This window comes from Malus domestica, chromosome 03 (assembly GCF_042453785.1).
Source record: "Malus domestica chromosome 03, GDT2T_hap1".
NCBI classification, from domain to species: Eukaryota; Viridiplantae; Streptophyta; class Magnoliopsida; order Rosales; family Rosaceae; genus Malus; species Malus domestica.
The window spans coordinates 14,249,648-14,321,736 of record NC_091663.1 but is presented as its reverse complement, the minus strand read 5'-3'; the positions used below and the strand labels follow the sequence as shown (position 1 = coordinate 14,321,736).

Below are 72,089 nucleotides of genomic sequence, written 5' to 3'. Positions count from 1 at the left end.
TGGCTGGAGAAAGGACAGGGAGAAAGCATGATATGAGATACTCTTGCTCTCAACCCTTATGATATGAAATACTTGTGCTCTGGATGGGTTGTTTGCAGGGGTATCCCAGGGGATGAAAAATACAGAGTGACTCGAGAGGGTTTGTTGGAAAGCCATTTCAGAGAGGATGAAGGGTTAAGTGAGGCTGAAAGTTGGGTGAGACTGCTTCACTTTGAAGTTCAACATTTATAGAATTTTCTTAATGGCTGGGAAGGCATTGTTCCATTACTCGTGTCGGCAAGCCTGGGATAATTTAACAGTATTTTCCACGTGCATTCCGCTTCTCCAAAAAAATTTCAACAGATTGCGCGTGATTTACGCAACGCAGATGTGCAAATTGACAGATGCTGACACGTCTCGATAAAGCAGAGGTCTCTTTAATATCCGGAATTTACGCTTCGAGTTCTGAGCTTCGTTGAGGGCAGAGATTGCATGTGACAAGTGCTGACGAGGCTGAGAGAGACAGATGGTTGGAATCGGTGCTTCGACAGACTGCCCGTGATTTTCGCAAAACTGAGTTGCGTGTGATAGGTGCTGACGAGGCTGAGACAGTTGACACTCTTCGGTATCTGGAATTGGTGGTTTGTGAGCAAGCCCAACTTTTGAGAAAGCTGGCGCCTCTTCGATCTCCGAATGGCTTCTTCGATTTCTGAGCTCACCTCTTCGATCTCTGAAATCCCATCGCGTGCTGATTTTTATAGAGGTATGTAGGACGTTCAAAGCACTCTTGAATTTCTGCCTGTAAAAACTCCCGTTTTGCACTTCTACGATCTTGACTTGTCCGATCTCCTCTTTCTTTAACACCTCTGAAAAATGTCTGGCCCTTCTGACCGTCGTTTTGACTTGAACCTTAGTGAAGGAGCAGCTCCTCCTTCTCCAGACAACATATGGCGCCCGTCCCTCATATCCCCTACTGGTCCTCTTACCGTTGGGGATTCGGTGATGAAAAATGACATGACCGCTGCGGTGGTGGCCCGGAACCTTGTCACCCCCAGAGATAACAGACTGCTCGCTAGACGGTCTGATGAATTGGCGGTTAAGGAGTCTCTGGCTCTTAGCGTGCAGTGTGCGGGTTCTGTGTCCAACATGGCCCAACGCCTATTTGCTCGAACCTGTCACGTTGAATCGTTGGTGGCTGAAATACAGAGTCTCAAAAAGGAGATTAGAGGACTTAAGCATGAAAATAAACAATTGCATAAGCTTGCACACAGTTATGCCACAAACATGAAGAGGAAAATTGACCAGCTGCAGGAAACTGATGGTCAAGTTTTACTTGATCACCGGAGGTTTGTGGGTTTGTTCCAACCGCATCTGCCTTCGTCTTCTGGGGCGGCACCGCGTAGTGAAGCTCCAACTGATCAACCTCCGATACCTCCTCCTTCCGTGGCCCCACCGACTACTGAGACTCCGCCGACTACTGCAACTCTGCCGACTACTGCGACCCCGCCGACTACTGCGACCTCTCCCAAGCAGCCTTTGTGAAGGCTCCCCCTTGTATTATGCTATGTTTTGTTTATTTCCCAGTTTGCTGTTCATTTCCACGAAGTTTAATGTTAAAATCCTTTGCATATTTGTTAATGTTTCAAAATAGAAAATCACAACCAAAAATAATTAAACAAGTAATAAAATTGATAATCAAGCAGAATAAATGGGTTGCCTCCCTTAAAGCGCTTGCTTTAACGTCTTCCAGCCGGACGATGAACACAATTATTCCCCACTGGAGCCCACGGCATGGAATTGATCCTTGAATGGACGATGATACTTGACATGATCCGGCAATGGTTTAAATTCTAGTGTAGGTGCCTGAATCATCAAAATCAACAAGTTAGTATATACTAAAATCGAAGTTGGAGAAGATGGCTTACTTGCTTGTTCCAACACAAACTCAATTACGAACACCACATCTTTGAAGGTTGCAGGGATATGGGACTTGGCTAGATTTGGTGTTTTGAGAGTTATGACTTGTCCCGTGTCATAAAATCCAACTTCTTTGGGAATTTTCGTCTCAAGTGTATCTTCTTTGATGAATTCTAGACATTCCCCATCCGCTTCTTGCTCTTGATTCTTTGGAAAGGTTTCGAAGATGCCTTTCTCACCTTCTTCTTCCTTGGATTGCATGATCCTACAAGGAATAAGGACATTTGGTGAAACGGGGTCAAGACAAATTGAATTTAGGCTTACCTTGGTTGTAGTGGACGGCATAGATGGCATATGGGGCTGCAGCAAGGGTGGTTCTTCCATTGCCGTGGTCTTGTTACTCTCCTCCTCTTCGAGCAGCAGCTGTTCATCCATGTTTTGGCTTGGTTTGGATGTCTTCGGTTCACCTCCAACCTCCATAGCACTTCCCAAAGTGATAGCATCATGGATTTCAAAATCTTCCTTCAAATTTTCAACAGTTGAGTTGGAGAATTCACTTTGCTCTTGAATTTGTGCTGTGAACTCCATAATTTGCCCAAATTGCTTTTCCAATTCGCCCGTCTTCTTGGCTTGATTTTGTATCTCTTTGTTTTGATTTTCTACTTTCTGGTTCAAAGAGGTGAGTAACTTATTAAACATATCATCATCCAAAGACGTACCTGAATTGAATTGGGCAGATTGTTGTGGTGACTGTGACGGTTGATATGGCCAGTGATAGAACTCCTCCGATGGTGGCAGATATTCTTCTTGTTGTGAGCCCTGCACCCTAGAGTTTAATTCATTAAGAATTTGATTGTAATCTATTGACGAGTCTGAGTTTGATTGGGCATATTGTATATGAGGTTGTGGTGGCTGCATAGGTCCTGAATAGAACTCCTCATATGGCTGCCAATATCCTTCACGTTGAACTTGTTGAGCTTCCCACCACATAGAGTTTGAATGATCACTCCAATCTCTTTGTGGGCATTGATTGGCTTGATATCCTTGCCTATAAGACGCACCAAATGTAGGGACACTTTGCATTGTGGTCCTTTCGGCATACTGTGACAATTGAGAAGTAAGATTTGCCAATTGAGTTTGAATGCTAGCAAAATCCATGTCTTACTTCTCTAGTACCTAAAATCAAGGAAAGAAAACTAAATCAAATATCAAAAGTAAAACAAAAGACATGAAAAAGAAACAACGGGCGATTAGCAAAGTTGCTAATCCCCGGCAACGGCGCCAAAATTTGATGTGAAAAATAAGTTAACACACAAAATTAAACCCTCTTTTTATCAAATGTAGTAAAGTATGTAAGTAGGGATCGTTCTAGGCCGGGGATTAGGAGGGATTGCTAAACACTTGAAAACTGACTTAAAAACATAAAAACAAAATTTAAAACACTAAACTAGACTCAAAGAATGCAAAACTATACTTTAAAACACTAAAACAAACCAAAAGACTCAAAACAGCACCTAGCACTCAAAACTGCCATAAAAACACAATCTGGGCAGTTTTGAACACTAAGGAAGAAATTGAACGAAAATATGTTATAACTTGACTCAATACACTTAGAAACACAAACTAAATTGATTTCTAACTAAAATGACACTTGAAACTACAGGGGGAATTGGTTTTGACGAATTTAAAATAAAATAAGAACTTTGTAAAACAAAACAGGTTTTAAAACGACTTTGGTTTAAAACTTATGGATGGAAGGCTAGTTAGGAGGTTCTTCTCCACACATGACACACTTGCAAACAAAATGATTTTCAGTTGTTCTTTCAATAAATTATGAAACTCAACACCCCAAGTTAATTAGATACGCTTAAATTAACCTTCAAGTTCTCCTTAAGTTAATGAATTGGATGGAAAAGCGCATACAACAATTCAAAGCATTCCTCAAAGGTTCCTTACGTGATGAGCACAATAAAGATACAATCAGAATCATGAAGCACAATGAGAACTATAAGTGTTGACGAGGCATTCGTTACTATGATGAGCATGAAACTAGTGCCAAGAATTCATTCAACGCGATCGTTTTCAAGCGACCTTCACTACTTGTGATTATAAGATTGTAACTATTAGGTGAAACTCCCTCATAATCTAGCATCATATTCATGCATGAAAACTAAGCGTGCACTCTCAATCAACATACACAAATAAGTTATCAATCAAGTAGATGAACGAATTGAATCCGCAACTTATGAAATAACAACTGAATGTAATCAAATCATATTGCAAGCATGTACATGGTTTCGAATCACCCCCCAACTAAGGGGGTTTAGTTCCTCATTCTTGCAATACAAAGATACATAAAATTAGACATTAAAATCAATGGAAAGAAAACACCTAAAATGCTCCAACTTGGAAAGCAAGTGCATCAATGGATCTCCCTTCCTCCTTGTTGCGGCATGAAGCTTGTGGACATATTTTTGGGTGGATTTATGGTGTAGAATGGATGGGGAATGATATGGAGGGGTTTAGGGTGAGTGTGGAAGAGTGTTTGATGGTTGGAAGGTGGTGGAGAACTAGGCAAAGAGGGTGGAAGAAGGTGGAGTGGCTGTTATGTTTTCTAGGCACTAGAATGGTGTTTTTTGGGTGTTTTGCTTCCTAGGGTGTGTATGGACGAATTTCTGTTATAAAATGATGAATATAGGGGATTGTTCTTTTTCCAAGGGGTGTAAACATGTATTTATAGGCCCCAAAAACCTTAGAAAATTAGGTTAGGTTAAGGATGAAATGCATGGCAATTTGTGTGTGTGGTGTGCAATGGTCCAAGGGTGAAAATGAAGTGATGATGCAAAGTGTGAAGGGTAAAATGGAGTGGTCTTGTAGCTAGGGGGCATGAATGATTGTGTACATTGCATAGAGATGGAAAGGGAGGTGAAAATGTGTCAATAAATGGGTCAAAGGTGCAGCAACATGTGGTACACAAGGCATGGGATTCCAAATGTGAATGATGGAGCATCAATTGGTGCATGTAATGGATGTAAATGTTGTCTAAAATCTAATGAGTGAAGGGAACAAGAGGTATCAAGCAATTGAGTGTAATAATTAAATGAATTGAAGCATGAAATTAGAAATTATGTAGGGGACAAGAGTGATCAAGCATGGCATGGAATCCAAAGGGAATTCTATGTGGTTTGCATGGCAAGGAATGCAAGTTGGGGTGACAGATTTTTGGGCTGTTTTCTTCATCTTTTGGACCATAATTCTTCATATTCTTGGCCTCTTTAGTTCTCAAATTCGTCCATCCACTTGGCCCATGCATTTGCTATCCATTCCAAGCCCGAAACATGCTCCAAAGGCCTCCAAAATGCATCTTCTTGCATACTTTGTACTTAGAGTCTGAAAACACACGAAAATGACTTTAAACATTAAAATAACTAAGGAAACACGACATAAATGCACAAGAACAAGCCAACTAAGTCGCATAAATATGCTCCTATCACACTCACCCTTGTTTGTCGCCCTTCCAAGTTTTAGTGCCAAGCTTTCATGTTGACGAGGATTCTTGGCAAATCTTGGTATTGGAGATTACCTTCAATGGTATAATTCTCATCCTACTTTACTGTACTTTACTTATGCTCTGACATCATGTGTGAAATGGGTTCATTTCCGCTCATAAGCGCACTTTTATATTTAGGCACTTTTAGGTTTAAATTTATTCACATTTTTCACATCACTACACTTATGGCTTCGCCACCCTCGTGGTGTCGGTCATCATAGCTCGATTCGGAGTCCAGATGGACATTCCAGGTAGGGGTGTGTCAGTTTGGTATCAGAGCATAAGTTTGGGCAATATTGCGTTATCACACACGTGATGTAAGCATTCTTGGTTCTTGAGCCTAATTTTCGAATCTTGTCACCTCGTCGAGTACGAAAAATGTGTTAACTTTTTCTAAGTTTTGAGTTACTTAGACGACTTATCGACGTTCTAGAATAACATTTTGGCAACCGCCTCTAGATTTAAAACAAAGAACCTCGCTGCCAAGAAAAATCCAGATTTGTTATGAGTTGAAGGCCTCAAAGCAGGGCTAATATAACGACAGTTGTGCACCACCGGAGAATTTTGCATCAATTCCACTACTATTATCTCGTCATCTTTACCAACCCTTTCGAGGTAGGAAACCGAGAATAGTTTTGATTCCTTGGTAGTATCCGTTAGCATACCATTTATCAGAATTCCTACAAAGTTTACTTTCGTCAAGATTCCAGAAATGTCTTAAGCAACAACCTAGTGCTAAAGTGGTACCACTCGATAGAATAACATATGGGGATAATCACTTTTGGTCCCTGATAACACTAATCTTTTCAAAAGCACTGGTGATCATTCCAGATCTTCAGGTGGAAGATCGATTTCTGTTTAAGTCCATTCTAAAGTAGGATATTAATAAATTCTTTTTTCCAGCCTTAGGATATTCCAACCAACACTAGTTCCCAGAATTCCTTTCGATATTGTACTCGTCATTTTGATGAGTTTAGGCTTGTGAGTATGAGTCGTTATACCTTCGGGTAGCAAAAATCCCAAAAGCAATAATCAATTTCTCTTAGAATCAACGAAACCACCTCACAGGACCAGTTCCTTACCAATCATTCGAAAACCATCTACCCTAGAGGGCTATAACCTGTAATTAGCCTACAGTGGCGCTACTAATTGACGATATTGTCCAATATCCAGGAACTATTAACCAGTATTCAGACGGTATGATTTCTGATACCGGACACATGTACTAGTATCTCGGAGTGATACCTTTATGCCATAACGTAGGTTCACAATTCTAGGGTAGCGAACAATATCAAAATATCTTAAATGTGTTAATTAGTAGCACGACTGATAGACTGATTAACAGTGACTATTTGAGCTGAAGAAATTAAAATTGTGGAATCCTAAGGGCAAGCCTTGTAGGAGGATAGTAAACTCGTAGTTGTTTTAACCACATTACCCATTTAGGTAACCCGAACATTCTTGACTAGTCATCCCTGAGGTCACTCTCACAAACAAACATTAGAATTAGAGCAAGTTAATTCCCGCTTTAAGAGCGAATTGAGTATCGAGAAAGCTGTGAAGACCTATTAGTACGTGTCATAGAGAATGTAAGTAGAATGGTACGTTTCGAGGACATATACCTTTGGCGTCATTTCTCAAAATTTTACATAGGACATCACCAAATGGTGAAGTGAACATCACCATTGATCCACTTTCTCGTACTACGCCAATTTTTCTTGCGCCTTCTCTACAACTCCTACATCATTGAGAGAGCCTAGTTACAAAAACTTAAGGATTAGGAAACTACAACTTTCTCACCCACCATAGCAACAAGAACAAATTTTCTAAACACCGACAATCAACTTTATACCAAATTCCTTAAATATTACCTTGTTTAGATTGATACTTTTCTTGGGAGACGTGATCTCAGCAAGCGACATTCTTGTCAATTTCCAAAAAGAGTGTAAATGTAGAAATTTTCATATTCCACAAATTGTTGTGAAATATACGATATCCTTGGCCTTGTTGATTTTATCGGCAGTTTGTTAGAGACTTTTCAGTGGTTGTGTTTTTCCTTTCATGTTGGCCGAGGAAAATCAATTTAGCTAAGATGTGGAATACAATTAAAGTTATGACAATTGAGGTGCCGTCTATTTCCTAACCTTGTTCGTACACTTTTCGATAACATCGATAATTTCGAAATCCACAATGACGTTTTCTCTGGACATTTTGGCTACGTAGATGCGGCATGACGTCCAACGGTTGGAACCGTACGAAATGAACCACATTACTTATGACCTAGAGTCAATAATTATCATCTTTACTTGAAAACTGGGTGACAGTTCTTTGTGGAGAAACGTGTCCAAAATCTTTACTAACCTCAACCTCTCTAATACATCTTCATTTGGAAGGAACTAAATTTCTGACAGAGACGGTGGAAAAACCAAATCAATGCCTACAATTGCATATCGTGTATCATCCCGGTTGTGCAAACGTAGTTACTATTTACCACGGCAACCGATATATAACTTGAACACTTTCAGCCTATTCTATCCCATTTTAGTTGGAATTCACGAGCATTGATATGACATTATTTACAAATCATCAAGAAATCTTTCTAGTGGTTATAATCACTTTTTGTATCCAAATGGATGGGGAAATATCATCATAAACTCCATGTACGAGGTATCTTGTACATGTGAAGATTATGATAACGTCTCGGTGATTATTGACCGACTTACAAGTAAACTCACTTTCCGTTGGTCCAAGGAGACTACATTTAGATCACTTAGTAAAATTTCCCATTCTTGAATTGTTTATTTATTTATTTTGTAGTGTTTCAATCAACATCTACTCTGATTGTGATACTATATTCATCTTTTTGTGCTGAAAAAATTTTCAGACAACTGTGGGTACGTGTCTACCCTATTGGACTTTGTATTGTTTCTGAAGCAGACAGATCGTCTAGGAGAATCGCTCGGACCTTAAAATTTTAGTTGTGACGATTAATTCCTCAATCACCTAACAAATACTTTGTTAAATGAATCTTTATCTTTGGTGATTGAATATTTCGAAAGCTACCATTGTAGTGAGAAGTAATACGTTTAATCTAATTACCTTGTGTTTTAGATTTGATGGACTTGTTTTGACTCTCAAATTCTTAAGAGTTCTTTTAGCCTTCTCGACATAATTTTTCGCTAAATTTGAGAGGAATTCAATATGAATCTGCTCACTATGGCATTGTGAACTACATTATTCGGCTATATTGTGTGTGTGTCACTACTGTATCTCACTGTGACCAGTGTTTCACTTCCAAGCCTTGGGAAGTCTTCTTACGAGTACAAAGTTGTTGTCCGATACCACACTTCACCCTCAGACTAACGGCTAGTCTGAACGAACTATCCGAACCTTCGTGGACATGTTGCGTTTATCCGCTCTACAGTTTTAGCATGATTGTAACAAACGTTTATCTCTGTTGGAGTTACGTGTAACTATGATTACTATTTGAATTTTTGGTATGGCACCAATCGAGATATTGTATAAAGATTTTACGCACAATACATAATTGATAAACGAGTATTACGAATAGTATTCGAATGATCGAGATTACGATGTAAGAAATTATGTACTATTGATGTTGTCGCCCGAGAGGGTAGTACGTGAGCTCAATTGAGGCGTTATGTAATCACCCGTCCCGATAAATTTTTACGGAGATTTAATTGAAGTTAGTTCGTTAATTCTTCAATTTTTGAGAAAAACGAAGTGAGGAATACTTTAGTCATTTTTCATTTTCTCAACCTTTTCGGTCAACTTTTGAGTTGTTTAGGTAGAGCTTAATTCCACGAGTGCATAGGCGCAAACGGATCTTAAGTCCGAGTTAAAATGGAGAAGTTATGAGCCTCGAAAGTAGTTAGACCTTTTAGACATGTGGACTTACTATTAATAGTAAGTTGCCAAAGCCTAATCTCCAAAAGTAGTAGGTTTCCATTTCGGGAAACTTGACCCTAAAGCCCAGAAACCCACGTAATTGACCCTTGCGACCTTTCATTTTCCGACGCCGATTCCGGCCAACTCCAGTGGAGTTTTTCGACACCACCACCATCATCTTGAAGCTCTCACTCCCCTCTACAATACCTACACAAGAACCACCTTGATTAACCACCGTACGTGGCGGTACGAGGCCACAAAACCTGATGAAAACCAAGGGTGCTCTGGCCACTATTTTCATTTTTTCGATGAATTGACAAAGTGATGGCTGATGGAACCACTTGGAACTTGTAGCTCATCATCCCAGGAGTAAATCCCGACCAAACTTGACACCGTTGGACCATTGTTGATGGCGAATTGATGCCGGGAAGTTTAGGCACCCGCTGGCTCCATCGGCAAAATTGAACCTCTTTCGTCCACTTTTGGACTTCGTGGAAAGTATAAACATTGTTCCTCTTGTTGAGCTCTATCTTCCTATAAAATTTGGTAGAATTTAGAGTTAGTCGATAAAGTGGGTTTCGGGTTGCCGGAAACCACCATGCGCGGCAGAGTGGGGTGGCAGCACGTGGGCCAAGACTCCACCTGACCACTCTAGGCTAATTGGATGCCTCAATTCCATAATTAACATTCGTTTAGTGAAATCCTAATGTTTTAATTTAGTTTCATAGTGGACCGCCGAGTTAGCCACCACTTGGTTATTATATGAATCCAAGATCCGATCGTTAGATTGTCACCAAACTTTAATACATAATAGTACATAATATTTTAGGATATTAGGAACTAAAGGATTAGGAATCTGAATTACAGATCTTCCTGGATGGGTTTTTTAAGTTTGTAAATCTAAATGTCGACAGCCACTTAATTTTAGCGATTGGCGGAGATCCGACCGTTGGATCATTCCAAAACTTTATGATGTTGTTCTACAAGCTTATTGAAACCCTTGGGATGTTACAAGTCCAAAATCCGAGGTGCAGATCTTCTGAATTGAGTTACCATTTATACATTTCATAAAGAGTTTTCTACAATACACCTAGATTAGCGCATTGATAGAAATTATGAAGTTATGCTACGTCTTGCGGGATGCACAGATATACGTATTAGTATGGATGCTTTAATGGTATTTACAGTGTTACGAATATTATTTCATTGACTGGGGTTATTGAATTATCGAATTATTGATTTACCATTGCATGATCATAATTGGGTTATCTGCTCATCGTTTGTGACACTGGTGTTAGTACTCGCCCGGGCTAGGGCCAGTCTTTCACTTGTATGTTCACATCATACCGTACGCTCACTTTGGATCCATTGTAGGTGCCATTCATGTCCTAGATTGCTATAGGCAATTAGGACTTGTATGTGATGCGCATAGCGCCAGTCTTCATGTGATTGTAGTACTAGAACGTAAATCATTATTACACCTAGTCTGTTCATGTCAGAATACCTCTGCATGAACTCGTGTGACAACATGTGTCGATGAGCACTCGAAGTGATTAATTTATTTCTGCAAGATATTGTGATTACTAGAAGTTATATGCTTATTTACGAATTTGTGACATATTGAAGTCTTGAGATATTACAGGCTACGGTAAGTATTTCTTACTATACGTAGTATGTATATTTTGGAAACTATACTTGTTTTACGGTGAGGGGTTATAATGTTTTAAAAAAGGTTTTTATAAAACTTTATTTTTAGGCCCACTCACCCTTGTTTTTCGCCCCTCCAGGTTTTAGTGCCGAGCTTTCTTGTCGACGAGGATTCTTGGAAAATCTTGGCATTGGAGATTAACTTCGATGGTATAATTCTCATCCTACTTTACTGTAATTTACTTATGCTTTGACATCACGTGTGAAATGAGTTCATTTCCGCTCACAAGCGCACTCTTATGTTTAGGCACTTTTAGGTTTCAATTTATTTACATTTTCCTCATCACTATACTTATGGCTTCATCACCTTCATGGTGTCAGCCAGCACAGCTCGATTTGGAGTCCATGTGGACATTTCGGGTCAGGGTGTGTCAAATAACATCTGAAACCCGAGGAAGAACCTTAGGTGAAATGACCCAAGATAAAGAATGGCTCATAATAGGTTATCCAATCACTTGCCAAACCAAAAGGAAACTAACCTCCATCACCAATAATGCAACAACTATTATTATTTAAGATAAGCAAAGCACGCTTCAAACCATGCCACACAAAATACCGTAAATAGACATTTTGATTTTTGTAAAGGGAAAGAAGAAGACGTTGACGAGCAAAAGAACCCCATAGAGCAGAGGATTGTAAAGCATCCCATCCAAAACTAAGCAAAGTCTTCAAGTTCAAATAAGCTAAATCACAAAGACCAAGCCCACATTCATTTTTAGGTCCACACACCATACTCCAACTTTCGGGAAGCTAAATTCCCTAACCAAATAAAATTCCTTGCGCAAGCACAAAGATACTTTAAAAGGCAAGATGGCAATTGATAATCTGAGAAGATATGGTGAAATAAGCTTTGATAAACATATTGCACCAATTGAAAACATCCAGCCAGCGAGAAGTTTACCTTTCCAACCCGATAGGCTAGCTTTAGCCTTGTTTGCCAAAGCTTGAAAGTGATTTCTCCTTAGCTTACCACGAAAAATGAGTACCCTAATATAAGTGACAAGAACAACACCTAAACGAAAGCCAAGATTTCTCGAGACATGCGCCTTACGATGGATGGAGAAAAAACCAAGATAAAAAGTACTCTTAGATGCATTAACAAGTTGCTGTGATGCACAACCATACTTAACGAAGAAATTTCGAAAAGAACAAAGAGATCGAACATTCCCACGACAAAAAATGAAAAGAACATCAACATATATCATAGACCTGGAATTCGTGTCGTGTTTGTAACACCTATTAAAGTAAATGGGTAATATGACCCAACCCGTTAATATTATCAGATAATATGATCCGACCCGTTAACTGTTAAAGAAAAAACATATTTTAAATCAATAAATAATGAAAATGAAAAACATAATTTGACCAAAAAAATTGAAAAACATAATACTAAGTTAGTTTATGCATACCACAATATCTCATAAATATTACTTCAAAACATAAAAAAAAATTTAAAAAAAAAATCTTTCAAGTATTACATACCTCAAAATAAGAGCCTAATGAAAAACATTAGTACATTACTGCAAAATGCCAAATGTTCAAGGATATCCAACGGTAATGATATTAAATCCTATGGCTATTGTTTAAGTAAGTTTTTTTAATAGTTTTTTAATTAACGTAGAAGCGTGAAAAGTATTATATATATATATATATAAACGATCGTATTGAAAAGTTTTGCAACTTTCATAAAGGGCTCAACTCCGAAATTCACCACTATAATCACCTAAATTATAGATTTGGAGAGTTTTAAAAATCTAAACAACTATGTAACCATCGTCTAACCATAGAGGATGCAATCACGAGCATGTATATATGCTTTCACATTTTTCAAATTTGCACATTAACAATTATGAATTTTATTTATTTTGAATTCCCTTAAAATTACTATTCATGATCTACAATTACAAATTTTATTTATTTTGAACTCCATTAAAAATACTATTCATGAGGGTTTGTATGATTTTAAAAATTCAAACGATGTACCATCCTCAAAGCATAGAGGAAGCGATCACGAGCATTTGCATATTTTTTTTCACATTTTTCGTACTTGTAAATTAATTATTATATATTTTTTAATGTGTTTGGTATTTTTAAATTACGTAATATTTTTATTTTTAGAAACCAATTCAGGGTTATCCACTTTAGGTTTAAGGGCAATATGCATATGGTTTATCAGCCTTAGACTTGATCTTGTGTTGAAGAAATCTGTAACCATGTTCGTAACAAATTGGCCAACAAGGCCCCAACAATTTTGATAAAGCACAACATGAATACCATCAGGTCTAGGAGCTTTAAGGGCCCCAATACTATAAAATTATCACTAAGATTATGGTTAATCGGATTAAACCTTTACTAACTCATTGCATTTCTAGGAATCAAGGAGCCTTTGCTCTTGGAAGATCCATCCATGATAATATTCTGATTACTCATGAAATCTTCTCATCATTTAAGGGCAAAAATGATAAGTATGGTGCTATGGCTATCAAATTAGATCTTGAAAAAGCTTATGATTTTATTAGCTGGGATTATATTAAATATGTTTTCATAAGATTCAAATTTAATACTCATTGGATTAACCTCATTATGGAATGTATTACGTCTACTGCCTTTTCTATGTTAGTTAATGGTAAAACTCACGGCTATTTTCATCTATCGAGGGGCATTAGACAGGGTCATCCCCTCTCTCCATGCATATTTATTTTATGTATGGAACCTCTAATAAGACACTTGGACAAAGTTGGTGGGCCTCCTAGGAACAATGTTGTTCTGCTAACTGCTCCTAGAGGGTTTAGTGTTACAAATCTGATGTTTGCGGATGACTACCTAATCTTTGATAAACCTATTAATACTGTAGCTAGGAATATTGCTAAAGTTCTTAATGACTTTTCCTATACTTCTAGACAAAAAAAAAACTTTCATAAATCATTGCTTTACTTCTCCAATAACACTCTAAATCATACTAAGAATGATACTGTTAATATTCTTCAAATCTAGCATAAAACCACTATTGGTAGATACTTAGAGATCCATAATATAATTTTTTTGGAAAGACCATGTTAATACTAAAGAGCTTATTATTAAGATTCAGAACAAATTATCCGGTTGGAAGGCTAATATTCTATCTAAGGCGGGGAGGCTTACTCTCATTAAGGCAAACCTTTATGGTGTTCCAAATTATACTATGGCTTGCTTTAAATGCCCTAAAAAGATTACTAAGGCTATTGATAGAGAGAGTAGGAAATTTTTGTTGGAAAGACTCCAAACTAAACCCTGTTGCGTGGGACAAAATTTGTTGCTCTAAAGAGAATGAAGGGTTAGGCATTAGGAAGAGTGCTCACTTTAACAATGCATGTTTGGCTAAATTTGGGTGGAAAGTCCTAACCGAAGATCAAAATTGGTGGGTCCAAATTGTTAAAAATAAGTATTTGGAAAATGAAGATTTTTTTAATAACAAAATTAGACAAAATTATTCCTGTGCGTGGAAAGGTATCCTAAAGGCTAGGGAAGTTGTTAGGATGGGGTTGAGATGGGTAGCCAGAAATGGAGAAAATATTTTTCTGGACCCATAATTGGGTTTTTCCTTTCCCTCTTACCAATCTCTTATCTAGCTCCCAACTTACTAATGTTGATCATGACCTGAAAGTGAGCCAAGTTATTTCTAATGGTCAATGGAATACACAATTGCTATGTTCTATGGTTGATGTTGATGTTGTTAACAAAATTTGTAGTATTGCTTTGCCTTTAGCCTCTCAAGACGATTCATGTTGTTGGGGACCAAATGCTAATGGTAAATTCTCTGTCAAGTCTGCAACTTGGATACAAAACTCTATTAATAACAATGTTAATTCTAGCAAGCTTATGAAAAGGATGTGGAACCTTAACTTGCCTCACAAAGTAAAAATCTTTAGTTGGCTTCTCATTTTGGGGACACTCCAAACCAAAGACCATTTGGCAAGATATATTAATAATATGCCTACTATTTGTCCCCTTTGTAATTCAGATAATGAGAGTATTAGCCATCTTTTTGTGTTACTGTGATTTTGCCAGGCAGGTGTGGAACAACCCCACCATATCTATCTCTTTAAAGATAAACCAAACCCTTAATTTCAATGATTGGCTAAGCTCCCAGGATAGCAAAATCATTGACGATTTGAGTGAGTTGAATATGGTGCTCCTTATTTGTTGGCAAATTTGGAAGGAAATGAACCTTGTCGTATTTCAAAAAAAAAAAATCGAATTACACTAGAATCGTGAATTCAGCGTTAAGTATGGGTAGAGATTATCATGCAGCTGATCTACTGATGCATAATGGGCCTTCTAGTGACCGGAAGGTGAAACCTGGCTCCATTCGGTGGTCTCCCCCAGAAACTGGTTTTGTCAAGCTCAACTTTAATGGCTTAGTGATTAACCAGCAAGCTGCTTCTGGTTTTGTGATTAGAAATGAGAATGGTTCCCCTATCATTGTTGGGGCATGTAGTGTTGGATAGAATACCATTAATGTGGCAGAATGTTTGGCGCTTTGTGATGGTCTATGGATGGCAAACTCGAGGGGTTTTAAGTGCATCATTGTTGAATGAGACTCTAAGGTGGTTATTAAGGCTATTCGTGGTGCCTATCATGCTCCCTGGAGACTGAGGACCATTCTTGCTGATATTTGACAGCTGGCGGGCTTTTTTGAGGATAGTTGTTGGAAGCTTGTCTTCATAGAAGCCAATTTTCTAGCGAATGATATAACAAGTGTGGTTTCTCAGTTAATGGCTTCCATGTTTGATATAAAACTATTCTGTTGCCTGCTCATCCAGCCTACCTTTTTTATTATACTCAAATGGATTGCCCTAAGGGCTTTTCTCTTTAATATAGTTCTTTCCTTTTCTAGCAAAAAAAAAAAAGCAATATTTTTATTTTTAATGTGTTTTATAATTTTTTTTAATCTTACTCTTTGCCTATAGTATACTATAAAAATAAATAAATAAAATAAAACTTATATTTTTAAAATTTATATAGAATAATAATGCAATAATACATATTTAAGATACAATATTTACATATGCACTAAGACTATTGTACCAATTCAAATTTTTTTTGGAATCACACTATGACTATTGCATTTTATAGTCAGTTTTTTTAATAGTTAAAAAAATTAAAATCATCAAAATAACTTTTTTCGTAACGAGTTACCCACGTTTCACCCTCGTGTAAACCTGTTAAAATCATCGAAAGCAAAGATAAACCTCTGCTAGACAAAAAAGAAGTGGAGAAAGAGGGTCACCTTGACATACCCCCTGGGAGCAAGAGAAAAACTCATGCAGTGTGCCATTTACCAAAATTGAAAAGTGAGCTGACTGTAATAAAACACACACCCATTCCACAAAGATAATAGAAAAACCAAAACTAGAAAGCGGAGACGAAAATTCCAGTTCGAAGTATTAAAAGCTTTAGCGATGTCAACTTTTATGCCTACGTTACCACTAAAAGCCTTGTTGTCCATAAAATTGAACCCTTCTGAAACCAGCCCAATGCGATTAGAAATACGTCTACCTTTAAAAATGATGTTTGTTGAGGAGAAATAATGCGAGTGGCAATTGGGCTGAATCGACCAACAAGAATCTTGGGGATAATTTTGAACATAAGGTTAGCAAGAGTAATGGGCCAACCCTGAGCAATAGTGGCAACTCCTTCTACTTTAGGGATAAGCACCACAAAGTTGCAATCGGCATTGGGATAAAGTCATCCACGCTTAAAAAAAATCCTGTACAAAAGCAATAACATCTAAACCAGTAATATCCCACTGATAAAAGGAACCAAGAAAGCCATCAGGTCCCGAAGCACTCGAGGGATGCATAGGAAAAACATCACTTCTAATTTCATCTGTTGAAGGTAAACAAGAAAGAGAAAGATTTTCCTCTTCACTAACCATAAGTGGTATTACGTCAATTCTAGTTGGTGTGAACGAAGAATTAAATAAAGACCGATAAAAGTTTACCACATGATCAACACTAGCAGTATGAGAAAAGAGTACATTATCACCATCCAAAAGAGTTACAATCCTGGAAGAAGAATGTCGACCTCGAGCATAAGCATGGAAAAAGCGGTATTAATATCACCTAAGTGAGCCATTTAACCCAAGCACAATTAAGTTATGTATAATTTTGGTAAGGTTAGTTGGAAAGAGACATATAATTTTAGGAATAATGCTACACTTACGACATTTTTATACCACCTCTCTAATAGAGGTAGGACCCACCAACACATGTGAGTCTCATCTTTATTAGAGAGGTGGTACAAATGTTGTATGGAAAGTGTGGTACGAGTACCATTTTTGTAATTTTAGTGGTAATTTCCAAAACAAAAACACTACTCTTAACACATTGTTCATACTACATTTCTACCACCTCTTTAATACATGTAGGACCCAAGATTAGCTAGAAAGTAAGCAAACACATTCTATTTTCCGATATATATTTGTTCTTTTTTTATGTACAATTTAACGATAATGTTAGTAGGTTAAATTGTTAGTTGTTAATGGAAGGGGGATTAGTGAGAATCAAGCTTGCACTAACAACGCATAGACATCATTGCTTTCCGTCACTGCGATAAAACGTCATCTGCCAAATATTTGTTTACAGCCTCCAAAATAAAAAAACTTTATATAGGAAGTATTTTAAAACCACTTGAAAATTGAGATACTTGCGTACCAGCTTCTCAGTTCTTATTGCTATCTCTATAAATGGAAGGTATGGACCATTTCTTTCATCCTCCTATTTCCACTCGTTGTATATATTCTTATTACTTAACATCAGATTATATATAATACTCTCCCAGTCTTTGAAAATTTGCGAAGAATGGGGCTTCTTCATCGTAAGTAGTTAAACTAACTAATTAATTAATCATGATCACGATGCTTAATGAAGGCTATGATTGACGCGTGCCATGAATTTTTCAGCCTCCCAGATGAAGAGATGAGGAGTTCAAATCCGGAAATAATGTGCTGGAGATGTTCAAGTACGGAACCAACTATAATCTTGCATTGGACAAATTCCTTGTCGGACTTCCTCAAGGTGAGAGTCAATCCCTGAAAAAAGTTGAGATTTCATCATAAAACTAATTGGTAATATGGGGAGTAGTCCAACCTTTTATAAAGCCTATGCGAGGTCCCTCCTTCCATCAATACGGGACTCATTCTCAACAAGTCCCCTCACACATGGCGAATTTTTGAGCCTAACACATAGACAACATAACGGGGTGACATGGAGCACATGTGGCAATTTGGCTTCACACATGGGACAACTTGCTCTGATACCATGAAGAAATTGGGGTTCCACCATAAAACTAATTGGCAATATAGAGCGTAGCACAACCTCTTATAAGCCCATGCAAGGTCCCTCATCTCATCAATGTGGAACTCATTCTCAACAGGCTCCCTTGCGTGTGGCCAAGGTCCCTCCTCTTATCAATCAATGTGAGATTCATTCTCAACACGCCCCTTCACGTGTGGCGAATTTTTTAGCCTAATACGTGAACAACATAACGGTGTGACGTGGAGCATATGTGACCGTTTGGCTTCACACGCGGGACAACTTGCTCTGATACCATGAAAAAAAACCAATTGACAATATAGGGAGTAACCGAACCTCGTATAAGTCCATGCAAAGTCCCTCCTTCCATCAATGTGGAACTCATTCTCCATGCCCCCTCACGTGGCATTACAGAACAAGAGAACAAGAGAAGTGGCATTAGAGGTAACACGCACAATCTCCGAAAGCTTGGGATTGGAGCCCAGCTACATACACGATGCGATGAACATGGATCGCGGCATACAAATGGTCGCCGCCAACTACTATCCGCCTTGCCCTCAGCTAGAAAGCAATTGGTATACCACATCACACGATCATGGCCTATTCACTCTTCTTATCCAGAATAAGATGAATGGCCTCCAAGTTGAACACAACGGAAAGTGGCTCACAGTCAATGGCCCTGCCAATGGTTTCTTTGTCAACCTCGCTGACCAAATGCAAATACAGGAGTGTGATGCATCGGGCAATTGTGAACAACAAAGCTACGCGGATATCTATTGCCATACCACTTGGACCATCTGTTGATACAATTATCGCACTGGCACCGGAGTTGTTGGAAAAAGAAGGCCAAGCTCCGAAATACATTGGAATGAATTATAAGGAGTATATAAAGCTTCAGCGCAAAGGGGGAAGAACTACATGAAATCCACCTTTGATCACATACTACAAGGCCGTCTCTGAGATTTCGGGGCCTGTGCGAAATTTATAAAATGACCCCTTTTTAAGATATATATTTTTTTAAAGTATGACAATATACTGGTACTAGAAAATAATAACTTAAATCAAATCAACCTTTAGGACTCACTGATTGTAAGTTTACAAGTGTCATTAAATAAGTAAAAAGAGTTATAAACATAATCTTCACTAAATAATAAAAAACAATTCAATCTTAAGCAACCAAATAAAGAAAAAAAACTTCAAAAACTCTAACGTTAGAGTTTCACTTGAATATATAGCATTATTATATAATTAATAAAATTGAAAAGAAAATCATTTTTTAAGGTGTTGTTATTAACACTCCTAATATCTCATTGTGCATTCCAAATTGTTATATTTAGAAAGAAAAAAAAAATTTACACTTATAAAAGTGCACTATAATATTTTAAAGTGCTAATAAAAGCATTTTTTAATATATAACGTTATTACATATAAATATAAGATACCAAAAAATTTTGGGGGCCCTTCAAATTTAGGAGCCTTATGCGATTGCACATTTCGCTCCCCCTCAGCGCCGCTAGCCTAACCAAGCGTTGCGCACACTGAAAGAACTGCAGCTTCCTTTTGGTTTCTTTTTCCGCGAACTTTTTTCGTCACAATTTCTCTTCTTTTTTTCCCACAACCATGTTGTATTATGTGTGATGCTCTATTAAGGCCAAATCTCTTGTAGTTCAAATGGGCATGTTTGAAGTTTGAACACACAATTTACTACTGAATATTCCTCAAGTATATGTTAAACACAACCTTCTTAAGTAAAGCTTTTTTCACCCAAAGTATCAATTAAATTTAAACTTTTTTATGCTTCTTAATTTCAACATCTGATGAAAATAGTTTCAATTAGCAAGATTGGTTTGGTGGGTGGGATGACTTTCCTTGTAGTTCAATTATGTCATCTTTATTCAGGGTAAATACGGGATATCGACTTCTAGTCCAATTGGTTAATGTTGAAGAGCAAAGTCTTATATCCGAGATATACCAAAACGATATACAATTTATATCGCCACTAATTAATATCATTGAGACTTTTTGTGATAAAACTTTACACCCAACATCTAAAATAATTGTAGAAATAAAACCTTTTGAGGTAGAACCATCACCAGGCCTTCTGCCACAAATGTAACTTTAAGTAAGGGAGCCATACAAGAACTAAGTCAGGTTTAGGAGTTGAACTACAAGAATTAGAAGGCTACATTATTTTTTGCCACGGGTGCAAAAGGGGCCCATATCAGGAGGAGATTTATGTGAAATGAATTTACTGTCATGCGACATCTCTATCTAATAATGAATTGACATATGTAAGTTGCTCTCTCATATCAGTAACAGATGGAGCTATATAAAATTCTATTTAGAAAATCCGTTAACTGCCTACATAGTGCGAAAAGAGGTTGATTTGATTGAGTTAGGGGAGATTTTCGGACGGATCACATTGGAAAAACGTTTCCAATTATCGGTCTAAAATTTCGGAATCAAGTTGGATCATAATTTTTAAATTTGGAATTTTTGAAATATTCGGAATTTTCTAAATCAGAGTAATCTTGAAAGTTTCGGAAGTTCATATAATTTGTATTGTTTTTAATGTTCTCAAACTTTTTCGTACATGCAATTTATTGGTCATTCTTAATATTTGGTATATGCTTAAGTATAAATTCAATTAATTTCTTGGTGTACTATTACGCTCATTCTTTTTAATAAATAAGTGTATGTTTAATATAAATACAATGAACCAAACGCATCCAAAATAACAACAACAACAACAACAACAACAAAGCCTTTTCCCACTAAGTGGGGTCGGCTATATGAATCCTAGAATGCCATTGCGCTCGGTTTTGTGTCATGTTCTCCGTTAGATCCAAGTACTCTAAGTCTTTTCTTAGGGTCTCTTCCAAAGTTTTCCTAGGTCTTCCTCTACCCCTTCGGCCCTGAACCTCTGTCCCGTGGTCACATCTTCGAACCGGAGCGTCAGTAGGCCTTCTTTGCACATGTCCAAACCACCGTAACCGATTTTCTCTCCTCTTTCCTTCAATTTCGGCTACTCCTACTTTACCTCGGATATCCTCATTCCTAATCTTATCCTTTCTCGTGTGCCCACACATCCAACGAAGCATTCTCATCTCCACTACACCTACGTGTTGATGCTTCACTGCCCAACATTCTATGCCATACAGCATTGCCGGCCTTATTGCCGTCCTATAAAATTTTTCCTTGAGCTTCAGTGGCCTACGACGGTCACACAACACGCCGGATGCACTCTTCCACTTCATCCATCCAGCTTGTATTCTATGGGTGAGATCTCCATCAAATTCTCCGTTCTTTTGCAAGATAGATCCTAGGTAGCGAAAACGGTCGCTCTTTGGTATTTCCTGATCTCCGATCCTCACCCCTAACTCATTTTGGCCTCCGTTTGCACTGAACTTGCACTCTATATATTCTGTCTTTGATCGGCTTAGGCGAGGACCTTTAGATTCCAACACTTCTCTCCAAAGGTTAAGCTTCGCGTTTACCCCTTCCTGCGTTTCATCTATCAACACTATATCGTTGGCGAAAAGCATACACCAAAGAATATCATCTTAAATATTAAGTTTGTGATCTTCGCTAGATTGCTCCGGTCATTAGTGTGGATAAGTATGTAAATGGATAGAGACAGGAAGCAAACACAAGATGTACGTGGTTCACCCAGATTGGCTACGTCCACGGAGTAAAGGAGTTCTCATTAATTGTGAAGGGTTTACACAGTATATAGGTTCAAGCTCTCCTTTAGTGAGTACAAGTGAATGATTTAGTACAAATGACATTAGGAAATATTGTGGAAGAATGATCTCGTAATCACGAAACTTTTAAGTACCGAAGTGTGGTATTGTCTTCACTTGCCTTATCTGTCTCATAGGTAGATGTGGCATCTTCTTTGGAAGTACTCTTCCTCCCTCCAGGGGTGGTATCTTTAACTGGTGGAGATGCACAAGGTAATGTATCAATTTCACTTGACGCTTACTTGTAGTTTCAGGCTTGGTCAAGCGCGATACAAACCATGTAGTAGGAGTCCCCCAAGTCGCCGAGCTAAGGGATCTGCTGAAAGAGGTGACAAACAAGGTAAGCAATCAGAGCTCCAAGCAATCAGTCCCAGATCAGAAGTTTGATTTCGAGTTCCGGCTGATTGTTATCCTTCTCCTTATCTTGCAGGTAGCATGAAGGATAAAGAGAAGAAAAGGAGAAAAGGTGATATGAGATACTTTTGCTTTTGAAGAAGTAACTTTCCACAGGCTTATTCTTGAACTGGGCTGGAGGGTTTTCTTGTTTCCGCTAGAATATAAGGCTGACTGAAGAATTTGAGGGTCAAAACAAGTCCATCAAATCTAGAGTACGTTCGACCCTGCTGATATGGGATACTTTTGCTGTTGACAAAGTAGTGGATGTATCGGCACGTGTTCTGTTGCGCTTGTCTCCACATGCTTCCTTGTATCCTTCTCACTTGCCCTATTTGTTCCTCAGGCAGATGTGGTATCTTCTCGGGAAGCATAAGATGTTGAAGATGAGTACTCGAGAGCAATGGGGTTCCAGGCAGTCAGTTCCGGACTGGAAGCTTGATTCCAAGTGCTGACTGATTGCTCTCTTTCTCCTTGTCTTGCAGGTAAGAATAAGGCCAAAGGAAAAGACAGGGAAAAAGCATGATATGGGATACTCTTGCTTTTAACCCTGATGATATGAGATATTCTTGCTCTAGTGTAGCTTGTTTGCAGAGGTATTCTCGGGGGGAAAGAAAGCTGAGTATTTCGAGAGGCTTCGTTGGGAGTGCCCTCTCAGATATGAGGAAGGGTTGAGCATTTTTGCAGGTCTGCCTATCCGTTAAGGATAGAGGTCGACATATATAGGAGTCTCCCTAACAAGGAGTAATACTATTCTTTTACCCTGCTTGGTCAGAGCACGGTAGTGGGAACTGCCAGCTTCACGTGTTTTAACTTTGTCAGAGCATTTTGAAAAAGTGGTATGTGGTATCTGGAAAGCTGATGTTACTGTGAAGATTACAGACAAGCTTTATCCAAGGAGATCTGGCTCTCGAAATTGAGAAAGCGGTGTGAGGATTACAGACAAGCTTTATCTAAGGGGCTCTCGAAGTTGAGAAAGCGGTGCCTCTTCGGTTTTCGAACAAGCAATCCTGTCGGGGATCTGTCTCTCGAGATTCGGAGAACGGAGCCTCTTCGATTTTTGAGAAAGCAATCCTGCTAGGAGTCTGGCTCTCGAGATTCAGAGAGCGATGTCTCGTCGCTTTTTGAGAAAGTAATCATGTTGGGAGTCTGGCTCTCGAGATTCGGAGGACGGTGCCTCTTCAATCTTGAAGCAAGCAATCTTGTTGGGAGTGTTTTCTCGAATGTGAGTAAAGGTTAGGCCTGTTTGCTAGTCTACCTTGCCACGGAGCACAGAGGTTGACCCATAGGGATTTTCCAATTATCCAGCAATGGTCCTGTTCCTTTACCCTTGTGGGTAATAATATGGTAGCTAGACCTTCAAAATTTATGTGTCTAAACTTTGTTAGTGCTGTTTCTTTGCTATTTTTTTACCCTTCTTGGTCATAGCGATGTAATGGGAGCTGCAAGCTTCACGTGTCTAAACTTTGTCAGAGATTTTTGGCAAAGTTATCTGTGGTACCCGTGAGCTGATGTTGCGTGTGGAAAGTGAATGATTGAACAGTAACATTCACATGCTTTCTACTTCACTAGAAATCTTCGACAGAATGCCCGTAATTTTCGCAAAGTTGAGTGTGCATGTGACAGGTGCTGACAAGGCTGAAAAAGCAGGTGCCTCTTCGATTTCTAAGATCGGCCCTCGTGGTCTCTGAGCAGCCCAGCTTTTGAGAAAGCAAGCGCCTCTTCGATTTCTGCGATCGACCTTCGTGGTCTTTGAGCAGCCCAGCTTTTGAGAAAGCAAACGCCTATTCGATTCCTGAGATCGGCCCTCGTGGTCTCTGAGCAGCCCAGCTTTTGATAAAGCAAACGCCTTTTCGATTTCTGAGCAGGCGCCTCTTCGATTTCTGAAGCTCCATCGAGTGCGGATTTTTATAGAGGCTGGTATTAAGTTCCAAAGCACACTTGAATCTCTACCAGTAGAAGCTTCCTTCTTGCATTTCTAAGATCTTGATTTGTCCGACCTCTTTTCTCTTCAACACCTTTGAAAATGTCTGGCCCCTCCGACCGTCGTTTTGACTTGAACTTTGTTGAAGAGGCAATCACGCCTTCTCCAGACAACATATGGCGCCCATCCTTCTTATCCCCTACTGGTCCTCTTACCGTTGGGGATTCCGTGATGAAGAATGATATGACCGCTGCGGTGGTGGCCAGGAACCTTCTCACTCCCAAAGATAACAGACTACTTTCCAAACGGTCTGATGAGTTGGCTGTTAAGGATTCTCTGGCTCTCAGTGTTCAGTGTGCAGGTTCTGTGTCTAATATGGCCCAACGCCTATTTGCTCGAACCCGCCAAGTTGAATCATTAGCGGCTGAAGTGATGAGTCTCAAACAGGAGATTAGAGGGCTCAAGCATGAGAATAAACAGTTGCACCGGCTCGCTCATGATTATGCTACAAACATGAAGAGGAAGCTTGACCAGATGAAGGAATCTGATGGTCAGATTTTACATGATCATCAGAGGTTTGTGGGTTTGTTCCAAAGGCATTTATTGCCTTCGTCTTTTGGGGCTGTACCGCGTAATGAAGCTCCAAATGATCAACCTCCGATGCCTCCTCCTTCTAGGGTGCTGTCCAGTACTGAGGCTCCGAATGATCCCCCTCTGGTGCCTTCTCTTTCTGGGGCTCTGCCGACTGCTGGGACTTCTCCTAAGCAACCTTTGTGAAGGCTCCCTCTTGTTTGTTTATTTTGACTCGTGTATATGTACATATTTGTAACTTCTTAGAGATATCAATAAATAAGCTTTGTTTCATTTCAACGTATTGTGTTAAATACACCAAAACCTTCTTCACTAAGTTCTTTGAATTTTTCTTTTGTTGAAGCTTGTATGTTGAAGCTTTGTGAGTGGAGCATGTAGATTGAGGTAGTGTTCTCTTAATTTCCCGAGTGGGGAAAACTTCTCGATTGGAGACTTGAAAAATCCAAGTCACTGAGTCGGGTCGGCTATATGAATCTTAGAACGCCATTGTGCTCGATCTTGTGTCATGTCCTCCGTTAGATCCAAGTACTCTAAGTCTTTTCTTAGAGTCTCTTCCAAAGTTTTCCTAGGTCTTCCTCTACCCCTTCGGCCCTGAACCTCTGTCCCGTAGTCGCATCTTCTAACCGGAAGGTCAGTAGGCCTTCTTTGCACATGTCCAAACCACCGTAACCGATTTTCTCTCAGTTTTCCTTCAATTTCGGCTACTCCTACTTTACCTCGGATATCCTCATTCCTAATCTTATCCTTTCTCGTGTGCCCACACATCCAACGAAGCATCCTCATCTCTGCTACACCCATTTTGTGTACGTGTTGGTGCTTCACCGCCCAACATTCTGTGCCATACAGCATCGCCGACCTTATTGCCGTCCTATAAAATTTTCCCTTAAGCTTCAGTGGCATACGACGATCACACAACACGCCGGATGCACTCTTCCACTTCATCCATCCAGCTTGTATTCTATGGTTGAGATCTCCATCTGATTCTCCGTTCTTTTGCAAGATAGATCCTAGGTAGCAAAAACGGTCGCTCTTTGGTATTTCCTGATCTCCGATCCTCATTTTGGCCTCCATTTGCACTGAACTTGCACTCCATATATTATGTCTTTGATCGGCTTAGGCGAAGACCTTTAGATTCCAACACTTCTCTCCAAAGGTTAAGCTTCGCATTTACCCCTTCCTGAGTTTCATCTATCAACACTATATCGTCTGCGAAAAGCATACACCAAGGAATATCATCTTGAATATGTCTTGTTAACTCATCCATTACCAACGCAAAAAGGTAAGGACTTAAGGATGAGCCTTGATGTAATCCTACAGTTATGGGGAAGCTTTCGGTTTGTCCTTCATGAGTTCTTACGGCAGTCTTTACTCCTTCATTCATATCCTTTATAGCTTGGATATATGCTACTCATACTCCTTTCTTCTCTAAAATCCTCCAAAGAATGTCTCTTGGGACCCTATCATACGTTTTTTCCAAATCTATAAAGACCATGTGTAAATCCTTTTTCCCATCTCTATATCTTTCCATCAATTTTCGTAAGAGATAGATTGCCTCCATGGTTGAGCGCCCTGGCATGAACCCGAATTGGTTGTCCGAAACCCGTGTCTCTTGCCTCAATCTATGCTCAATGACTCTCTCCCAGAGCTTCATTGTATGACTCATTATCTTAATACCCCTATAGTTCATGCAATTTTGTACGTCGCCCTTATTCTTGTAAATAGGCACCAAGGTGCACTTTCGCCACTCGTTTGGCATCTTCTTCGTTTTCAAAATCCTATTGAAAAGGTCAGTGAGCCATGCTATACCTGTCTTTCCCAAGGCTTTCCACACTTCAATCGGTATATCGTCTGGGCCCACTGCTTTTCTATGCTTCATCTTCTTCAAAGCTACAACCACTTCCTTCCTTCCTGATTCGACGATAAAAGGAGTAGTTTCTACACTCTTCTGAGTTACTCAACTCCCCTAAATGAGTACTCCTTTCATGTCCTTCATTGAAAAGATTATGAAAATAACCTCTCCATCTATCTTTGACCGCGTTCTCTGTAGCAAGAACATTTCCATCCCCATCCTTGATGCACCTCACTTGGTTTAGGTCCCTTGTCTTCTTTTCCCTTACTCTAGCTAGTTTATAGATATCCAACTCTCCTTCTCTCACAGCTTTCTTCGCCTCTTGCTTCGCTCTTCTATACCTTTCACCATTTTCATCGGTCCTATCCTTGTATAAGGCTTTACAACATTCCTTCTTAGCCTTCACCTTTGTTTGTACCTCCTCATTCCACCACCAAGATTCCTTTTGGTGTGGAGCAAAGCCCTTGGACTCTCCTAATACCTCTTTTGCTACTTTTCGGATACAGCTAGCCATGGAATCCCACATTTGGCTAGCTTCCCCCTCTCTATCCCACACACACTGGGTGATTACTTACTATTTGAAAGTGACTTGTTTTTCTCCTTTTAGATTCCACCATTTAGTCTTTGGGCACTTCCAAGTCTTGTTCTTTTTTCTCACTCTTTTGATATGTACATCCATCACCAACAAGCGATGTTGATTAGCCAAGCTCTCCCCCGGTATAACTTTGCAATCCTTACAAGTTATACGATCCCCTTTCCTCATTAGAAGAAAATCTATTTGTGTTTTTGACGACCCACTCTTGTAGGTGATCACATGTTCTTCTCTCTTCTTAAAGAAGGTGTTGGCTAAGAAGAGATCATATGCCATTGCAAAATCCAAGATAGCTTCCCCATCCTCATTTCTCTCCCCAAAACCATGGCCACCATGAAAACCTCCATAGTTGCCTGTCTCCCTGCCCACGTGTCCATTTAAATCTCCTCCTATAAATAACTTTTCCGTCTGAGCAATTCCTTGCACCAAGTCTCCAAGGTCTTCCCAAAATTTCTCCTTCGAACTCGTATCCAACCCTACTTGAGGTGCGTACGCACTAATCACATTGATGAGTTCTTGTCCTATTACAATCTTGATTGCCATGATTCTATCTCCTACCCTCTTGACATCTACAACATCTTGTGTCAAGGTCTTGTCCACAATGATGCCAACATCGTTTCTCGTTCTATTTGTGCTCGAATACCAAAGCTTAAACCCTGAGTTTTCTAGATCCTTTGCCTTAAGACCAACCCACTTAGTTTCTTGTAGGCACATAATATTTATCCTTCTCCTCACCATAACTTCCACTACTTCCATAGATTTTCCCGTTAAGGTTCCTATATTCCACGTTCCTAAACGCATTCTACTCTCTTGAACTCTACCCTTCTGTCCTAGCTTCTTCACCATCCCCCGTCTAATAGGATCAAAGTACTTCTTTTGTGTGTCCTGTGTAAAGTTGATAGGAGCATATGCTCCCAAACAACTTTGAGTGGAGTCGTTCGAAAAGAAGTTTCTATAGCCCCCTTGCTCATTTAACACTGCATCCGGGTGCCGATGGAGATACAGCGACCCTTGCTCATTTATCACTGTGCTCGGGCCACACAGCGCGCCACTTACAGGTGACGTCCTAGCTTTAGCGCGATTTCGTTCTGGATTCATTGTCATAAGGATTCGATGTAACTGTGGAGTGCCGGCTGTCGACTACCTGACGCCCTCCCCCTCCTCCTTTATCCGGGCTTGGGACCGGCAATGTAAGATAAACTTACATAGGTGGAGTTAATAATTATAAAATGCATAATTTGAGTAAATAATTATAAAAATTTGAATTTTTTTTCGGAATTATCGGGCTCCCTAATGCATTCCAACTTCAATTCCATTTTTTCGGAAAATATTCAGATTTGGATTCATAAGTTTTATTTTCGGAACACCATTCCAACTTGCACCCCTAGATTGAGTTCTAAAAGTATGCCTCACACTTGGCCAAGAAGATAATTAACAAAAGACATAAAGAATTTGAGCTACTGTGACTTCAATTGTTAACCATTATAACCTTAGGGAGTAAATTTCTATTAGCATAATGTGCAATTGTATTTCTTTGCATTTGTAATTGAAAAGTCTCAAATTTAATTGGTATGAGTAGCGAGATTTCTTAATGAATAAATCAAGCGAGATTTCTTGATACCATGGGCGGAGCCACCCACAAGGCTAAGGTGGGTTGTAGCCCAGGGAGGTTTTTTGTAAGTATAGTGCTACCTAAGCATTTATTTTTATTTCTTACACATCCCTCTCAGTTTTCAATCTTTGGATTAAATGAATTGACGAAGATCAATGACAAAAAATGAATAAGGATGTGTGAATAACACTATCCTTTTTTTTTTTTAAACTCATGCTTTAATGGCTTATGTTAATGCATGTAGCATATATAGCCCACTCAGTTCCAATACAGGTTACTATTTCATGTATATTTAGTGGAGGATAGGTAATAATATTTTTATGCTAAAAATAATAAATTAGTTCTATCCTCCCTCCCCTACTATCCTATTCGTTAAAGAAAAAGATCATTTACCCTATGCAATTTAGCCTCCGCATTTCTTACTAAAGAAAAGAAAAAGAATTTTCTTTTAGTTCACAATTAAATCTCTATCTCCACAATTCCTTATTTTTCGTTACGATTTTCCAATAAATGTAACCTTTGATAAGTTCTTAATCGCTTTATTTACTTATTCTTGATTTATTTAGTAGGTTAATTATTTATATAGTCCTTGAAGTAGTTGGTTAGGGTTATGATTTCAAGAATTGTTTATATTTTATTGTTGTTCTTTTATATTGATTATTATATAATTTTATATAAGAAAAAATAAACATATAATTTTATAGTACTAATTTCAGCTAGCCTACCCAAGAAATTTTTTTTAGCTCCGTTGTTGATTGATACGTCTGCCTTGCTAATTCGGTTGGCGAGTTCTGATTATAACATGCCCATTGTGCAACGTATTCCTAATCTCCATCCCAATACTATTGTATAAAATTAAAAATAAAAACTTAGGTTGTAAATTAAAGAAGATGAAAAGGTTGGTTCACCAAATGAAAATGACCCCAAACCTTTGTTCATAAGTGATTTTGTTAGAATTGCTTACATTAGAAACACGTTAAATATTTATTTATTTTGTAAAACTAAGTGCTTTAGTGCTTCATGAAGAAGTACCTAATATATTCTTCTCTAGAAAGCTCGTCAATTTCCTATAAATATTTTAACATTTTTCTATCGAACACAGTGAAGAGCGCTGTCAACAACCGATTTCAAGCCTTCCAAAACAATCTCATACATATCCTTATCCGAGTCATTAGTTTGGGCTTACACACCACCATATATTTGGGCCCAATTCCAAATACAGGCCGTGGAATAAACAGGCCCTGAAAACCCTAATCATTTTTCTCCTCCTCCACTCCTTCTTCTCGCTCTGCACGCAGACTGAAAACTCGAGGAAAGATTTCTCGGAAAAACGAGAGGTCGCTCCATCCAAATCGAATCCCTCATCAACTTCTCTCTCAAGAATTTACCCATCTTCTCTCCCCCCCTCTCTCTCTCTCTCTCGGTAAGCGATCTCAGTTGATTTTCAATTTCGATTGTAATTTTTCCTCTGTTTTTCTTTCAATTTGTGAATATATATGCATTGCTGATATTGCTTGATAACTTGATAGCCAAAACCGTAAAACTCTATGCCTAAATTAATCTGGAAAACTTGCTTTTTCTTGCCTCCTTATTTTTGATTGGGAAAGAATGCAAATCCTAGGCTACTCATTCGATATTATAAATTTAAAATGGAAACAAATGATACCCATGATATTGATTAAGTCTTTAATTTGATTTTTTTATGTTTCGTTCCTCTTCAAATTTGGATTATTTTGAATAAAATTTTTAATTGACGGATCTATGCTGTATACTTAATATTCTTGTTTGTGGTATTGAGAAATTTAAACCCGAATGCGACTTTAAAATTATTCTATGCTTCGTTTTGAGGGGAAAGTTTACGGCTTAGGGCACGCTTTATGATCTGATCTTTGGATTTGATCACTACCCAAATGTCTGGTTTCCACGAAGCAGTAGGAATTGATTTTGATTTTTCAATGTGGTTTTAGGAGGAAACAAGAATGTAGTTTGTTGAGATTGGTACTTAGCGTCTTTTTGAAACTCATTTGAAGATCACAATCTAATTTTGGCACTCCTTTCTCTGTCGTTTAATCTGATCTTGTAGTGATAAAGTTATGGCGATGAGTCATGTCAAAACATTTAGAAGCGTTATCAATACCAAGGAAGTCGTTGGGATACTGTCGCAAAGAACATTTTCTGCTGGGGCTGGCAAAGCAAAGAAGGACAAAAAGGGTGGTTCTCAAACTGATGCACCGAAAGCGTCGACTCTGGCCAAAGAAGTCAAGGCTACTACTGTGGTCGGAGGCAATATCCTAAAGGATGGAACGGATCCTAAGATCTTGCCAGATTCTGAGTACCCTGATTGGTTGTGGGGTCTACTTGATAAGCGCCCTGCATTGAGTGAATTAAGCCGGAAGAAGATTGAAACTCTCCCCTATGAAGATCTCAAGCGTTTTGTTAAGCTGGATAACCGAAGAAGTATCAAGGAGAATAACTCTCTTAAGGCCAAGAACTAGTTTCTATTTGTCCTTTTGATTTGCGAACAAATGAACGGAATCATCAGTATTGGCTTCACCAGTAAGGCTGTTTCTTGGTCCCTGTATGAATCTATGGCAGGTTAGATGTACTTATCTGTGGAAATGCTCTTTTGTATGTTTTGAGGATCTGTCTCACAATTAAATTATATTCTTGCCTGTTTTCTGAACAAATTGGAAATTTAGTGTTGGGAAACTTTGCTAACTAATAGATTAAGCTATTAAATCTTGGACGAATTTGACCGGCAACAAACTATGTCAACTGTAGGGAGTTTTGGTGCTGTCATAACAAAGAACAAAGGACTTTAAACCCACCTCAATCCAGTGGGCTGCACAATTTTAAACCCACATTTTTCTCCAACCTCACAATCTACATTTTATTCTTTCTCAGTAATGCACCAGATAAATTCATCCATGATAGCACTCTCCATGTTTTTGGTTTTTTGGCATTGGAAGATATCATTGGAACTTAGAAACGTATATATCATTACAAACGGTAGGATGTTGCAATTTTCAATGCCTTCTAACCAATTACCAGCATGGGGTGGAACTTACCTACACTCCCACTACGCCACCATGGTATATCCCAGACCAATAACGTAATGACATTTGAAAACCATGGTATATCCCATATTCCAGACCAATAACGTAATGACATTTGAAAATGTTAAAATACAATCGTACAATTCGTTGGAGATAGAATAGTTGTGATCTGAGGAGAGAGACTTGCATGTAACAGTTGTAAGCCTATACCGCCATCGTGACTTACCAAGTTGTATTAGTGACTAGGACACCATAGTTGCAGTGACATACCTGTTACACTTATCATTTCAAGTCATTAAGAACAAAAATAAATAAATGAGATTAAAGTAAACAACTCTGATTAACTTCCAAGCGATATATTACTTTAAATTTAAACTAATTTAAAGAGCGAGGAGTGAGATTTCAAACTACGTTGAATAGGGAGGGTGCATACACTCTTTAAGTCAATGTGGGCTTTTGGCAGGAGTGATGATCTTTCAAGAGTAACTGTAACAAAAACATGGTGGTCACCATGTAAACCAACGGACAATATTCCGCTTGAGTGGTCGACCTTGAAAATCATCTTACAGGGATGCCCTAATTAGAGCTACAGAAAATCATCATTTATGGTTGATTTGGTAACCAAGAGAACGATACTTGAAAAATAGAAGCTAATTTTTAAATGAATCAAAGAACTTGAATTATTTAGGAAATTAAAAAAAAATTGGGTTACAGATTCAACACAAGGGTATTGGACGTTGGACCATAATCCAATGGTTAATAGGTCTACACAGTTAATTTACTGATTGCTTGAAATATAAATAAGATTAGGATTTAGTTAATAGCTATAGCTTGTACCCCAAGTAAAGTTAATATATTATGGATTTCCTTGGGGTATAAGGGCTCCTAATTCTATCCTATTTGGAATGAGATTTGGTGTATTAGTTATCCTTGGACTGCAAGGATTCCTAATGACATTATTATGGGAAGATTCATTAGGGTTAAGTCCATATAAGTACAAGGCTAAGGTCCCTGCTTACTACACACAGAAACTCATATGAATGCCCCATTAGTTCGAGTATAAAGGAGTGTTGAGTATGTAGAAGTCTTTGGTCAACTAACATATTATTCCGTAGGATTCCAATATGATTTCAACTGAAGGAGAAGTCCATGTTGAGTCTATTCTGCACGGTTCTGTCAAAGATGGTTCATCTTTCCTACATGCCATGTTGACTTCGAGTACTTTATCAATTGAACATAATTTATGGATTCTTTCAGGTTAGTGTTTTTAGTTGTTTATGAAATATATAAAGTCTAGCAGTTGGTAACAGAGCCAGGGGACGAGCTTGTACTGCCACGTGATTGGATGGGTCCCCTTTGGCCCTGCACGATGGGTGAGTCCCAACATGGCTCCACGTAGGCCAAAGATGCCACGTGATTGGGTGGGACCTCGTTTGGCCCCACGTGATGGGTGAGGCCCGACTTGGCTCCACGTAGTTGCCAATGTGTGGATCTCCATGTGTGACCCACAAAATGGGGTCTCACATGCAGGGGCGTGTTGGAATTCCTTTGTCCCACATCGGCTAGAGGGAAGGAGAAAAAGCAATTTAAATAGGATTACACCACTTTAACTAACAGCAAGGCCTTTTGTGATAAAACCTCATACCTAACGGATTGGGCAGGTGGTAAAATGGGGACAATATCAGTGTTGTTGGAGTGGACCCTTGGCCTATCAACCTGAAAAATTCTACGAAGGGTGGGTAGCCTTAACTGGGTGTGTAACAAAAAGCTCGAAAGCTACTCCCTCCCACCCATGTCAGGGGAGATTCCAACTATCTCTCATTTCAACAAACATAGCAAAGTAATTGGATAGGAGATGTTAATACACAAAGACTTCCACCCACAAACATAGCAAAGTAATTGGAGATGTTAATACACAAAGACTTCCATCCATTCTGCTTTGCCGATGTGGGAATGGCATAAAGTGCATATAGAGTTTTCTACGAGTGCAATTTACCTTGGCTTATGTGCCATCCATACAATTGATTTTTGGAATTTTGGTATTGTTCTCGATATTTTACATGACTCAAGTTTTCACAAGGAATGAGTCACAATTAGTTGGGCAAATGTCTAGATAATACAGGTTTCTTCTATTGGATTCTCAATAATGAAAACGAGAAACTTGATACAACATAATAGCATAGCTTGATCAATTATCCCAGGCGTAAGCATGGCTTGATCATCAACACCCAAATAATGCCATCTACCAATAGTAGCCTAGATTTCAAACAAACCACTAGTTAAAACCAAAGAAAATTATACCAAAAACTAACTATTCCGAAGCGTCATGAGCTTTAACCTGGCTTGGAATGTTCTCAGTTGTGGTGTTGCAACTTGTGACTCGCCAAGATAAAGAGGGCCCACCTTGCAGTGGTCGCAAATGGCGAGAAAGTTTCGGTTGCCAACTACAACAAAGCGGACCTAGCTTGGAATGTTCTCAGTTGTGGTGTCGTAACTTGTGACTCACCAAGATAAAGAGGGTGTTCGGGCTGGAATTTCACTGGAATGGTCCCTGGCTCGAGCACACAGGTCCCCGAGGAGTTGGCACTTTGGTTGGTTGTCGGGCTGCAAGAAAAAGATAGAGTTAGTTCTGAAATGTGCCTTTGTTGGGCCTTAGGTGTAGGCCGTGAGACTCGCAATCAAAACTAAGTGATGAGGCGTGCCACTACCATCTTTATATGGCAGATGTGGAATGAGTATATTTAAACCGATTACTTGTGCCTTAAGTTACTCTAACTTCTTATTATCAAAGGATTGTCGTCGATGGGTTAAGTCCACATTAAGTTCTTTTTTATGCCTTGAGATCAAGGACTTTTGTTTATCTTGTATGCTTCAAAGGGTGAAGGTCTAGATCTAATCAAAACATTAGTTTCTTTTACTTTCACGATAGTAAAAGTACTAAGTGAACCAGATCTGAGAGTTAATGGAACTTTGGATCATTAATAGACTGAAAAAGACTTGCACATCTACTGAGGAATATGTTGATGTACAAAATCAGCAAGGACTTTGGTACAACAGAAAGTGTTAAGTTTGTGACCTTCGCTAGATTGCTCCGGTCACTAGTGTGGATAAGTAAGTAAATGGATAGGGATAGGGAAGCAAACACAAGATGTACGTGGTTCACCCATATTGGCTACGTCCACGGAGTAGAGGAGTTTTCATTAATTGTGAAGGGTTTACACAAGTACATAGGTTCAAGCTCTCCTTTAGTGAGTACTAGTGAATGATTTAGTACCAATGAAATTAGGAAATATTGTGAGAGAATGATCTCTATTTATAGAAGAGAGTTTCTAGTTTCATTCTGACATTGACACGTGTCATGTTGTGATTGGCTTCTGATGTTGACACGTGTTGCGATATGATTGGCTTCTGATGTCGACACATGTCGCATTGTGATTGGCCTCCTGGTTGTAAGGAAACTCTTCTGGGTCCTTGACGGTATAACGTTGACCGGTGCTCAGTAATTTCGGGATTGGTTAAGTATGGTACAAACAATGCTCCCCTAAGTTCCCGAGTGAGGGAAGCTCCTCGGTTGGGGACTTGCAAGATCCAAGCCATTGAGTAATCACGAAACTTCTAAGTACTGAAATGTGGTACCATTTTCAGTTGCCTTATCTGTTTCATACGTAGATGTGGCATCTTCTTTAGAAGTACTTTTCCTCCATCTAGGTGTGGTATCTTTAACCGATGAAGATGCACAAGGTAATGTATCAATTTCACTTGAAGCTTACTTGTAGTTTCGGGCTTGGTCAAGTGCGATACAAAACCCTATAGTAGAAGTCCCCCAAGTCGCCGAGCTAGGAGATTTGCCGAAAGAGGTAACAAACAAGGTAAGCAATCTGACTTCCAAGCAAGCAACCTGAATTGGAGGTTCGACTTCGGCTTCCGGTTGATTGTTCTCCTTTTCCTTATGTCGTAAACAGCAACAAGGATAAGGAGAAGCAAATGGAGAAAAGATGATATGAGATACTCTTGCTTTTGAAGAAGTAACTTTCCACAGGCTTATTCTTGAACTGGGCTGGAGGGTCTGGTTTCCTCCAGAATATAAGGCCAACTCAAGAATTTAAACGTCAAAACAAGTCCACCAAATCAATAGTGTGTTCGACCTTGATGCTATGGGATACTTTTGCTTTAACGAAGTAATAAATTAATCGGCATGTGTTCTGTTGCGCTTGTCTCCACATGCTTCCTTGTATCCTTCTCACTTGCCCTATCTGTTCCTCAGGCAGATGTGGTATCTTTTCTGGAAGCATAAGATGTTGAAGATGAGTACTCAAGAGCAATGCCAGGTAAGTAATCAGGCAAGAGGTTCCAGGCAGTCAGTTTTTGACTGGAAGCTTGATTCCAAGTACTGCCTGATTGCTCTCTTTCTCTTTGTCTTGCAGGTAAGAACAAGGGCAAAGGAAAAGACAGGGAAAAAGCATGATATGGGATACTCTTGCTTTTGATCTTGATGATATGAGATACTCTTGCTCTGGTGTGGCTGGTTTGCATAGGTATTATTAGGGGGGAAGAAAGCTCAGTATTTCGAGAGGCTTCGTTGGGAATGCCCTCTCAGATATGAGAAAGGGTTGAGCATTTTTGCAGATCTGCCTGTCCGTGGAGGATGAAGGTCGACATATATAGGAGTCTCCCTAACAACAAGTAGTAATGCTATTCCTTTACCCTTCTTGGTCGTAGTAATGTAGTGGGAGTTGCAAGCTTCACGTGTTTTAACTTTGTCAGAGCACTTTGAAAAAGTGGTATGTGGTATTTGGAAAGCTGATGTTGCGTGTGAAGATTGCAGACAAGCTTTATCCAAGGAAATCTGGCTCTCAAAGTTCGAAAAGCGATGCCTCTTCGGTTTTCGAACAAGCAATCCTGTCGGGGATCTGGCTCTCGAGATTCGGAGAACGGTGCCTCTTCGATTTTTGAGAAAGCAATCCTGTTGGGAGTCTGACTCTTGAGATTCGTAAAGCAGTGTCTTTTCGATTTTTAAGAAAGTAATCATGTTGGGAGTCTGGCTCTCGAGATTAGAAGAGTGATTCCTCTTCGATTTTTGAGCAAGCAATTTTTTTGGGAGTGTTTTCTCGAATGTGAGTAAAGGCTGGGCATTTTTACCAGTCTGCCTTGCCATGGAGCATGAAGGTTGACACACATTGGGACTTTCTAGTTATCAAGCAGTGGTACTGTTCCTTTACCCTTGTGGGTAATAGTAGGGTAGCTGGACCATCAAAATTTATGTGTCTAAACTTTGTCAGAGATCTTTGGCAAAGTTATCTGTGGTACCCGAGGAGCTGATGTTGTGTGTGGAAAGTGGTGCCTCTTCGGAATTCGGAGAGTGGTGCCTCTTCAATTTTTTAACCAACGACCCTGTTGCCCTTTCTTTTATAAGGGCATCAATTGTGTGCAAGGAGTACATTCAAAGAGTTATTGCTTGTAGGAATTTTCCCCTGACTTCAGAGATTTATTCCACCTCATTTCTCCTTCATCATTTCTGAGAATGTCTGGCCCATCCGACAGTCGTTTTGACTTGAACTTTGGTGAAGAGGCAACCATGCCTTCTCAAGACAACATATGGCGCCCATCCTTCTTATCCCCTACTGGTCCTCTTACCGTTGGGGAGGTGGCCAGGAACCTTTTTACTCCCAAATATAACAGACTACTTTCCAAACGGTCTGATGAGTTGGCTGTTAAGGATTCTCTGGCTCTCAGTGTTCAGTGTGTAGGTTCTGTGTCTAATATGGCTCAATGCCTATTTGCTCGAACCCGCCAAGTTGAATCATTGGCGGCTGAAGTGATAAGTCTCAAACAGGAGATCAGAAGGCTCAAGCATGAGAATAAACAGTTGCACAGGCTCGCACATGACTATGCTACAAACATGAAGAGGAAGCTCGACCAGCTGCAGGAATCTGATGGTCAGATTTTACTTGATCATCAGAGGTTTGTGGGTTTGTTCCAAAGGCATTTATTGCCTTCGTCTTCTGGGGCTGTACTACGTAATGAAACTCCAAATGATTAACCTTCGGTGCCTCCTCCTTCTAGGGTTCTACCTAGTACTGAGGCTCCGAATAATCACCCTCTAGTGCCTCATCTTTCTGGGGCTCTGTCGACTGCTGAGACTTCTCCTGAGCAACCTTTGTGAAGGCTTCCTCTTATTTGTTTATTTTGATTCATGTATATGTACATATTTGTAACTTATCAGAGATATCAATAAACAAGCTTTGCTTCATTTCAACGTATTGTGTTAAATACACCAATGCCTTCTTCACTAAATTCTTTGAATTTTTCCTTTTGTTGAAGCTTGTATGTTGAAGCTTTGTGAGTGAAGCATGTAGGTTGAGGTAATGCTCCCTTAATTTCCCAAGTGAGGAAAACTTCTCGTTTGGAGACTTGAAAAATCCAAGTCACTGAGTGGTTGTAAGACTTCCGAGTATCAAGGTGCAGTAGATATGGTAGGAATCCCCCAAGTCTCCGGTCGAGGGAGTTGACGAATGAGGCATTTCCTTTCTAAGTGGTAGCCCAAAACTCCTTCATATATATTTGTTATGAAAGTTGTTAGGCCCAAAGAAGAGGAGGCCTAGGCAATTTTTTTTTTTTTCGAATTTCCGAATATATATATATATATATATATATATATTTTTTTTTTTTAAAGCTTTGTAGGTGAAGCTTTGGTGTTGAAGCTTCGTAGGTGAAGCTTTGAGGTTGAAGCTTTGTTGGGCACCATGAATTGATTTTGCTTCACACTATCTTGATCAAGATAGTGTGAAGCTTTTGTGTTGAAGCTTTGTAGGTGAAGCTTTTGTGGGTCAAGCTTTTGTAAGTGAAGCATTTATGGGTCAAGATTTTGTAGGTGAAGCTTTTGTGGGTTAAGCTTTTGTGAGTCAAGCTTTTGTGGGTGAAGCTTTTGCAGGTGAAGCTTTTGTGGGTGAAGCTTTTGTAGGTCAAGCTTTTGTGGGTGAAGCTTTTGTAGGTGAAGCTTTGGAGTTGAAGCTTTGTAGGTAAAGCTTTGGAGTTGAAGCTTTTGTTGGGTACCATGAATTGATTATGCTTCACACTATCTTGATCAAGATAGTGTGAAGCTTTTGAGAATTTGTAGTTGTCCTCCATTGATGAAGCTTTTGTTGGTGAAGCTTTGGAGTTGAAGTTTTGTAGGTGAAGCTTTGGAGTTGAAGCTTTGTAGGTGAAGCTTTGGAGTTGAAGCTTTTGTTGGGTACCATGAATTGATTTTGCTTCACACTATCTTGATCAAGATAGTGTGAAGCTTTTGAGAATTTGTAGTTATCCTCCATTGATGAAGCTTTGTTGAATTTCCCTTTGTTTTTTTTTTTTTTTTTGGAAACTAGAAATTTGAAAATGTGGGAGAGACAACATATACAAATTTTGCTTCCACACCGTTGAGCAAGAGATTGTGATGCAAGCCACACCTTGTAGTAGTCGAAGGTTTGGATGAACCATATAAATTGAATTTGCTTCGAAGGTCTGAGAATTGTAGTTGCCCTCCATTGGTGAAGCTTTTGTTGGCACCATAAATTGGTTTTGCTTCACACTGTCTTGATTAAGAGTGTGAAACTTTTGAGAATTATGGTTGAACTCCTTTGATAAAGCTTTTGTTGGCACCATAAATTGGTTTTGCTTCACACTGTCTTGATCAAGAGTGTGTGAAGCTTTTGAGAATTGTGGTTGCCCTCCATTGATGAAGCTCTTGTTGGCACCATAAATTGGTTTTGCTTCACACTGTCTTGATCAAGAGTGTGTGAAGCATTTGAGAATTGTGGTCGAACTCCTTTGGTAAAGCTTTTATTGGCACCATAAATTGATTTTACTTCACACTGTCTTGATCAAGAGTGTGTGAAGCATTTGAGAATTGTGGTCGAACTCCTTTGGTAAAGCTTTTATTGGCACCATAAATTGATTTTACTTCACACTGTCTTGATCAAGAGTGTGTGAAGCTTTTGAGTATTGTGGTTGCCTTCCATTGATGAAGCTCTTGTTGGCTCCATAAATTGGTTTTGCTTCACATTGTCTTGATAAAGAGTGTGTGAAGCTTTTGAGAATTATGGTTGCCTCCCATTGATGATGCTCTTGTTGGCACCATAAATTGGTTTTGCTTCACACTGTCTTGATGAAGAGTGTGTGAAGCTTTTGAGAATTATGGTTGAACTCCTTTGATGAAACTTTTGTTGGCACCATAAATTGGTTTTGCTGCACACTGTCTTGATCAATAGTGTGTGAAGCTTTTGAGAATTGTGGTTGACCTCCATTGATGAAGCTCTTGTTGGCACCATAAATTGGTTTTGCTTCACATTGTCTTGATCAAGAGTGTGAAGTTTTCGAGAATTGTGGTTGAACTCCTTTGATGAAGCTTTTATTGGCACCATAAATTGGTTTTGCTTCACATTATCTTGATCAAGAGTGTGTGAAGCTTTTGAGAATTGTGGTTGCCCTCCATTGATGAAACTCTTGTTGGCACCATAAATTGGTTTTGCTTCACACTGTCTTGATCAAGAATGTGAAGTTTTTGAGAATTATGGTTGAACTCCTTTGATGAAGCTTTTATTGGCACCATAAATTGGTTTTGCTTCACATTATCTTGATCAAGAGTGTGTGAAGCTTTTGAGAATTGTGGTTGCCTTCCATTGATGAAGCTCTTGTTGGCACCATAAATTGGTTTTGCTTCACACTGTCTTGATGAAGAGTGTGTGAAGCTTTTGAGAATTATGGTTGCCTCCCATTGATGATGCTCTTGTTGGCACCATAAATTGGTTTTGCTTCACACTGTCTTGATGAAGAGTGTGTGAAGCTTTTGAGAATTATGGTTGAACTCCTTTGATGAAACTTTTGTTGGCACCATAAATTGGTTTTGCTGCACACTGTCTTGATCAATAGTGTGTGAAGCTTTTGAGAATTGTGGTTGACCTCCATTGATGAAGCTCTTGTTGGCACCATAAATTGGTTTTGCTTCACATTGTCTTGATCAAGAGTGTGAAGTTTTCGAGAATTGTGGTTGAACTCCTTTGATGAAGCTTTTATTGGCACCATAAATTGGTTTTGCTTCACACTGTCTTAATAAAGAGTGTGTGAAGCTTTTGAGAATTATGGTTGCCCTCCATTGATGAAACTCTTGTTGGCACCATAAATTGGTTTTGCTTCACACTGTCTTGATCAAGAATGTGAAGTTTTTGAGAATTATGGTTGAACTCCTTTGATGAAGCTTTTATTGGCACCATAAATTGGTTTTGCTTCACATTATCTTGATCAAGAGTGTGTGAAGCTTTTGAGAATTGTGGTTGCCTTCCATTGATGAAGCTCTTGTTGGCACCATAAATTAGTTTTGCTTCACACTGTCTTGATCAAGAGTGTGAAGTTTTTGAGAATTGTGGTTGCCCTCCATTGGTGAAGCTCTTGTTGGCACTATAAATTGGTTTTGCTTCACACTATCTTGATCAAGAGTGTGAAGCTTTCTACGAGTTGTAGTGTTTGCATTGTTACAGAGAGGAAATGTCTGAAGCAGATGCAAGAGGGCTGAATAGCTTGATCTTCGTATGCCATGCACTAAAGTTGTTGTTGGCTTGCAATAAGACTTTGTTGGTGACTATAAATTTTGTGGGGCATAAGTGCTCCCCTAGTTGAGTTGTCAAGCTTGAGGGTTTTTTATTATTTGTGAATGCTAGGAGTTCACATGTACAAGTTGTACCACTCGTCTTCTAGTAGGTGGAATGAATGGTGAGTTGCTTTCATCACTTGGTTGGTGGTACGAAGATGAGTTCCTTCTTCACCTAGTTGGAGGCATGAGTGGCAAGTTGCCAAATGATCTTAGAGTACGGGTTGTACATTTCATCACCTGGTTGGTGGCATGAAGCAGAGTATGGGTTGTACATTTTATCACCTGGTTGATGGCACGAAGATGAGTTCTTTCTTCACCTGGTTGGTCGCATGAGTGTCAAGTTGCCAAATGATATTAGTGTACGGGTTGTACATTTCATCACCTGGTTGGTGGCATGAAGATGAGTTCCTTCTTCACTTAGTTGGTGGCATGAGTGGCAAGTTGCCAAATGATATTAGAGTACGGGTTGTACATTTCATCACCTAGTTGGTGGCACAAAGATGAGTTCCTTCTTCACCTGGTTGGTGGCTTGAGTGGCAAGTTGCCAAATGATATTAGAGTACAGGTTGTACATTTCATCACCTAGTTGGTGGCCTGAAGGAGAGTACGGGTTGTACATTTCATCACCTGGTTTATGGCATAAAGATGAGTTCATTCTTCACCTGGTTGGTGGCATGAGTGGCAAGTTGCCAAATGATATTAGAGTACGGGTTGTACATTTCATCACCTGGTTGGTGGCATGAAGGAGAGTACGGGTTGTACATTTCATCAACTGGTTGGTGGCATGAAGATGAATACGGGTTGTACATTTCATCACCTGGTTGGTGGCATGAAGATGAGTTCCTTCTTCACCTAGTTGGTGGCATGAGTGGCAAGTTGCCAAATGATATTAGAGTACGGGTTGTACATTTCATCACCTAGTTGGTGGAACAAAGATGAGTTCCTTCTTCACATGGTTGGTGGCATGAGTGGCAAGTTGCCAAATGATATTAGAGTACGGGTTGTACATTTCATCACCTGGTTGGTGGCATGAAGGAGAGTACAGGTTGTACATTTCATCAACTATTTGGTGGCATGAAGATGAATACGAGTTGTACATTCACCTGGTTGGTGGCATGAAGATGAGTTCCTTCTTCACATTTCATCACCTGGTTGGTGAGAATAAAGGCAAGGGGTCGAGGCATATTGTAGCAAGTGTCGAAGATGCAAAGTATGTTGAACCTTTTCAAAGCATAGTTGGCTTCTGTATGGATGTGTTGGAATGTATGATGTTCATGTATGAATGTGTTAGAATGTATAATGTTTATGTATGAATGTGTTGGAATGTATGATGTTTATGTTGATTGATATAAGTGATGCGTATGAATGTTTTGCTATGCATGTAGGGATCCATGCTTTTGATATGTGAACCATGTTGGTTGTAACACTTAGTATCACATACTTTGTGTCAAAGTATGCATGTTGAAGCTCTGAGTTTGAGTATAAGGGTAGGTCAGCGTAGACCAAGTGTTCCAATGCTAGGAATGTAAAAGACTCAGAAAAAGTTGTCTGAATTCCCTCTTCTTTAAATATTTGCCGAATGGCTTGTGTGACAAAAGATCTCAAGCGGTTGAGAGTCAAAACATTTGTAATGTGTATGCCTTCTTATAATAGCATTTCCTTCTGTGCCTAGTCCTCAACTTTGAAAGAGTGAGGCTTGGCCCCATAGTCATAATAGTCGACGATACGTTCACCCCTAGTTGTCTTGATACGAACTTTTATCCCTCTTGTTGTAATGGGCTTGCTGAGAGTAAAAATCCTTCCTCTTACCAAGAGACAGATACGTTTGGTGACTTAGCGAGTAACTAAATGAGGCAGGAGATGATGCAATGGGTGTCTGAATGGCCAAGATTTCCTCACTTAGTAGAACTTGGCTTCCACTTCCCACTTGTTTATAGGGGTTAACTATATGGGGGTTCCCTTGGTATATCCTTGCTTCGGCGGAGGCGTGGTTGTAAGCCTGTGCCATCACCTCAGAGTAAGTATTCCAAGTATTGGCATTGATCATGTACTTGAAGAAACAATCATGTAGGCCTGCCGTGAAGGCCTTGAGGGCGGTCTTGTCATCTACCTCAGCGCATCGAGAATACTCATGGCTGAAGCGACTGGCATACTCTCATATGACTTATCTGGCTTATGGTGAATAGTGTACAAGTCATCTGCAGAATGTAAGGGATCGGTCTGGAAGATGTGTTGAGAGACAAACAATTTCCTCAGTTCCTCAAATGAGTCTATTGTCTCAGGTGGAAGACGGCAATACCAGTTTAGAGCTCCGTCAGAGAAGGTGGAGGGGAAGAGAAGACATTGCTCTTCGTCGGTGTGCATCCGATATGCCATGGTGGACTCAAAGAGGTTAAGGTGTTCAATTGGGTCTTCCCTTCCAGTATAGAGTTGTAAACCAAGCTTTTGTTTTGTCTTTGCTTGAAGGGGGGTGTCGAGGATCCTCCTTGTGAGAAGGCCAGGCCTGGGTTGGTTCCAGTCAGGTATCTCGGCCTGACGTTCGGCCTTCAACTTATTTACTTCCTCAAGGAGTCGTAGGACAATGGGGTCCTGAGTGGAGTCATGTACCACTAGGATTTTCTTTCGTAAGTCTTCATCGCCTCTTCAAAGTAGGAAAGTTTAAGCAAGGGCGTGTGATTTTTCCTTAGACTCGCCGTACTGACTTCTAGGGTGAGTCTGTCGGAATACCTCAAAGTCCCATATACCTTCATGTTCCTCTATGACTTGTCGTTCCTTCCCTAGAGCAGCTGGCCTGGGTCGTGGGAGGGGACCGAGTCTTTCAGAAACCCTTGGGTCATTGATCTTCGAGCATATGTGGAAGGGATTCTCTCAACGTTGCTTTAGGAAGTCTCGGCAGTCATGATAAACAGCTTTTAATCCTTCCAACCCTTCTACAAGGAGATATCTTCCTCCACTTCTCCTGCTTCGGGTCGAAGCAACTGGGTTGAGAGAAGTCTCACATTGATCAATATTTTGATGATTAGCTCGTTCCTCATCAAGGATACCCATGTCAAAGGAAGGTGACCCTCCGTGTTGGGGGGCACCCAAATGATGGTTGATGTCCACAGGGGCAACGAGCTCATATGTTTGAGTACGCCTAGTTTTGTGGAGCGTCTCAAAGAGCTTCTCATACTGCTCCTGGAATACCTCATTCTTCATTGCTATCTTGTTGTTCTGAGTTTCTAGCTCATCGACTTTAGCTTGAAAAACAACCCTCTTTCCTTCCTTCTTTCGTTGTTTCGCACTAGGTGCAAAAGGGGTGTCATTCTGTGTGCTGTGGCTTCCTTCGCTCCCCATGTTGGAGAGGGATGCCTGGTCAAAAGAGAGTGTACGAATGGTGGAAACCAGCTTGACAAAGTTGAAGATAGTGGGAATAAATATCGTTCCCACAGACGGCGTCAAATGTTGATGCACAAAATCAGCGAGGACTTTGGTACAACAGAAACTATTAAGTTTGTGACCTTCGCTAGATTGCTCCGGTCACTAGTGTGGATAAGTAAGTAAATGGATAGGGACAGGGAAGCAAACACAAGATGTACGTGGTTCACCCATATTGGCTACGTCCACGGAGTAGAGGAGTTCTCATTAATTATGAAAGGTTTACACAAGTACATAGGTTTAAGCTCTCCTTTAGTGAGTACTAGTGAATGATTTAGTACAAATGACATTAGGAAATATTATGAGAGAATGATCTCCATTTATAGAAGAGAGTTTCTAGTTTCATTCTGACATTGACACGTGTCGTGTTGTGATTGGCTTCTGATGTTGACACGTGTCGCGATATGATTGGCTTCTGATGTCGACAAATGTCGCGTTGTGATTGGCCTCCTGGTTGTAGGGAAACTCTTCTGGGTCCTTGACGGTATAACGTTGACCGGTGCTTAATAGTTTTGGGATTGGTCAAGTATGGTACAAACAGAATACATTATAATACCAAATCTATTAATGGAAAGGCAAAAACAAAGAGAGTCGGGCAAGATTTCACCTTGTCGGGCAAGGTTAAAACATCTTGCGGTCTTTTCCCTTGGCAATTTACAAAAGGATTGAGTACTAAAGGGGATGACTGGAAAGGAGTTTACACATGAGAGATAGATACTACAACATTTAGGGAAAAGTTAGCAAAGCTTTTACATAGACAAACGATGTCTTTCTAAAGAGGTCTAAGCCTAAAAAGGTGCAGAGTCTGGACAAAGCACGACTTTTTGGGTATTTGCTTGGCTGAGAGACAAGTTGTATGTTTGTTTGTTTGTTTGGTTAAGTGTCCTTGTCTCTGAGCCCTCTTCCTCCTTTTATAGATGAATTAGCGCAGCTATGCCATTTCTATTCTTGCCTGAAAGCAACTGAAGGGTAATGAGTTACCACCATTTTTACGTGTTTGTCATCCAAAAAGTACTTTTGGGGCGAGAGTTGGTGATCTTCCATCGGTTGTCACTTATTATAAACAATTGGCCTTTGCATTAATGGGGAGCTGCCATAATATCTTGAAATGGATGAACTGGGTTTGATTCTAGGCTTCGGGCAAAACCTTTTTTATTGACCTTTCTTGGGCTTTCCTTCCTGAAAGCCCAAGGTTTAAATATTAACACAAACAATGCTCTGTTCAATCATTGTTAAGCCTGCAGATCGAGGCATAAATAATGATTGAATAGCCGATTCTTTAGTAACCACCTTCGCACACCTTTACTCGGAACCTGTGCCGTTTTAATGCAGCCGTTTCGCTTTAGACTCTTGCGCAAACCCACGAATCCAATCTCCAAGCGACGCTTCACTATAAATTCCCCCCTTGACCACTTAGTGACCTTCAAAAAATCTTTCCTAGATTTGGTATCACTTAGAGTTTTGGATTCAGCCTTCTTGCGAGATTAGTGAGGGGATTTCCACCATGCGCAACTTGCTTTATAGCCTTTATCGTTTTCAAACAGGCCTACGCACTAAGTTTTTCTTTGATGAGGGATGAGTGCTCTCCTTGGGACCTGCATGGATATCCCAGGCTTCAACAGTTGTAAAAAGCAACATGCTTAAGGTAAATCTTAGCCTCTGCATTCTTGGTCAGTTCATCATTATAGGTGTATGCTTTGGGATCAATATCACAATTTCATCATCAGCTCGGGCCTTCTTCTCATCAAGAGTCAAAGTATCCATCAGCTTCTCATTGATTCGAATGACGGTTTCAACCTTGAGATTGGCAATGGGTCTCAGCCTTAGTCTCTGCTCCAATTTTTCCATTCCGCAGAGAGACTTTTAGGGTACCCAACTAACTCCATGGGTTCCTCAAGCATAGATGTAGAGAGATTTTATTTGCTTTAGAGGAGTTGAGTAGAATCTTTATGTTCATGTCGTCATACCATCCTAGGATAGTTGCTTCAGAGGAATTGAGTAGAATCTTCATGTAACTTCACCAATTAATGAAATGAAAATATTCCTCTTTACTTTATTTCATTTTGCTATTTCATTTTTTAACTCAACCATGATGAAGATGCTAATTATCTTTAGATCTCTCAAATCAATTAAACCTCTTCAATGTAACAATCCCTAATATCCCATAAAGTTGGACGGTACTTCTTAAAAAATTTAGCATTAACCGGATGTTTATGTGGATCTCCTTCTAAATCGGCCAAATAATATCCTCCTCTATCCAATGCTTGATGAATAATGAAAGGGCCTTCCTGAGTCGGGCTCCATTTCCCAAAACCCCTTACTTGGCTCCCAAGGGCAAGATTGTCTTCCATACTAAGTCTCCCTCCTCGAAAGTCTTTATTTTCACCCTTTTGTTGCAAGCTCAAGCAACAGCTCTTCTTCCTTCTTGAATTGTATTTAGAGCTTGGATTCGGGCTACATCAAGGTCTTCCACTTCCTGACACATAGCCTTAATGTATTCTTCACTGTGTAGCCCGAACTGGTTTTGAATTCTGACCGAACTCACATTAATTTCTATGGGAATTATGGCATCTTGCCTGAAGGTTAGAGCATAAGGAGTAGTTCCAGTTACTGCTCTCTTGGAAATTCTATAGGCCGACAAAGTGTCTCCTAACTTTTCGTGCCATTTCTCTGGATCCCCGGCTATCATTCTTTTAATAATGTTTACCAAGATCTTATTGCTGGCCTCCGCCTGACCATTCGACTGGGGTTAGTAAGGACTTGATTGAATCATCTTTATCTTGAATCTGTCAGCGAATTCTTCTACTTTCTTTGAAATGAAAGATGGTCCGCGGTCTGTGACAATTGTCTCGGGCACTCCAAATCTGTGTAAGATCTTAGTTTTGATGAACTTTTTAGTAGTAACTGAAGTTATAGTTTTCACCGCTGAAGCTTCTACCCATTTGGTGAAGTAATCCGTTGCCACAATTATGAATGTATGCCATTTGCTAGAGGCTGGGTGAATTTTCCCGATGAAGTCCATGGTCCACCCTCTGAAAGGCCAAGGCTTGACCACAGGGATTAAAGGCATAGAGGGCACATGTTGGAGAGGTCTATGCCTTTGGCATTCTTCACACCCTCAGGCATAAGCTTTGCAATCTTTCTCCATCTCGGGCCAAAAATAACCATACCTCCTAAGTAGCCACCTCATCTTGGTCCCAACTTGATAAGCTCCACAGATTCCTTCATGTACTTCAGCCATGATTCTCATCGATTCTTCTTGGCCTAAGCATTTTAGTAACAATCCGTCTAAGGTCTTACTTAGCATATTCTTTTCCCACCATACATATTTAGTTGCTTGTTGCCTAATCTTCTTACTCGTGGGAAAAGAAAGATCTTCCGGGTATTGAATAATGAGGGATTTCCAATCTTCTATCTTGGGTTCTTCGGCCATCACATCTAAGTTGAATCCTCTATCAAAGATAGAAGGGAGATTCCTCCTTTGTACCTCTACTTCCCTCTCACATCTCGAATCAGGGCTCCCGAAGACAATTGGGCCATTTTATTGGCCATTGCATTTGACTCCCTAGGGATGTGGCCGATTGATATTTCAGTGCCCCAATAGCCTAACAGCTGAGTGGCTGCCAGGTAATAATCGGCCATAATGATGTGTCTCCATTTATATTTCCCACTTAACTGATTAATCACCAATTCTGAGTCGCCAAACACCTCTACTTCGGTTGCCCCCAATTCCATTACAATCTTCAAGCCAATTATTAGTGCTTTATATTCTGCCCGATTGTTGGTAGTCTCTTGATAATCTAAGAGGAATGAATAACAATGATAAGAGCCTTTGGGATCAATGATGACAATCCCAGCTCCCGCAACATTCTGAATACAAGATCCATCAAAATTTGGTTTCTAGGGAGTGATCCAAAGGCCAATTACTCTTTCTATCTCCTGCTGGATCCACTATTCCTTGCCCTTGGGGCCCTTTCTATCGGGACCCATATACTGGCTACCTCCAGAGTTACTGGGATGTTGACAATCTCATTTTAAAACTCTTGATGTTCAGCCAAGAAGTTTGCAATTGATTGCCCATTGATCACTTTTTGAGGTACATACTGGAAGCTGTATTCTGAAAGTGATAGGATCTACTTTCCGATCCTCCCAGTTAGCATTTGTTTTGAAAGCATATACTTGATTACGTCGGTGTTGGCAATGATGTGGATGTAGCAAGGCAACATATAATGCCTTAGCTTGCAAGCAGTAAAGTACAAAGCTAAACATAACTTTTCCACCGGAGTATATCTTGTTTCTACCTCAGTCAAGATTCTACTGAGGTAGTAAACGACTTGTTCCTTCCCATCTTCATTGTTTTGGTCTAGCAAGCTCCCAATTGATCTCTCTGAGGCAGAAACATAAAGTTTTAATGGCTTTCCTCTCTGAGGTGGCATGAGTACTGACGGAGAAGCTAAGTAAGCTTTTATGCTATCGAAAGCCTTTTGGTGTGGTGGGCCCCACTCAAATTCTTCTTTGTATTTTAGTCTTAGCAGAGGAGTTAACGGCTAAATCTTGCCCACTAAATTAGCAATGAATCTCCTCAAGAAGTTGATTTTCGCCAGCAGCCTTTGAAGTTGAAGTTTATTGGTAGGATGAGGTGATTTCATGATTGCCCGAGCTTTGTTCTTAACAACCTCTACACCCCTTTGATGAACAAAGAATCCCAAAAAGTTGCCCGATCTTACCCAAAAAACACACTTCTTTGGATTCATTTTTAGCTTGTGGATACTCATTCTTGTTAAGGCTCGTCTAAGATCTATTAAATGTTGCTCTTTAGTCTTGGATTTACCCACAATATCATCAATATATACTTCCATGCTATGGCCAATTAAGTCATGAAAAATGGCGTTCATTGCTCTTTGATAAATTGCACCTGCATTTTTTAGCCCAAATGGCATTACAAAATATTCATATGCCCCAACATGACCTGGGCATCTAAAAGTTGTTTTATGTATATCTTCTTTAACCATTTTTATCTGATTGTATCCAGCATTTCCATCCATAAAATATAGAACTTTGTGTTTGCCAATTGCATCTATGGATAGGTCAGCCATGGGCATGGGGTATTCATCTTTAGGCGTGGCTCCATTGATGTTTCTATAGTCAACACAACATCTAACCGCTTTAGTTATAACTTTTAATACAAGTACAATGTTGGCCAACCACTCAACATATTTGGCAGGCCTAATAAATCCGGCCTTTACCAGTCTCTCAATCTCTTCTTTGACCTTCCTTGATCTCTTTTGACATCCTTCATGGTGTTTGCTTGACAGGTTTGAACCCCTCCTTAATAGGCATTCGGTGTTCTACTAAGGTTAGATCTAAACCCGGTATTTCGGTGTGTTGATGCATAAAACCGGAGGTCTTGGAACAATGTAAATCCGACCGTGAATCTGCATGAAATGTAAATAACACAAGATGTATCGTGGTTCACCCCAAGGTTTGGGCTACGTCCACACTGATTGTATTGTATTTCTCTGAAAAGTGAGGGAGAGAGTGTGAGAGCTTTGCTCTAGATAGGAGAGACTTAGGGTTTGTAAGGGTGAGAAGGCCCTTTTATAGAATAAGGGCTCCTCCCCTAATTACATATTTGCCCCTTCCTTTATTACATAATTACATTTAAGTCCTCTGAGTATTTATACAAGGTCTAAATACGAGGCCCTAAATATGGTATAAACAGTAGTCCCCCAAGTCTTCAGTTAAAAGAGTCTTTTGGCTGGAGACTTGAAATTCAGTCCATATGTGGGCCGAAGTAACTAGATGTTGTCTTGAACTGATGCTTAACTAGAAGTAGCACATGCTGCGAGGCTGCTCGGCTCGTGGCTTATGTTGCCTTGGTTGGCTTGGCTTGTGGCGTTTGAAGGTGAGGGACTCCCTTTTATAAAATAAGGGCTCGCTTCTCAATACATGAATGATGAGCTAGAGTTGATGCTCTCTAATGATGGTGAGGGGGTCCCTTTTATAGAATAAGGGCTCGTTCCTCAATACATAAATGATGGGCTAGAGTTTGATGCTCGCGGCGATGCGGTTGCTCAGTAGGCGGCGATGCTCTCTAATGGTGGTGAAGGAGTCCATTTTATAGAATAAGGGATCGCTCCTCAATACATAAGTGATGGGTTAGGAGTGATGCTCGCGGCGAGGAGGTTGCTCAGCTGGCAGCGTTGCTCTCTAATGATGGTGAGGGAGTCCTTTTTATAAAATAAGGGCTCACTCCTCAGTACATGAATAATGGGTGCTCTCTAATGAAAGTGAGGGAGTCCATTTTATAGAATAAGGGCTCGCTCCTCAATACATAAGTAATGGGCTAAGTCCCCCTAGTATTTTTCATGAGGTCCAGTTGAGGCCCAATATATGGTACATAATGTAGTCCCCCAAGTCTTGGGTCAATAGAGTCTGTTGGCTGAAGACTTAAATTGAATCCATGTATGGGCCGAAGTGGCGGTTGTTCGGAGGTGGTATTTGTATACCCTGCATTGAAGCTTTGTAGGTGAAGCTTTGTAAGTGAAACTTTGAAGCTGGAGCTCTGTAAATAAAGCTTTTGAAGCTAGAGCTTTGTAAATGACGCTTTTGAAGCTAGAGCTCTGTAAATGAAGCTTTTGAAGCTAGAGCTCTTTAAATGAAGCTTTTGAAGCTAGAGCATTTGTAAATGAAGCTTATGAAGCTGATTGACATGAGTGATGCTCATGGATGTTGACATGAGTGATGCTCATGAATGTTTATGTATGATTGGATGAGTGATGCTCATGAATGTTTATGTATGATTGACATGAGTAATGCTCATGAATGTTTATGTATGATTGACATGAGTAATGCTCATGTATGATTTGAAGTACTGGGCGTACTTTTGATCACCTGGTTGGTGGCATGAAGTAGAGTACGGATTATACATTTCATCACCAGGTTGGTGGCATGAATGGCTAGTTGCCAAATGATATTAGAGTACGGTTGTACATTTCATCACCTGGTTGGTGGTAATAGCGGCAGGTTGCCGAATAATTTTGGAAGTACTGGGCGTACTTTTGGTCACCTGGTTGGTGCTATTTTGGGCTTATGAGCCTTCGTCCTCCACAACATGTCAGCCCATTTATTTTGGGCATTTTTTTTTTTACCCTCTGATAGGGTTTATACATATTACCCTCTAATGGGGTTTATACAAATGTCTCCGAAAGATAATAAAAATAAATTACATCATTCAAAACAAAGGTTTCGACAGTTGCAAATCGTTGGTGCGTATTGCACCTACTGCGTACTGGGTTGTTGCAGATCTTTTTCCATATGCGTATTCTAGTGACTTCTTCAGAAAAGTGGGAACATCCATGATGAAAAATTTCTTTTTCAAAAGTTGATGGCATCTTCTGCTTTACTTTTGTTTTTTGCTTTTCTGCTTTCTGCAATTATCTCCGAGACTGATTGAGTAGTGGGTTTGTTTTATCATTCTCGGCTTGGGAAGTAATAATGATAAAGCAAAATAATAAAGAAAAAAGGGGTCTTATCTGCAATCACGGAAGAATCAATTTTTGGTAGCCCAACCCTTTGTGCGTCAGCATAACCCTTTTAGGTAGCCCCGTCACTTTTCAACTGGGTCAGTCTCGAAGCTTTGTCGCGCTATCATGCGAAATGATGGGGGAAATGAACTGGTAAATTGGAACGATTATTCATCTTCCGGTGGCGGCCGAGACGGGTGGCACATGATCGGAGATCCGGGGATGAGGGTGACGGGGACGGACGAGCTTTTATCATCAAACTAGTGGTCCCCACAAAGGCAAAAAAGAAGTAGAACTCGAAAAGGGTGAGCTTTGGGGCAGGCTTGGATTTGGTGATGAAGTATAAGAAAGCTGTCGGAGGGAAGAAGCCAAAAGCTATGCATGGAAGAGATTAGCCCATCTCAACTTATAATCATAGGGCATGCATAGCTTTTCCGGCCGCCATTGAAAGTCTGTATTCCCTGAAATGTGGCCACTCTGTAGTCTAACTCGCCGGAGTCCTACAATGGACTTCTCCTTTGATATTAGCCGGGACAACGACGAAAAGATTGACTGGTAACTGGCTTTCGATGACGGCCAGAATCAGATGCGGTTGCTGCCATGGTGGCTGGTTGCAGGACCGCACCAAGATGGCTTCATTGTCTCCACCAAGGACAGATCATTCAGCTCGGATGAGTTGTTGCTAATATCGAGGCCCTCGTGGGATGAACTTCTTTATGACTGTGGAATTTCATCAGAGCTGGGGTCGAGCTCGCTGCAAATCCTCGACCTAGGCAGATACGACTTTGTGGGTCCCACCCCGCTGTGTTGGCGATGTCGATGGTTTCAGCGTCAGGCGTCACTCTATACTTCTTCATGATAGTGGGATCAAAAAACTCCTTCACAAGAATCAAAGGTGAACCGATGACGCCACAGATCTGCATCTCTTCCTGCTCGTAGTTCTCTTCAGGCTGGACGACAACCAAGATAAGATGATCACCTTTCCAGACAACGTTCTCGACTGCCCATTTCAGGGTCGACCTGCTGCCCGGCGACAAATCCACTGCCACTCCCACTCTCCTGTCTTTCATCTTTTTCTCAATCTAGAAAAGATGGTCAGAAACGACGCCGAAAGTTCAGATTCATGGGAAAGGCACCGCCAGAGGCGTGTATGACAGTGATTTTGTCTGTGTTGGTGGAGGCTGCCATGGAGAACTCATGGGAAAGGCAGCAATGGGTATTTGATCTTAAGATTAATCTGAGCCTGGTGGCGGGGTTCATGGTGAGGTACGGGCAGTCGAGGTCGAAGCTGCATAACTTGAGCGTGAAGAAGCAACTGGAGTTTTCGATGTGGCCGGAGTCGTTTCCTTACCGAAGGTGGAGTCGTCGATGGTGGTATGGGTGACGACGAAGTGGCTGGTGGCGGTGCGCTCGGGGTCGCTGGTGGCTAGTGGTGCCACTGCCAAATCTGAAAAATCGAAAGTCTCGCCAACATGAAAGAAGAGAGGAAGGGGACGATCGGGGAACCAGAAACCCCCTAAATCATTTGGTCATCAGATCCTAATGCAAGAAACCTACCATGATTAGCCCACCCGCACCTTGTGATCACCCCCACCCTTGGCAAGCCTAAGTCCACTAGGTTGAACGTCAATGGAGAAAATTTGCATTCCCTCATGTCTAATCCAACTGGGTTTCTCTGAAATCATCTTTGCTACTTATTTCCAGAACCTAACAAAACAATACCACATTTGTGTCGAAGAAGAGGCCCTTTCTTTGAGCGCGTTGAGAGAGATTGAAGAGATATTGAGAGATTGTTGTGTAGGCAAGCCGAGGCAGCGGCATATGGATGGAAGCTGTGCATCATCTCTAGGTGTTTTGAGATTTAGCCATGAGAGAAAGATTTGTCATTGTCGTCATGCAGCGGGAAATCGTAGAGGGAAAGGGCATCTTCCTCAACTTCTTGCTGCTGAAAATCTGAGAAAGTTTCCATCTTTGTGATCTGGGTAGTGGTGCGATTGATTTGTTTATGTTGCTGGTTGCGTTTGGTAGTGGTTTTTGTATCCAAAAGCTTTGAAATTTGCATCTGGCAGTGGTTTTTTGGGTTGTGCAAATTCACGGTGGAGGTGAAAAAATGAAAGAGAACCGACATAACTATTCCCACAGACAGCGCCAAATGTTGATGCACAAAACCGGAGGTCTTGGAACAACGTAAATCCGATCGTGAATCTATATGAAATGTAAATAACACAAGATGTATCGTGGTTCACCCTAAGATTTGGGTTACGCCCACACTGATTGTATTGTATTTCTCTGAGAAGTGAGGGAGAGAGTGTGAGAGCTTTGCTCTAGATATGAGAAACTTAGGGTTTGTGAGGGTGAGGAGGCCCTTTTATAGAATAAGGGCTCCTCCCCTAATTACATATTTGCCCCTTCCTTTATTACATAATTACATTTAAGTCCTCTAAGTATTTATACGAGGTCTAAATATGAGGCCTTAAATATGGTATAAACACGGTGTAATGCCAGGTAAAACAATCCTTAAATTCATGCAGAAGGTCGACAATCCTTGCCTTATCCTTGGCTTCCAACAAACCGCTAATCTGTATAGGTCTTGGATATCCCTTAGTCCCCAAATCAATGGTCTCCAAGGGGTCTTGTACTTCTAGGGCTGATTTGTCAAGCTCTGCACACAAAAACTCAACTAGTTATGGATTTTCGGGCAAATCCTCTGGCCCATCCAAGTCATATATACACTCAGCCATTTGGATGGATGCTTCTAACTCCTTCCCAAAAAACTCCTCCTTATTCCTTTGGCTACCTGAGGCCTATATGCTCCAACCCTTTTCTTCTTCAGTCGAACTTCCCCTTTCTTGTTTTTTCTCCCTCTCATACACCAGCAATCTTTTTATTAAAGACTTGATTGCAACCACTTGGTCCTTCCTTTTTTGTTATGACATTAATGGTGTTGGGGAGTTAGGATGATATGGGGTCGGTCTCATTCTTCCCTTGTAAAAACTATCTATTGCTCTAAAAGCTTTTGGGCCGTCACCTTAGTTAAGCGGTCATTCTTATCAGCTCCTAAACATTGAATGATCCCAACACTAGGATTGTAAAAGTTAGCTTCTACAACATTGGTTGTAGGGATGAATGGCTATGATTCGGCCTCTACCATCTCCCAGAACCCCGAACTTGATTCCTCTTCTTCATGGTAGACAGCCACTTGTTGGTGTAAGGTAGATGGTACAGAGAGACTCTGGTGAGTCCAATCCCTGCCCAGTAAAGCCTTGTAAGTGGAAGTATTGTCCACAACAAAAAAGACCAGCATGATTTGTTTCGAACCCAAGTCCACTTCTAATGGCAGTATTCCATGCGTTCTGGTGATAGCCCCTGAGAAACTAGACACTATAAGATCAATAGGGATAAGATCTTCTTCACTCCTACACATTCTCTTCATTTGTTTGTATGGCAGCACATTGAATGCGGCCCCTCCATCAATCAAGACCCTCTTGAAGAGTACTCTTTCTAAGTGCGCAATTACATATATAGGTTTGAAATGGTTGGCCAGGGTTAAATTCGGGCGAACAAAGACCATTTTGTCCAAGTATATCTTCTCAGGCTTTTTTATTGATTGTTCGATCAATCCTGCATGGCTGGATTCTCCTTGTCCTGCTTCCTCAACACTAACATTCACCATCATTGGTTTCGTCGCCAAGTAATCACCTTCCATCATGGGAGGTTGATCACGTTCAGCGTGAAACATGGTTGATAAAACATATATCATGTTCACGTGGAAGTTGCCAGGTCTAGGTATATCTTTCTTCTTGCCCCCAATGTGGTTTATAAACTCATCTAAACAAGCCTGTGCCTCCTCGGGTAACATTAGCTCGGGCAACCTTTCTTCCTGGGCTATGCCAAAGTTTAGCAGTTGTTCTGGAATTCCGCAAATAGTATCTATCAATAATGGTGTGGACAACTCTCTCTCAGGTGAAATGGTTCCAAAGCATATCGGTTATGGGCTTCATATTGGGGTAGGCATCATCATTATGTCCTCTTGAGCTTTCCTCAAGATTCTGTATTTCCCGAGATAGGGATTTGGCGGTATATGATCTCCTTCTTCTTCATTTTTGTTGTTTGCCTTCTTTACCTCTTTTTTACTCCTCCAACGAGGTTAATTTCTTCCTTCATCAGGTGCCATATCTATCTTTACATTTCAGAGGTCTCTGAAGTGGTAGGGAATTTCAATGAGTTTATGTGGGCCTTATGTTGCCTTTGGACCCTCCTGATCATGGAGACTACCCTTTCTTTAACGGGTCTTCCATCCCTTTCGACCACATACCATCTCCACCCGAGTTGGGCAAGATTCTTCTTAGTGACCAACTTTACTATTCTTACCTTCATTCTAACATCACCCCCGTCATAACTTGGTTGGGGTGGCCTTACATCTATCTATCTTGGTATATTGGCCTCATTGTCCTCTCTTTCCTCTAAAGCTTCATAGTTTCTGAATACTTTTAACAAGCTTTTAGGCTGAGAGTCTCCTCCCAACCTTTGGAAGACGTTTCAAGAGGTTTCCTTCTCAGCTGCTCGCATGATACTTCTACGGGATTCTTGCTTTTCTCTCTCTCTTCTCTTGATTAATTCCTGATCAAGGATGGCCCCTACCGCTGGTACTTTTAGCTCGCACTCACATTGACATTTATTGCACAAAACCACCCATTTGATTATTGCTACTCTAGGCTTTTGGGCGCCTATCAACTTGTAGCCTTCAACTTTTACCTCCCAGGTAGCTTTTTCTTTTCCCTTCTCTTTCCATGTTAGGTTGATCATGTTTATTGGGGCTTGCAGAAATGAGTTTGCATTTACCATCACATTAGCCTGTAGTTCTTTCAGTAACCACTTTATTTTTGACCCGCACTGCCTCTTGTTATTCAATAAAAATAACACGGGGTCAGGCAACTCTGGCTCCTTGATTGTCTTCAATACTGGCCGACTACTTTCGAATTCTTCCTTGTTCTTTTCTCTACCCCTTTTTTCCTCCAATAAAGGAAATAAAGAAATAACTGGTTCCTCTACCGGGCTGGTTCCCTTCATGGTTCCTTTAGCACGATTATTTTATGGGGTAGAGTACTCCAGATCCAACCTCCTTTACAGATATCTTTGTTAAGGAACAAAACCTGCTTACTTCCTCTTTTATTTGTAGAGAGTTCCTCTCCATACTCTTTATCACAACCATTATACTGGCCTGTAAATCTTCATTTGTGACCTTTTCTCCTGATTTCTCAGAAGCGGTCAGGCTTTCAGTCAAGATGGATTCTTGCAAGTCTTCGAGGAGATTTACCATACTAGATCTTGGTGGTTTTTGTTTTTTTCCACCAGAAGGTTATTCTTTCCTTCGTCTTCTTGGCATACAATATCTTTGAATCCCATCAGGTGTGCCAAAACTATGTTCGGGCTAGAATTTCACTAGGAATGGCCCCTGGCTCGAGCACACAGCTCCCCGAAGAGTTGGCACTTTGGTTGGCTATCAGGCTCACTTGCTTGTCGGGCTGCAAGAAGATGATAGAGTTAGTTTTGAAATGTGCCTTTGTCAGGCCTTAGGTGTAGGCCGTGAGGCTCGCAATCAAAACTAACTAAGTGCTGAGGCGTGCCACTGCCATATCTATATGGCAAATGCAGAATGAGTGTATTTAAGCCGATTACTTGCGCCCTAAGTTACTTTAACTTCTCATTATCAAAGGATTGTTGTGGATGGGTTAAGTCCACATTAAGTTCTTTTTTATGCCTTGAGATCAAGGACTTTTGTTTATCTTGTATGCTTCAAAGGGTGGAGGTCCAAATATAATCAAAACATCAGTTTCTTTTACTTTCACGATAGTAAAAGTACTAAGTGAACCAGATTTGAGAGTTAATGGAACTTCAGATCATTAAGAGACCAAAAATGACTTGCATATCTACTGAGGAATACATTATAATATTAAATCTATTAATGGAAAGGCAAAACAAAGAGAGTCAGGCAAGATTTCACCTTGTCGAGCAAGGTTAAAACGTCTTGCGATCTATTCCCTTGGCAGTTTACAAAAGGATTGAGTACTAAAGGGGATGACTGGAAAGGAGTTTGCACATGAGAGATCGATACTACAACATTTAGGGAAAAGGTAGCAGAGCTTTTACATAGACAAAAAATGTCTTTCTAAGGAAGTCTAAGGCTAAAAATGTGCAAAGTCAGGACAAAGCACGACTTTCTGGGTATTTGCTTGGTTGAGAGACCAGTTGTATGTTTGTTTGTTTGATTGGTTGAGTGTCCTTGTCTTTGAACCCTCTTCCTCCTTTTATAAACGAATTAGTCCAGCTGTGCCGTTTCTGTTCTTGCCCGAAAGCAACTGAAAGGTAATGAGTCACCACCATTTTTACGAGTTTGCCATCCAAAAAGTACTTTTGGGCCGAGAGTTGGTGATCTTCCATCGGTTGTCACTTCTTGTAAGCAACTGGCCTTTGCATTAATGGGGAGCTGTCATAATATCTTGAAATGGATGAACTGGGCTTGATTCTGGGCTTCTGACAAAACCTTCTTTATTGACCTTTCTTGGGCTTTCCTTCCTGAAAGCCCAAGGTTTAAATATTAACCCAAACAAGGGGCCCACCTTGCAGTGGTCGCAAATGGCGAGAGAGTTTTGGCTGCCAGCAACAACAAAACGGACCTGGGTTGGAATGTTCTCAGTTGTGGTGATGCAACTTGTGACTTGCAAAGAACGGAATACAAAGAGAAGATGCAGGGCCCAAGGCACTGTAGTGCAGTTAGACCTCCGTTAACTATACCAGATGTGTAACAGGTAAGCTCGAAAGATGTTGAAAATCCCTATTAAGGGATAGGCCAACTATCTATCTTTGTACGAACATGATATTCTCCCTTGAGATGTCCACATAATTATACCATCGGTTATCCCGTGGCTTTGGTGGCTTGAATATTCTTAGCGCTGGCAATGCGTTTGGTGTTGGAGATGTGCTTGAGCTAAACCTGTAAACAGGTCGGGTTTATTGGGTTTGGGTCGGGTTCAACCTGACCCGTTAAGTTAACGGGTCACCCGAACCCGACCCGTTAAACTAACGGGTCACCCATTAATAATTATTATTATTATTTTTTGCATAAGTTTTTTTTTTTGTTATTAAGACTTTACTAAAATTACTAAAATATCCTCAACTAACGGGTGCTAACGGGTGTTAACGGGTCTAACAGGTTGACCCAAAATGACCCGTTATTTAACGGGTTGTTAACAGGTTCACCTGTTAACGACCCGACCCGTTAAGCATCCACCCAAATACAAATATTAACGGATTGGGTCGGATCGGGTTAACGGGTTGGGTCCAAAATGCCAAGCCTAGCTTGAGCTACGAATTATAGATTCAAATTATTCCTCCTTGTAAAGCGGCTTGTCGAATTCAAGCCCTTGTCAAACCGGCGGCTTCTAACTTTCTATTTGTGGACCGAGCCTATCAAATACCAATGTTTGATTTTGCTCTGAAATTTGGCTAGTTAGTTGAGATGCAAAAGATTTGAAACTACTCCTTTTAAGGGATGGGGAAGTTTTTTATTTCAATTGTTTGACAAAACGATCCAAGTGAGGACCAAAGATTGTGATTTCAAATTTACACCGACTACAAAGTATCACTGGTGTGTGAGAGCCACTTAATCCTTGGCTAACAGAGTTATTTCTGACGAGAACTACAGGGACCAGATGATGCGCTAAAGGATCCTACTGAGCAAGATCGATCTTTAACCTTGGTATCTTATTCTGCTCCGGTATGTAAGCATGACCATGTGGATACTGGCTGATGGGAAAATACCAATGTCAACCAACATATGTGCCTTCTAAGATAACTTGAGCTTTCCTTTATCGATCTAATCTTGGATGGCATCAGAAAACACAAAGCAACCGTTGGTTGCATGCTTGTTAGAATTGTGGAATTTGCAATAAACTTTTCCCTTTAGGTATTCGCCATTAGGTATAACATGACCTAGCCAAATCTTGATTTCTTCGCCGCAAGGAGGTGGTAGAAAATAACGTCGACCTTAGTGATGTCAAAGGTATAGGCCTTCGAGGTTTAGATTGTAACATCGGCCGAAGTTCTCGCGTCTTAATATCCTTTGTGCTAGCGTGAGACAACACCTTGCATAAAAACAACTTATCAATTACGATCTCAGAAACATCTATATTGACATACAGTGCACCTGTTCGTGTCAAGAATTTCCGTCGGGGATGTATCCTGGCCGACGAGCACACAGCTCCCCTGGAGGTTGGCGCCGGTTGAGGGCTGCTGTCGGGCTTCTGCTTCGCTGTCGAGCTTTATCGGGCAAGTCTCGTCGGGCAAGACACTTCAGGCAAGGCTTGTCGGGTAAGGCTGAAAGAGAAGGACAGAGTTAACTTTGAGAGGTGCCTTTGTGGGGCCTTAGGTGTAGGCCTTGAGGCTCACAATCAAGGTTAACTTTTTAGGTGCTCAGGCGTGCCACTGCCATCTTCAGCATGGCAGATGTAAAATGGATGTCGAGTTTTAGTTGTATATATGTATATATCCGAGAAACCGTGTTACTTATAATAGGTGCCTTCGTGGGGCCTTAAGTGTAGGCCTTGAGGCTTCCCATAAATAACTAAACCAGTACTCGAACACATCATATTTGTTCTCGTGATTGCCGGAGTTTTCTAACTATTATACTTCTGATTACCCGAGTCCAAGAAGTAGAATGAACCCAAATAGGTGCCTTTGTGGGGCCTTAGGTGTAGGCCTTGAGGCTTCCCATCAGAGTTCATTCTTATACTTAGACTTTCTAAATCACAGAACGGAATGAATCCAAATGGATGCCTTTGTGGGGCCTTAGGTGTAGGCCTTGAGGCTTTCCATCAGAATCCACTCCATGCTCAAGCGTTATATGATAATCATAACATAATAGAAATAAAACTAGAGGGTAGGTCGATTACTTGCGCCCCAAGTAACTTCGGACTTCTCGTTTATCAAGGACTGTCGTGGATGGGTTAAGTCCACATAAAGTTCTTTTTTATGCCTTGAGGCCAATGACTTTTAACTGATCAGATTTACATGCCCGAGGGCTTAGGACTTGGATCTGGTTTGAACACTGAAGATCTATTCAAATCGGATTCAAGTATTGAGAAAGCCTTTTAATAGTCATATTGCTATAAATAACTTGCATATAACTGGATGTATACAACATATTGAAAAGACAAAAACAAAACAAAGAAGGTCGGGCAAGGTTAAACCTTATCGGGTAAGGCTGCTCGTCTTGTAGGTTCCTATCTTTGTAGTTTTGTCAAGGGTCTGAAAGCTTAGAGGGATAGAGAGAGATTACAAAAGATGAATCGATACTACAGCAAGGTTGAACAAGGTAGCAGAGCTATTACAAAGGTTTGGAGGGAGAGTTATCCCACGAGGGATGAAGACTTGTCCCGAGAGGGATGAATACTGACTACAGCTTTGTTTTGAAGGTAAATCTGGCTTTGAGCAGAGTTTGTGCTTGCATTTGTTTGTTTGATTGAATGTCCTTATTCCTGGTTTTTCTTTCTTCTTATATAAACAACTCGGCTTGGCCTTCTGTAGCAGCAGCCTTGCCCGAATGCGGTTTGAGGGTGATGACTCATCAGCTATTTTACATGTAATGCCACCATAAAGTGCTTTATGGGCTGTGTAGCTGATCAGTCTACACCACTTGGCTTTTGGGTAGGTAAGCAAGTGGTCTTCATGAGCTGCACCAAGTCAGAAAAGGCCTTTTTCTGCCTTCTGGGCTTTGACTGGGCTCTGGCTATCTTTCCCTTTGGGCCTCCTTTCGGGCCAGCTCCTTCCTTGAGCCCAAAGTTCAAGTTTTGATCCAAACAGTGCCCCCTTCAATTAATATTTAACCTGGAATTCCAGGCGCCAATATTGATTGAAAAAGGCTCTTTATAAAACCCACGAACCCCTTGCGATTGAACTCCTCAATCCCTTTTATTCACCTCAAGAAATCCTTCTCTAAGGTTTCGCCCTCGTCATCTTCCTTGGTATTCCCTTTTCGAACTTCCTCAAATGACTGCGGAATCTAGCCAAACCCAACCCTCTTACGAATCTGGCGAAGGAATCGCCACTCTGCGTCGTCTACTCAATGGGCTGCATCGCCCTCGGGCAGGTCTGCATTCCGAGCTTTTCTTTGAGATGCATGGGGTACAATCATTGGGTCCCGCCTGGATTTCCCGGGTCCCTTCGGTGGTGCTTGCTTGACAGGTTTATATCCTTCCTTGATGGGCATTCTATGCTCCACCAAGGTTGGATCTAACCCTGGCATCTCGGTATAATGCCAAGCAAAACAGTCTTTGAATTCTTGCAAAAGACAAATAATCCTTGCCCGATCATCAACCCCCAATAAACCACTGATCTGTATTGGTCTTGGATCCTCCTCTGTTCCTAAATTAATAACTTCCAGAGGATCCTGGACTTCTGGTGGTGGCTTATCCGGTTCTGTACACAAAAATTCGACCAGATCCTGGCTCTCGGGCAAGTCGTCTGGCCCGTCTAGATCATATATGCACTCGGCCATTTGAATGGCCCTATCCAGTTCTTTTCTGCAAGATTCCTCCTTGCTTTCATGTTGGCTGGTTGAAGTTTCCACCTGCCATTCGTGCTCTTCCCTGTCCAAGAGCTCCCTTTCTTGTCTTCTTCCCTTCCCATATACCAGCAGTCTTTTAATCAGAGATCTAACTGCCATTACCTGATCTCTCTTCTTTTGTTCAATCATTGGTGGTGTAGGGGGTTTGGGAGGATCCAAGGTCTATCCCACTCCTCTCTAGTAAGGAGCATTCCTTGTTCCAAAAGCTTTTGGGCCGTCACCTTGGTAGGGCGGCCGTTCTCGTCAGCTCCTGAACACTTTAAGATTCCTACATTGGGGTTGTAGAAACTTGCTTCTGCAACATTAGCTGTGGGGAGAAATGGCTGCGATTCGGCCTCTACCATCTCCCAAAAGCCTGGTCCTTCTGTGCCCGCTTCATGATAAACAGCCACTTGTTGATGAAGAGTAGAGGGTATGGCCAAACTTTGGTGGATCCAATCTCTTCCGAGTAAGGCCCCATAAGCGGAAGTGCAGTCCACCACAAAGAATGCCAGCATTATCTGTTTAGATCCCAGGTTCACTTCTAGAGGCAATATCCCATGAGTCTTGGTGATAGCGCCTGAGAAGCTAGAGACCGTGAGGTCTGTGGGAATAAGATCATCCGTGCCTCTTCCTATTTTCTTCATCTGCTTGGCTGGCAACACATTAACAGCTGCTCCTCCATCAATTAAAATTCTTTTGAAGGGCACACCTTCTAAGTAAGCTGTAACATATATGGGTTTCAGATGATTGGCCAACGAGCTGTTCGGGCGGCTAAACACCATTTCGTCTGTGTAAATCCTTAGAGGACCACCTTTGGATGCTTCTGAAGATTCAGCCTTGTCCGAGTTTTCTTCTTCAACTACCTCTACATTGACATGTGTCATCATTGGCTCAGTTGTCAAGTAATCACCCTCCATAGTAGCGGGTCGATCAGGTCTAGCACCAAACGTAGCGGACAACACATATGTCATGTTGATATGGAAATTACTAGGCTCGGGCGGATTTTCTTTATTGCCCCCAATCTGGTCCATAAATTCATCCAACCAAGCCATCGCATCAGCTGGAAGTAATGGTTCTGGTGCCCCCTCATGTTGCTGTTGATTCATGCCTGCATACAGTGGTCTCCTTTCAGATGAAATAGTTCCAGCGCAAATAGGATATGGCTTCCACCCAGGGGTTGGCACCATGATTAGATCTTCTTGAGCTCTCCTCAAGATCCTATACTTCCCAGGGTGTTGGTTCTGCGGCACGTGATCCCATTCGCCTTCTGTCTTGCTGTTGGCTTTTTCCACCTCTTTCTTACTTCTCCAACGGAGCTGACTACTTCCCCCAGATGCTGTTTTCTCCAACTTTTGATTTTTGGATGCTTCGGATGTTGTGGAGGTCTTCAGGGAATTCATGTAGGCTTTGTGCTGCCTTTGAACCCTCCTGACCATGGAAGCTCCCATTGGTTTGGTAGGCTGTCCGTTCTTCCCGACTACATACCATTTTCGCCCGAGGTGGGCAGGATTTCCTTTTCTAACAGGATTGGTCATGCCATCAATCCTCTTGATTTCCCTCCCCATCTGGCCACATTCAGGATGATCTGCACCCTTTCGTATTTTGGCCTCCATGTCTTCTGCTTCATCAGAAACTTCATGGTTTCGAAATACTTCTGACAAAGCTTTGGGTTGGGAATCACCTTCTAGTCGTTGAAAAACGCTCCGGGAAGTGTCCTTTTTTGTTGCCTGCTTAATCTTTTCGCGGGCTTCTCTTCTAACGTCTTCTTCCTTTCTCCTGATCAGTTCATGATCAATGAGGATTCCAGCCGAGGGAATTTCGAGCTCACACTCGCATTGGCACTTACTACACATAACCATCCCCTTGATTATGGCTGTTTTTGGATATCCGGGTGTTTTAATCACACATCTTGTAGGTTTTTCAGCCAATCTTTCCTCCTCTGGTTCCCTTGTAATTCTCTCTTTTCCCTTCTCAACCCATGTCATATTGATCATATTTACAGGGGCTTCTGTGAAGGGAACTGCAGGTTTGGTCATCACCAACTCTTCTGGCTGGCTGGCTGGCTCTACGTCTCTTTCCTTCGGGAGGAACCGAGTCTGTATCATTTCTGGAGCTTGTGGAGGCTTTCTCCAATCTTTGTAACATTTGTAGTAACGTGGTTTGCACATCTTCTGGCATTTTAACATATATCCCACCGGGCGTGCCAAAACTATGTTCGCGTCAGGAATTTCCGTCGAGGATGTATCCTGGCCGACGAGCACACAGCTCCCCTGGAGGTTGGCGCCGGTTGAGGGCTGCTGTCGGGTTTCTGCTTCGCTGTCGAGCTTTGTCGGGCAAGTCTCGTCGGGCAAGACTCTTCGGGCAAGGCTTGTCGGGCAAGGCTGAAAGAGAAGGACAGAGTTAACTTTGAGAGGTGCCTTTGTGGGGCCTTAGGTGTAGGCCTTGAGGCTCACAATCAAGGTTAACTTTTTAGGTGCTCAGGCGTGCCACTGCCATCTTCAGCATGGCAGATGTAAAATGGATGTCGAGTTTTAGTTGTATATATGTATATATCCGATAAACCGTGTTAGTTATAACAGGTGCCTTCGTGGGGCCTTAGGTGTAGGCCTTGAGGCTTCCCATAAATAACTAAACCAGTACTCGAACACATCATATTTGTTCTCGTGATTGCCGGAGTTTTCTAACTATTATACTTCTGATTACCCGAGTCCAAGAAGTAGAATGAACCCAAATAGGTGCCTTTGTGGGGCCTTAGGTGTAGGCCTTGAGGCTTCCCATCAGAGTTCATTCTTATACTTAGACTCTCTAGATCGCAGAACGGAATGAATCCAAATGGATGCATTTGTGGGGCCTTAGGTGTAGGCCTTGAGGCTTTCCATCAGAATCCACTCCATGCTCAAGCGTTATATGATAATCATAACATAATAGAAATAAAACTAGAGGGTAGGTCGATTACTTGCGCCCCAAGTAACTTCGGACTTCTCGTTTATCAAGGACTGTCGTGGATGGGTTAAGTCCACATAAAGTTCTTTTTTATGCCTTGAGGCCAAGGACTTTTAACTGATCAGATTTACATGCCCGAGGGTTTAGGACTTGGATCTGGTTTGAACACTGAAGATCTATTCAAATCGGATTCAAGTATTGAGAAAGCCTTTTAATAGTCATATTGCTAGAAATAACTTGCATATAACTGGATGTATACAACATATTGAAAAGACAAAAACAAAACAAAGAAGGTCGGGTAAGGCTGCTCGTCTTGTAGGTTCCTATCTTTGTAGTTTTGTCAAGGGTCTGAAAGCTTAGAGGGATAGAGAGAGAGATTACAAAAGATGAATCGATACTACAGCAAGGTTGAACAGGGTAGCAGAGCTATTACAAAGGTTTGGAGGGAGAGTTATCCCGCGAAGGATGAAGGCTTGTCCCGAGAGGGATGAAGGCTGACTACAGCTTTGTTTTGAAGGCAAATCTGGCTTTGAGCAGAGTTTGTGCTTGCATTTGTTTGTTTGATTGAGTGTCCTTATTCCTGGTTTTTCTTTCTTCTTATATAGACAACTCGGCTTGGCCTTCTGTAGCAGCAGCCTTGCCCGAATACGGTTTGAGGGTGATGACTCATCAGCTATTTTACATGTAATGCCACCATAAAGTGCTTTATGGGCTGTGTAGCTGATCAGTCTACACCACTTGGCTTTTGGGTAGGTAAGCAAGTGGTCTTCATGAGCTGCACCAAGTCAGAAAAGGTCTTTTTTTGCCTTCTGGGCTTTGACTGGGCTCTGGCTATCTTTCCCTTTGGGCCTCCTTTCGGGCCAGCTCCTTCCTTGAGCCCAAAGTTCAAGTTTTAATCCAAACAGCACCCATGTCTCGAGCTGAGGTGTAACTCACGATTAGATTCTTATACAGTGTTTATGGGAAAATTGTTTTGATTGCGTTTTCTTCTCTAAGCAATGAGTCATACCAACATGTTTGGCCAATTCATACATATCACTAAAGTCCATGCCTAGAAATTTCTTTTAGAACTCCATGTCGAGGCCGTTCTGGGCTATCCGAACATATTCTGGCTCAAGCAGAGGAACCCAGCACCAGTTTTTAGCTCACTTGAAGCGACATAGATACTAGATAGATGATTCATTTGGTTCTTAGGCCATCTTCTCCAACTATGAAACCGAGACTTTCATTCCAACTCGGTATAATTGTTCATGAAACTTCCTGACTAAATCATCCCGATTTTGCACTGTTTGACGACATGTTAATATAACGTGAAAAAGCGACCGAAGTCAGAGAAGAGCTGAAAAGCCGCCACTTATGAAAGTTATGGTCGACATCTCCACATTGGGCAATGAACCGAGCGACATGTTCCAAAGCAGAGAGTTTTGATTTGCCAAAAAATAGACTAAAATTAGGAATTCTTCAACCTCGAGGATATTCAAACTTCTTGACATATTGAGGATAAGGGTGGATGAATTGTGAGATCAACTGCCCTTTTTTTCACAGCCGAGATGATCATTCTTTGAATCTCGTCCATGTCAATTGTCATGTGATCCCCATTCTCGTCAATTCTTGTTGTGCCCCACCCAATGGTGGCGGCCCGTGAGGAAATTCTACATTGGATTTGTTTCCACTTGAACTGCCCTCAAACTGATATGGTAGCAAAGGTACTTCTCCACCATGGTTGATCTTTTTCTTCACATAGGCTGTCTTCAGCGATTGTTTCTCATTAATAGCATCTAATTGAGTCTGTCGAATCTCAGCGAATAACGCAGTCAGCCAATGGTTAGTTTCATCGTGACTCCACTTTATTTCCTCAATGTGCTGATTGGCTGTATCTTGTTTATGACTGAGCCGACCAATTTCACGCTCCAAAGCAATGTCAAGCTACATGGTATGCTCGGTGAATTTGTGCCGAGTAAAAATTTTAAGAGGTACGTTAGAGGTCTCATCGTCTTCTTTGTCGACCGACCCCTTTGGGGGTTAAAAATCGGCAAGCTTGGTTATCTGCACAATAGTCGCTAACGATAATGTATAGCCACCAAGATTTATTTCTATTTCTCGACGAGCTGTAGGATCTGGCGTGACGACGACGGGAAGGTTCTGTGCAATTTCTACACCGGTAGACACAATTGCTTGATTAATAGATGATTTTTCCATTATTGTCTTTTTTTCTTTCTACAAATTGAGTTTTGTTGGTCATGAACTTCGTAGCTTTTAGCACTAGTCCTACTTGGCGTGCCAAAATGTTAACCCTAAAAATAACAAAGCCTACGTGACGCGCATGCCAAGTAACTAAGAGCTAACTACGTCTTTCTTGTGGTTGATGCGGGCATGCCAACTCGCTACCAAGGTGAATCGGGTGAGTAAGATGAATGTAGTGGTGGCATCGAATCGTGCTGTTGACTTTTGGATCGAGCAACTTAGGCCTAGGAAAGAACACTCTAGGTATAGGGTTCTTAAAACCTGAAGACAAGGTTGTTAATCTAGCTGTGAAGTTTAGGATCCTCTACACTGGGCTTAGCAACTTCAACTATATTAGTGAAAATATAAGTGCACTGAATCAATATTAGGCTATAATGACAAGGATACTTAAAGAAAATAAGTGTCTTTATGGTGAAAGTTGTTCAGTCGAATAAATGTCGAATTAATGTCAAATTTTGAAATGTATCTAGGAGTAACCAATCATAGAACACTCTAATTCGTTGGAAAGCTAATGAAGTGACCTTTGTTGGCGAGAGAATAAAAAACTCTTCACCGGCTGAGACTTGGATAGGTAACTAATAAGGATAGGAGAGTGATGTTTAACCAAACTGAATGTCTCTTAGGCCAAACAGGTTTTAGTGCTCCAATGTTATTTAACCAAACTGGAGGTGTTGTCGGTTGTTGACAAAGTGATACTTAACCAAACTGAATATATGCCAACATGGAGGGGTTAGTAAGCCGTTAGTTTTTTCTCAGGATGTGCGAGGGTTTCGCGTACATCGTTGATTTGTGTATTGAATTAAAGATCATTTCTTGTTGCAAAGCCTCTTCTATTTATAGGTAAGGCATTGAGGTTAAATAAGTCTGCCGAGGCAGAGTCTCTATATGACTAAGCTTCCTCAGCATTTACCTGAATATTACAAATTATCTTCCCTTAGCTGAAGCTACACCCTTATCCAGTCTCGGCTTCTTCATTCAATCTAGGACTTTGGACCTAGTCTCTTTCTGAGCTCAATTCATTCTTATATGATTAAACATGAATTCTGATCATTCTAATAATTTCATCATATCAAAATAATTGTCAATCCATAACAGTTTCAACCCATCAAGGATTCGACCAAGCCATGCTCAAACGTGATCCTTGGATAGTCCTTCAGTCATAAGAACTCGGTTGAGCTAACATCATTTTGGGCTACAACGCCCTCGGCTTATAGAACCAATGTTGGGCCTAGTATCAAGAGTTCCTACTTCAGATTGCTCATTAATGGCCCAAACTTATATTTCAAGCCCAAACAGATTTATATAAGCAACCCATAACAAGTATGTGTCTAAATTTAAGAGCGTAGAAAGTGGGGAACCAGTGTTCTATTAACTTGTTAATATTCTATACCTTTTTGTTTCCTTTTTCTATTTTTCTTTCTCTTACATACTAATTACTAACGCTTTGGATGCAAATTAACCAACCAACCTATGCTTCCAGTTTTATTTCATGAAACCTACTTTTCCTAAAAATATTTTAATACCACTCACATTTTGTTTTCGACATTCATCATTCAATTTTGACGTCATCCTCTGTTTGACAGCGTTTTGACACTCACTGAGATTTTGATGGTTGCCAAAGTTCTTATTGACTAGAACTGCAACCCAAGTGAAGTTCTAGCACCAGGCCCATTTCAAGAAAAGGAATCACAATTTAATAACACTTAGTAATGCTATTATGCTAGACATACCACATGTTGTATAACATTTTAATACCATGATATATACAATCAACATCCGATGTGATACAATCGTTAATTGGCGTGACGTGTACACATTATCGTTCGCCATGTCATGTGGTATTAAAATGTGAAACAAAAATTTGGCATGAATAGCATTATTGTTTGCGAACTCAATGTGGTCAAAGTAAGGTACTCATAAAGGTTTTGAAAACAAAACTAAAATACTCATACAAAGCAAAGAGCAAGTTCCCTCTGCTGGACAAAGAAAGAGGTAGAGTCTTACACTTCAACAAACACGAGTAGCATAAGGTTTTCTGAACTTCCTACAAACGGGACGGCATGGTACAACACTACAAGTAAACTACAGTAGGCCTGAGAAACATCATCAACTCAAACTCGTTGCTTATCGTCTCTTTGGAAAGCTCTTCAAACCTCGAAGACTTGATTCCGACGTTGCCATAGCTTCAAGCTGCTGAGTATCCCTAGTGCATTTTCTTCAGTGAGTTTCCTTCAACAACAGACAAGAAACCATCACCTTGAGAGGCATTTACATCCACAATAATTGAGTGTATGAGCAAATTAAAGCACTTACTATCTCTCGTCTAAGAATTCTTTGGGAAATTTGAGCCAGTCATAAAATGAATCAGAAAAACTTGAATTATTATAGACTAACTGTATGTTTTGTTAACACATAAGCCCGGAGGCTGCCCCCGTCCCTGTCAGGGGAGAGCCAACTATCTTGACATCTCTCCTTTCTTTGAACACAAGTACCACTAAGATATATATGGATCCAAACGCTTAGCTACAAGGTCCTCGATATCGGCTTATTATGTACGGATTACCTGAATGAGATTTGTTTATGAGAAAACTAAACATCCAATTCGACCATGGCTTTGATTTGGGTACTGAGGCCTGAGGCTGACGTGTTTTTACATATGGAAAGAGACAGGACCACATGTGATGAAATCAAAACAAAAGAAAGTATGATTCACAACTTCTGTAGCAAACTACAGGTAACAGGAAGAACATGTATCAGAAAGAAACATCATTAAGAGCATAATCAATCAACTTAACTGCGAAATCTCCTCGTCACAAATTTAAAAAATGAGCGTTATGCAACTAACACAGTAACAATACATCTAAATTACAGGAGATGGCGAGGATACAAAATGGGAGTACCTTGTTTTCCTTGATGTTCTTTGTCAACTTGGTGACACTAATTAGGCGAAACAACGCTCTCCAAGTAGACCTCAGCATCGCGAAGTTCATGAAATTGGGGAATCGGGAGAGTGAGAAAGCTGTGATCATTGAAATTGTACAAGCACAATTCGCTAACCCACTTGGCGAACAACATATCGTGATCGTTCTTCCGGTATGGGGTAGGCATTATATTGCCAGAATCGATCATGGTAAGGGAGAGCTTGATTCTGGTCCAAGACTCTCTCACTCCATATTCCTTCATCACCCAAAACTCATGTTGTCCTACATCTTGCAGAGTCCATAGTGATACACACAGGCACCCCCTGAACGCCCCAAGACTATAATAAGTAAAATCTTCCTCAACAAAATCACGCGGCATTTGAATTTCTCGAACCTCCTCCTCCTCTAAACGGAAAGACATGATCGTCGGAGTTTGTCCTCCGGTTCTTCTCGTCAACCAATGGAAGCCCCCATTCAACAAAGTCCCCTTCGAGTCGTCATTGAAAATCCTTCTGTAGGGAAACCGCCCCTCGATCACACGCCATGCACCCGTTTTCACCCCATGGACACCGAAATCAATCCCATCCTCGAAGCACCGCCCAAAAACGACCTTGTAATCATCAGCATTGTCATCAAATCCAAACCCAAAGAGGTACTTAGAGAAAACCCCCACGCCAAACTCCGGCGGTG

The 72,089-nt window shown here is 40.7% G+C and overlaps 3 protein-coding genes, 1 long non-coding RNA gene and 2 other non-coding genes across 6 annotated transcripts in view; 1 reads left to right on the top strand and 5 right to left on the bottom strand.

The window, feature by feature from the left end:
• Window positions 1–21,241: 21,241 nt before the first annotated feature.
• LOC139194444 (uncharacterized) lies at window positions 21,242–22,645 on the bottom strand. Its single transcript, XR_011579282.1, has 2 exons — window positions 21,907–22,645; window positions 21,242–21,856 (listed from the first exon to the last, which is right to left on the bottom strand). It is a non-coding gene; the product is annotated as an uncharacterized lncRNA (long non-coding RNA).
• Window positions 22,646–30,291: 7,646 nt separating this feature from the next.
• Window positions 30,292–31,748, top strand: LOC139194443 (large ribosomal subunit protein mL54-like). The gene is made up of 2 exons (XM_070819019.1): window positions 30,292–30,484; window positions 31,145–31,748. Exon 2 carries the CDS (start codon window positions 31,155–31,157, stop codon window positions 31,554–31,556), a length of 402 nt encoding a protein of 133 aa, XP_070675120.1. The 5' UTR covers window positions 30,292–30,484; window positions 31,145–31,154; the 3' UTR covers window positions 31,557–31,748.
• A 2,088-nt stretch (window positions 31,749–33,836) lies between these two features.
• Window positions 33,837–33,951, bottom strand: LOC139194874 (U6atac minor spliceosomal RNA). Its single transcript, XR_011579612.1, has one exon. It is a non-coding gene; the product is annotated as a U6atac minor spliceosomal RNA (small nuclear RNA).
• A 19,396-nt stretch (window positions 33,952–53,347) lies between these two features.
• LOC103424472 (uncharacterized) lies at window positions 53,348–53,755 on the bottom strand. Its single transcript, XM_008362559.1, has one exon. The coding sequence runs from the start codon at window positions 53,753–53,755 to the stop codon at window positions 53,348–53,350; it is 408 nt and encodes a 135-aa protein (XP_008360781.1).
• A 16,620-nt stretch (window positions 53,756–70,375) lies between these two features.
• The window catches only part of LOC103424452 (F-box/kelch-repeat protein At3g06240-like), a 2,289-nt gene continuing 575 nt past the window's right edge, over window positions 70,376–72,089 (bottom strand). The window contains exons 1-2 of the mRNA XM_008362538.4: window positions 71,379–72,089; window positions 70,376–70,707 (exon numbers count right to left, since the gene is read on the bottom strand). The exon at window positions 71,379–72,089 is cut by the window's right edge and continues 575 nt beyond it. Of these exons, the coding sequence (XP_008360760.3) occupies window positions 71,416–72,089 (674 nt within the window). The 3' untranslated portion in view covers window positions 70,376–70,707; window positions 71,379–71,415. The remainder of the gene's footprint in view (window positions 70,708–71,378) is intronic.
• Window positions 70,846–70,964, bottom strand: LOC114824283 (U6atac minor spliceosomal RNA). The gene has a single exon (XR_003772424.2). It is a non-coding gene; the product is annotated as a U6atac minor spliceosomal RNA (small nuclear RNA).

Bases quoted from the DNA above. Each gene is read 5' to 3' on its own strand.
- LOC103424472 (XM_008362559.1), bottom strand. From the start codon at position 53,755: ATGAAAGACAGGAGAGTGGGAGTGGCAGTGGATTTGTCGCCGGGCAGC.
- LOC139194443 (XM_070819019.1), top strand. From the start codon at position 31,155: ATGGCGATGAGTCATGTCAAAACATTTAGAAGCGTTATCAATACCAAG.